Consider the following 60,948-nt stretch of genomic DNA (forward strand, 5'->3'; position numbering starts at 1 on the left):
TCTGCCACCGCCACCACCAGTGGTGCTTTTTGAGGCAGATGCCCTTCAGACAATGTCCCTGGAGCGTCTAAGTGCCAAAAGCCTGTCTGCTGACAGACTAATTATCCCATCATCTCCCGCAGTAAAGAATTATCTTTACCTAAATCACATGTCACTCCTGTAATGATCCGTGATTTAATGTTGCAGTGTTTATCCAGGTAAGCTGTTAGTCAAAGATGCTCAATGTTTTATTATGTCAACTTTATACAATGTGCAATAATAATTATGATCATAAGGTTTGTTATTATAATGCCTGCTTACATAGCAGTCATCTGAACCACAGTTTATTAAGGGTTTTGCAAAGGGGAAATGAAAAAGAAAATATAAACGCGTAAACCAACTGGCATACACAGAAAGAAAATGCGCCCAAATAGAATTATTATTTTATATAATGCAATACGTCAGACTATACAATCTTTCTGTTTGATGCTTGGCCTTTGCAGGTAGGTGCATTTTCACAATTAGCATCTTGGGTAACTTTTACATTTGCATTTTAATTGAATACTGAATTATAATAACTGACTGCATGCTTGGAATGGAAAATGCGGTCTTTATTTTGACTGCATTCAATATTTCTTTGTGTATTTGGAACCTTTACATTTGAATCACTGCTTATTTAAGTGCACAGTAACAGCTAAAACAAAGACATGCATCATATTTCTACGAGACTTCAGCAATCTACAAATCGCAGCTCCTAACCTGCTGAGCGGTGTGCCTCTGAACATGTGATTTTTAGGATCTGGCAGTCCTGCGGTCTGTTCAGCATCACTCCACAGCTGACGACTCAGAACAGAACCCAATCTGAAAGTTGCTCTCCTTTGCTGCATCAATCTCCCCGGCAGCTCCTCTGTTCACGGTTAAGCAGCTCTTAAATGATTTTGGTTAATTCATATCTGCCTCTTGCCACACAGAATTCCCTAAAAGCTTTGTTGACACCCATGTCGAAGGGTTGAGATTTTTGATTCTCATCAGCGAATCGTTACCCCCCTCCCCCTACCCTCCTTCCTCCAGCCCACTCCAAGCGTTTGGCCTCCTCTCTCTGGGAAGCTAAACATATAGCTGATATCTTTCAATCAAGCGCTCTCCTGTCCTTGCAATCACAGTGTCATTGTTCGTCTTATGTTGTGGAAAGACTCTTTTGACAGAGTGCTGTGATGAATCACCTGGCTCAGGCTTTTTGGAAAAGAAGCCTTCAGATCCCATCGGCCTCTTTTTCATGGAGTCGGGGGGAGAGAAAAAAAACAACATTCAATTCATTTCTCCTGCTCTTTCATGTCTCCTGCTGCTTTCTTCGTGTCGTACACACAATGTTTTAAAAGTCATTCACTGCAAACCCTCCTCTTTTCTTCTCGCCGGGCTCCGCAAAGCAAATATCTGGCGGGTTTAGTTCATAAAGGAAGCGCTTTTACTTGCTTAAGGTGCTGACGGCAAGGCGCACTGTGTTATGTTGGAGGCTTAGAAAAACAAAACTTTGCAGGGTAAGTCTCGGGCCGCCAAATTAAGTGGCAGAGACTTCTAATTTTTCTCCTGTTCATTCAACCTGTGGAAAAATGGATCCCCCCCCCCTCAATCTTTTGTCCAGTAAGCTGCAGCAATGTAGAAAAACTTGTGCTCTTTTTTGGAGGGGGGTGTTTGTCGCAAAATTCTGCCGCCTTCTTATATTGATTCACTCCTAAAAGTGAAAAGAGGGACAAATGTAAACTTGCAGGAGCAGCATGTGAGCACATGATCGGGTCTGGGGTGACTGTTTCTCAAAAGGCTGAACACATCATAGAGGGAAACCGACTGTGGGCGAAGTGCAAATCACACAGAGAGTGATTTAGAGCACCTGTGATTTCATTACACGAGCGCACAATGCGCTTTCAGTGTCGATGATCACTCATTAGGCTGATTATAATAGCTGCTGCACATGTGCGGCATGCGCCAGTGTTTAAATCAGGTTAGCTGCCGCAGCTCTATCGGAGGGTTGGGATAAAGACGAGGGATTTCATGCAAGATAAATGTCGAGATGCCAAAGTATGGTACCTGCCAGCTGTGCAGCGATCAGCTTCAGACGTAACAAGCTGCCTGAGTGATGGGATACGAACTGTTGGACTGGCCTCCGGGAGCTTAACCTTAACCAAACACTGCAAACTTCAGTGACACGCAGATGAAACCATATCAGATATATTTATGCATCAGGAAAATCACCACCACACCAAAACACAGAGGAGATCCGTCAAGCGCCTCAGGGCAGGACTTTTTTATGCAGCACCCAGCAATTAAGATGCTTTTTTTTTTAAAGCTCTATACAATGGAGCAAACATTATAATGTGTTCTTGATTAATGTTGTTTGGAAAGAGGGTATAAGTACAGTGCTTAATACTTCTACCCAGACAATGCAAAACTGGATATTCAACAAATGCCGGCTCCTGGCTTTTCAAGACTTCGGAAGTTTTCTCAAGACCACAATTTAAAAACACAACTTTCAAAAAGTGTTTTCAAAAAGCCTCTTCCCATTTCTTGCAGGCTGTCAATGCAGGGCATGTCTCGACATTGCAACAAAGGGCGTTGCAAATTTTGCCTCGATTATTTTTCGGTTCTTTCACAGCGACATTGAATGAGACGATCTGTGCGATCTCGGCACGGAGGCTCCAGCAATGTGGCGTTCGGAGACCTGGACAAACCCTTTGCTGTCTGTAAGTGGGAGGCCTGACACCTGGGCAAACACTGCAGCCCGATGATCTGTCATCAGCTATGGAAACCAGCACCAACCTGGTTGCTTTTGTCAGCGCACAAAAGAAAATGCCTCAAATTAATTTAGCACTTGGCATTCATCTTCTGTTGAGGCTTAAGACCTGATCTAAGCTTGCGAAACAGCAACAGGCTCATGGGGCTTCATGTAAGAATTTTGGCTCATAGGTGAAGTCAAACGCTGTTAAGACGTGACATGTTGACTCTTTAGTGAAGTATGTGTATCCTGTTAATTCAGACAGTTGGTAATGCCAGGGATCTACGAAGCCCTCAGATGTACTTCTGTGCACCCTCCTCCGCTGATCTCTCTTGCTCAGCCTTTCCTCCACGATTCCAGACCTCTTGAGGACATACGAGATAATTTTCCTGCATCCTTCTCTCTCCTATACAGACAACTTCAAACAAAGCGTTGCCAATTCAAGATTATGTCAGGAATTGCAGGGATGACTTCAAAGGTCCTCGGTGATGATATGTTGACTTTTGTGGCGCTTTGCTCAGACCTGAAGGAAATATTCACTCCGTCTGGAATGGATGTTGATTAATATCGTACGATTTAGCTTTTTTTTTTTTTCAATTAAAAGATGTCCCAGACAAAATAAATTGCGTCCGCAAGAGAGCCGAACACACCCAGAAATTGCATATAAGGTGCTTTTAACAGAATACATATTTCAGTATTAAATAAAACAACAGCAACATATATACAGAATATAAAGGCTGCACCACAAAGAAAGAATCTGAAAAAACGGACTACTGCATGTATTTTCAGTGTTTTTCCAGTGTAATTTCAAATCTAATTCATCAATGCCACCATCGTCACAAATTCCAGGCAGAATCATCAGGAGCTAAAAGCAGAAAAGCTCTGATGATTCCAGAAGGCATAAGTGATGCAAGCGTTTAACCGCAGCCATGACTGCATACATTTATTTATTGCAGGTATGAGTAACCTGAGCACCATTTCCATGGTAACGCCGTCGGCTGGGCTGCAATCAGTGCAGCAGCTCCGAGCCTGTCGCACAAAGCCATTCAGACAGTCAAATGACGAGAGACCTTGAGAGCAAGACGGAAGGAGAGCCAGCGTGACGGGGCCTTTTCTTCCGAGCGCTGCATTGTGAGGAACGCTGCTCAGACTTGATCACACCAGAGGAACTCATCTTAAGCTCTCTAAACTAGCCAGTAATCCACCAATATGTGCAATGTGACATGAATCTTTCGGCTGTAAAGAAGGGCATGCTACTGCTCTGTCAGTATTATCCATCCCGCATCCATATCATTTCAGATAAATCACTTAAAAAGGAGTTAGTGAATCATCTGGATTTACTTGAATGGCAGGAGAATTTAGCAACAATGCAATTCCAGACATAACTCAAAAAAAATAAAATGTTTTCATCGCGACATGCATTTAATTTTGGTGTCTGTTGCATAATAAGCTGCTGCAGCGTAAAAAAAGATTGCCTATTAAGTCAGATACGACCACTTTCAAAGTGTAGAGAAACGAAGGTGCTTTAATATGCGTGACATAAAAAGAACAGTTTGCGCGGCCATTCATCAAAATTACTGGCCGCATCATGAATGCAGCTTTTAACCCGATATCATCTGCCTTTAGAAATGAGTAGAGGAAGATTGAAACGTGTAATCGTGTCTGCGGAAAGGAAAATAAAGTAAAAGTAGGTGAAATAAAGCGAAAGGCTTATGACTGACTTTAATTTATTTTATCTGCAAAATGCTTTAAAACTGAGCTAAAATTTCAGGCCGGAGTTTACGATCCTTCCCAGGTTTCCTTCCGAGTAGCCAGACGATGAACAATATACTTTAGTCGGCCCACCGGTCTCATGGCCAGCTTCCCTGCGAGTTCCTATTCAGCGGCAGGTTAGCCACCGGGGCAGATTGAGCCTTCTCCCCTCCCCAATTATCCAGTAATACCAGCCGGCTGCATAAAGCTCATGTTGAGTTTTGCTGTTGAATGGTGGCTTATGGCAGCTAAAGACCTCTAGAGGGGGGGGGGGATCCTGAGGGGATTACTCTCACGTTCTCCATGAAGTGGGAAATCAAAACAGTCCTGAGCGTCTGGGGTTGATCGCACACATCCAGCATTTCCCTAAGTGCACACCCCAACACACACACACACACACACACACGTAAACTTTAGGCATATTGAACAGTCTCATCCTTCTTACCCATTGACACCCAAGGTTTTTTTTTTATACCCAAGTATATCTAACAAGGGACGACTCCACTCTGAGAGGATTAGTGTAAGTCGGACTGATAATGAAATCATGGGCTGAGTCGCTCTTAGCAGGATTTTTATACAAAAGAGACCTGAATTACTTTGTCTTCTTTTTTTTTCAGTTTCTTTAGTCTCAATGGTGAGAACATTAAGAACAGTATGAATTCTGCAGCGCATGCCACCCAGTGGCCCCCTAACCCATCGCACCCCATCCCTCTGCGGCGGGGAATCGGAAAACATTTCCAACATCCGTCGAGAATTCCCGGCGCTCAGCGTGCTCTCATCAGCAGCGGAACACATCGTCGTGGCGTTAATCTGTCGTAAAACCTGCATCCTCTTTCACCCCAAGAAATTTAAACTGGGATTACGCGGACAATCAGCGTGCAAGTACAAAGAGTAAAAAGCTGTGCTACGGTCCATAGTCGGGTGTCATCATGCATTTATAAATGATGGCGGAAACATAATAATCCAGCGTGCTTTTGTGTTCTCCTACTAGAGTAGCTTTCTGGTCATATGCAGCATTGTAGTTTGGGGTGAGATGTATAAGAATTTGTACAAGCTTTGCTGGATTTGAATTTAAGCACTTTTATGAATATAGAATTATGTAATTTAATAATAATATTAATGTGTATTCTTCTTTCGTAATGTGGTATTCGACACCTTGCGAGCGCCACGTTGATTATGGCTTAGCTAAGATACTTTACGAATGCATATAAATCGCAGACTGAAGTTGAAAACCCTGTGCAGAATATTTCCTCTTAATAGCCAGCATGCACTCTGGGGACAGCAGCAGCACACCCACCAGAGCGCCGATCGTGTGACACGACCCATAAATACTTTGTTATGAAGGGCCTGATAACGGCGGCAGTAGCGCTCCTATGAAAACACAGCTACGCAAACCACCGGCTCGGTTTAGCATTTCGACAAACGCCGTGTTAAATATTAATCTCGTATACTTCGAGAACTGCATTCCTGTGAGATCGCAGGCAAGGCGACTTCTGGAATGCAAAGAGAGTCCTGAAAACGGGACTTCCTGGCTTGCGAACAGAGGCATGCTGGGAGAACCTGGAGATACCCCTTTACCCTCTGTCTCTCAACAGGTGGCTCTCCCGTCCTGATCCCTAAGTCGCCGCTCTTTGGTGGGACCCTCCAAGGGCGTTGGAGGTTGGCAAATACGATTGCGGTTGCTGTATTCTTCCTCTGATTTAAGTCAACAAAAGCGGCGTGACAGCTCGCACTGTCGCTTGGACTTTGGCTTCTGAAGGCCGTTAAGTTCACGAGGTGAAGGTGTGACTGTATCCCATACCCAAACAGTCCAACCAATCACATGATGCACGTCTTGAGCAAGCGTGTGCAGATCCGAGGCAGTCCTTGTGAAATATCTTGATATATAAGCCCTGCTTGCCAGACCGCATAGTTAGCTTTTGACCTACATCTCTGCCCAAGCGTTTCCTGTCCACGAGCTACGCTTTAGTTTTATTGGAATTGTGACTGGAAATTTCAAGGAAGTTTTCTAATTCTGTGATCGGACTGACGCCCACATCTTCGTCAAATGTCTCGCAGTGTTTGCCAAAGAAATGTGACCTTCTTTTCCTTCTTGTCCCGTGTGACAGCTATTTATGGTTGTATTGCCTCAGAGGGAATTGAGCATGACACGCACTGATTGTAAATACTAAAAAGATAACATCCTAACTCTTGAAAATCCTCCCATGATAATGTGAAGGCGAGGGATCGGTCTTTTTTGTGGTGACTCAAAAAGTTCTGGGCGGATCCGGATGAAATGTTGGGATTGTTACCAGGAACAGATGATCCAGAAGAGATCACTTTGAAATTTTCGTTAACATTGCAGACAATGGAGCTTCAAAATTTGTTTCTCAATATCACGGTTGATTATTGACCTATATTTATGGAATTTGACACCGTAATGTAGAGTGGGGGCTTCTATCTCACCACCGAATTTCATCTGGGGTGTGCATTTAATATTAGAGATATTTGTAACAAGCGTAATCTTATAGCTGAGTCAATTCCACATCGGAGCAGGACAAACGTATTTACGTTCTAGATCCGGACGAATCCACCATTACTGAAAGTGTGAATAACCGCTAAACTATTAATGATATCAACATGAATCCAGGAGGTGTTTTTATGGCTAAGGAACCTAAAAATACAGATAAAAGAAAATAAATGTAGGACAATGATTTTTCGTGTAAATGACTATTTCTAGTTTTTTTTCAGTAATCAGCTTAAAACACTGATTCTGTTATCGATTAGCATAAATCAACCGTGTATTTAATGACCATTAAAAATGTTGTCGCAGGATTATTCAGTGCAAGAACTATCCTGATTCCACCACAGCAGGGGTTCCAGATGTGGCATCTTTTCGCCCCTTGATTATTTGTTAATCGTCTGTGTAATTACTGATCATTATTTATGAGCCGCAGGAACAAAGACAACCTCGACGACGGGCAACCTTGCTGCTACGGTTTCATCTCATCTTACTCCAAATGCACAAAATGCGTGTGACAGAAAAATAATCAATGAAAATATACGCAGATTCAACTTTAAGAGGAGGGAGGGGGGGAACCCGAGAAGGAGCTTGTAGGTAAAGAATGTGAAGAGTCTGTTGGTCAAACATAACTCCCTCGGAGCGATCATTGCACTGATTGGGTGACAAAGATGAAAAAGGCCTTTTCAATAACTCAGACTAATGTTGTGCCTTTGCTCAGACCAGCTGTTGCCCCGGGTGCGTGTGAAATGCTTGGCGTGGACAAAGTAAACCGCGGCCGGTGCCCATGCTCCATTGTCCCCAAAGCCTCCTAAAGAGGTCTCTTCACAGGTCCAGCAAACACACTCTCCAGACTCTTGGCATATCTCTGAAGATCCTCCTTTTGTCTGAGGAAACACATTACTCTCTCAAGGAGAGGAACAGGGGAAACAAGGCAGCACCAGTGAAAAGGCTTAAGTATCTCACCCCCCCCCCCCCCACCCCACCAACCCCCCCATCCCAGACCACCTCTCCTCCCTTGCCAAATGATAATTGGGACTGAAACACTTTTTTCTTCTTCTTCTTTGCTCCAAGCCTAATTCAGTGAGTAAATTGCAACATGGGAAAAACATGAATGGGGCCCAGGCTGTGTGGTGACTCAGCCACGGAGACGGTGAGAGTCTCTCTTTGTGGTCGTCTACAAAAGGGAAATGTTCTGTTAATCAGCATTGTTCTATAAGTAAGTGTGTTTTCCTTCAAATCTACGTGATGGAGCGCTCCCTCTGAAGGGGGGGGGGGCGGATGAAAAATTGCGATAGTGAAGGATGAGTATGAGCAAATATTATACAAGCCGAACGTTGGGAAAGTAAACGCAGAGCTGTGGCATCTTTTCATTTCATCCCGCTGTTTTTTTGTTTTGTTTGAATACGAGCAAATAGAAACGAGAGAGTCCGGAGCGCTGACGCCTCGATCGGTCACTTCTCACAGCAATTTAATTCCCGGCAGCTTGGAAAACAACCTGCAATTCTGACCTGACCAGCTTATGCCGATTTGTTTGCCTCTGCTTTGTATGAAAAAAAAAGAAATGCAAAGCAGATTAAAATTCAACAAGGAATGCAAGAAATGCCTCTCTGCAAGGATCAGCAACAGAATAAACTACGCTTCACTGACAAAGAGAGGGTCGACTAACTGATGGGTGCACATCGGAAAAGCCTTGGGTCTGATATTAAATATGTGCCGTTCCAAAGTAGTAGCCAACGCGTTCCTTATTTTCCGAATCGGAGAGGAAACAATGAGCAAAAAAACGGAAAATGTCATATAAGTCTCATTTGTATTGTTTGCCAGTTAGCATTGTTGCTACGAGGTGCAAATCCAGTCCCTATAAAACTTGTTTTAGCTGATAAAGACAACACCAAACACCCTATTGAAATGTCAAACAGCCAATCAGCCGCTGCCTACATCGAGCATTACTCAGTAACCAGGAAGCCTGCAGGAACGTAGTCTTTCTCTTCTTCGGGAATATGTTGAAATCTGCCTGATGTGATGCTTTTTCTCATCGTCTGTGCATAAAGTTTGCCGCTATGAACTGAAGCCGGCAAAATTATGAATGAGACCGCCCGCCTGCAGTCGCTACCCACACCCTAAAACACTGGGTATCTCCTACTTTTACCAGGAAACGGCATGAAAATGATGTACAAAAGTATAGCTCCGGGGAATTTCAAGTGCTAGTTTTCGAAATTGCTATTCTCCTCTTTCTACTATCAGCATAAAAGTTCAAATCCCTCGCTCAGACAGACGACTCTCTCATTACCGCGCTCTCCATGCATGCGATGCGAGCAGATAAACAGCAGCGGCGCTATGGCGAGCTCGATGTAAATGCTCAATACGGAACTGCCTTCTGCATCAAACTTCCAGAATCCAATCAAAGCTGCAGAACTTCCTCATGCGTCATTCTGTTGCAGCTTTAATGCACCCGAGAACGTTAACGGAACGCGAGATTCGAGCTCCCGCATCGAAAGGATCCTGAGAACGTTCTCCACATTTCCTGGCGCTTTCTGTATATTCAGTGCCAGTAATAGCAAACCAAAGGACATAAAGGATGATAATCTCCTTGGAATTCCACTGCATTTCCTTATAGAGAGGAGGGGAGTGATGGACAGTGGGGTTGAAAGGTCAACGGGACCAGTTTGCTGAGGCCCATCTGTCGGCTCCTGCTCTGTTTACGCACCATCTCAGGAGTGAAAGGCGAGCGTCTCAAGAGCTATCCTGTTCTCACAACACCCCGAGCTTCATATTGGTGCAGAGGGGAGCTACTGCACCTCCTGCTATTCATCGTCTCCTCGTCCGGCGAGACCTGCAGACAAAAACCCAATAAGCACCGGGTTAAAAAAAGGCTTCGGCCTCAAAAGACGTTCAGAAATTTGGCGCTTTTTGCTTTGATGCAGCAGATTTTAGCATGATGAAGGCGAGAAATGCACGAAGGGCTATTTTTGAGCCAATTCGCGTCAACGTACGGGTATTTATAGACCGCAGAGTTATAAATAAAGATAAAACGACAGACAGGAAATGTTCAGCTCAAACGTCAAGAGATAGCGTGCGACGCTTTTCAAACGGCATGTAGAATAATTATAAAGAAACTCATAGGACCGGGACCGAAAGGGTGAAATTTAAATATTCTTCTTTAGCAGAATGGTTTTCTCCACATTAAATTAAAACTGCTTTCATATTCCAACTCAGACAGAAGCATTCTCGTTCCTTTAAAATGACACATTCAGAGGCTGGAGGCTTGCCGGCTCTGACATACTAGTCTAAAGTAAACGCTTTCATACCTGCCATTTTGACTTGACAGCGAGTCGTTTCATTCACTGAATCTATGATTACGTGTTTTAATAACACCGTGCCACTGGATGCGAGAGCGGATCGCTGACTGAATATCAAATGGCGATGTATACAAAATGAGATGGTTTTCCCAGCCGATTTGAAATGCGTGATACTGTGTTTAGAGCGCATTTTGCCTTAACTTGTAAAAATTACAGCCCTGGATATGTGTTTAAGGGGAGGCGACTGCAGTTGGAAGGCAATATAAGAGCAGGCCGTGACCACATTAAACAACGCTTTAATATTTGACTTCATAGGGTAAAGAAAACCGGGGGGGCAACCACCGACAGCAAAAACAATAATTTCACGCATCATTATAAATATTAGATCAAATTTATATCTGCTTTCCAGTGGGGATTTAATTGTGTTTACATCGTGTAATGAGAGGTTTGGATGAGGAATGAGAAAAAAGAAGAGGAGAGTTTGTTAAAAAAATAACGTTTATTTATATTATAAATACGGACATTTATAGTATACACACCCATTTTAGTGATTTGTATTACCACTTTCTTTTCTTAACTGGATTACCATATGCATGTACGTATGTATGCAAACTTTGACATGATCCCTAACCCGAACCCATCACATCCACGTTTGAGAAAGCCGTTAATAAAACCACCCCTTCAGCTTTCTGCTGAAGTACAAAGATAATTTCCTCTTTATTTAGTCTTAATTTAGTCTTCATTGTTTATTCATCTTAAACTTTAGCGTAAATGCACTGACTCCACCACAGACCCGTATCAGACCCGTAAAGCCTCACATATTTTCCTTTTTTTAATTTCAAAAATATTTTAAAGCAACAAGGCAATTGTAATTATTTAGGATTAAAAGAGTTGATTTTTTAACTCATTTAAAAAAAGTCATCTATTCGTAAAATGAGGTTTAAATCAGTCATAAGATGTTCATTGTTGGAATGTTAAATCAACCCTATATACATTAATCACAGGGGATAAAGCTGAACCTCAAGTCAAACACTTCAGTGGCGTGAGCCTAGTGAAAGGCCACAATGAGGCTAAATCCTTAGAGATAACTCCACTTTTGTGTTAGAGATGTGTAAACTGGGGAAATTCCTATTGTTGTCAGATGTACCAGCCGACTGAGCGAGTCCTTCAGGCGTTCACTGTGGAAGTCTTTGGCTATGCCAGACACAGCCTGAGGAGCTCAGACACAATAATCAAACCACAAATACAGAAAGAAAAAAAAGCACATGGGCGAGAGAAGAAACACAAATGTGTCAATTCATGACGTTCACATGTGAAAAATCTGCACCGTCGTGTCACCTTGCTGTACTTCTAAGCAAATCGGTGAGCGGCCAGTGTGAAATAATGACGCGACAAATAAGAACTTCCTCGGGGGGGGAAACATTGAGAATTGCTTTCTGCCAGCCAGACCTGGACATGCCTGGACAAGCCTGCGTGAGCATTTAATAAATCTTACATTGAAGGAGGAACACACTTAACAGGGTGATTAACTGCTGACAGCTTTATGACAAAATTACTATTGTTGCACTCAGAGCACTCATCATTAGTTAAATCAATGATAAGGCATTATCATTTTTACTATACCACACTTCTTGTGTCGCTGTTCGCCCCTTTCATTTGGTCCAAGTCTCTCAGCAGCCAGTAGCATTACAACGCGCAGCGGCTGCTGATAGAGGCAGCCGTCGCTGTTAGGAGACACAGCATGGCCTTCAGTAGGTAAAGGCCACTTTATACTGCAGGGAGGTGGAATAAACTCTTTGAATGTATTGTTTTATTTTATGTTATAAAATATGCGCATTCATTTGGTGTCCAGGAAGTTATTATTACCTCCGCCGAGGAGGTTATGTTTTTGCCGGCTGTTAGCAAGATAGCTCAAAGAATTATGGACGAATATTGATGACATTTCCAGGAGATGTCGGGAATGTTACCAGGAACAGGTGATTAAATTTTTGTCATAATCCAGAAAAGATCCTGGATTCTGGGTCACTTTGAAATTTTCTCTATCTTAACACCAAAATTCATCTGGATCAGATCCAGAATGAGGTCAGGGAAAAAATAATACATTTTAACATTGAAAACTCCATTCACGGATTCAAAAATCTGTTAACTCTGATTCACTTTTCATGGTTGGTGTATAAAGATACCAAGAACAATTTAGAACCTTTCGGTGATGATCCAGATCACCATGTGGACGGTGTAAATCTAATATGGAGGGGATTGAGCTGCTTGGAGGAGGTTTGTTCTCTCTGAGTGCTTTTCTAATTAATATTAAAATATATTTAATATACTTTATAAATTCTATAATTCTGCCTTCTGTCTTAATCGTGTTGATGTAGAAATCTGACGTCTTGAACGTAATGACATTTGACCTCGTGGTTTACTTTTCCCCACTCCGCTGGGGCTGAAACTTTAGCGGAGGTACCTGAAGCAGCTTCTGATGCAAACGAAGTGGAAAAACACCCCGAACAATACCGACTTGTCTGAGTGAAATGATTAGGCTAAATCACATTTGTTTGGCTAAAGCAGCTTAGTGCAAGAAGCACGCACGGCCAACACGGTAATAGCAGTGACTGGCGAGGGGCTTAAGAAATACCAAAAGGTCTGACAAAGCAACAAACAGTTGGGAGGTATGGCCTCGTTCTGCGTTCAGGTTCAGCAGTGACCATCTCATGGTTCCGGGTCCTAGTAGTGCAGACTTTATACTTTAGAATACTATATTTAAAGATAGGATTTTAATTAGAGACCCCACAATAGCATTTAAGATTACATTTCCCACCAGTGTAATGAAAGGAGCCAGAAGATCAGTGAGAAAACCATCGAGTGCCAGTCGACGAGATGTTTTTCAGGAAGTTCATCCCACGGCTTAAAGGCTACACCTCCATTCATTCATTCATTCATCTTCTTAACCGCTTTGTCCGTTACTGGGTCGTGCTGGAGCCTATCCCAGCAGCCAACTGGGTACACCCTGGACAAGCCGCCAGTTCATCACAGGGCCACACACACACACACACACACACACACTCACACCTACGGCCAATTTAGTGTAACCAATTTGCTTAATCCTCAGGTTATTGTTGGTGGGAGGAAGCCGGAGAACCCGGAGAGAAGCTCCAAACTCCTCACAGAAAGGCCGCAAGTCGGATTCAAACCTCTGACCTTCTTGCTGTGAGGCAACAGCGCTTCGACTGCGCCACCTGGACATTTTTACAGCAGGGGGGCGGGGGAGATTTGGCTATGCTGGGTGCAACTTTGAATCTCACTCCACACATCACTGTCGGGATGCGGCAACTCAATATGCCCTTAACCTCGGGTCAGGCCCTTCCCTCAGCGGCGCAAGCGCCAGCATTTAGTAACTTCATCTCGTCCACATCGTCTTTCACAAAAGGTGTGTCTGTTTACAAAACCCCGGCAAACTGCGACACTTACCACGTCGGCCGGTACAAAGCCCCAGTCGAGTGATCTGGCCCTGGCAATGAAAGATGAAAGCTCCGACTGTGGCTGGCGCTCTGAAGCGCGTGTCTGGGGGATGCTCTCATCGGGCCATGCGGACGGATAGGTGGAGGAGGAGGTGGAGGAGGAGGAGGAAGAGCGCAACGATAGCCAACAGACGGGGATTAAGTCGCGATGGGGCTAGCCTTGTTCCTCTTTCATACACTTTGATATGTGTTTCTCCACCTGAGCGCAGTCTGTGAGTGTGAGGGGCGATGAGCAAGGACTTGTCAGACGCTGCTTTATGGGATGCGCCGTTTGTTTATTAATCACTAGGTTCTGTGATGTGTCTCTCATCACCCCAACAGGTATAATTAAGCTTTAAAGGGCACAGCAGGCTTGATGTGTCTGCAATTCATTTTGTTTTATCTCCTTTTTCCTTTTGAAGTCACGGGTAAGCTGAGTGTACACTGTGGAGTGTGAGTGTGTGTGTGTGTGTGTGTGTGTGTGTGTATGGTCAGAGAGCACAGTCAAAGCATTAGTCTGTGGTTGCCATGTTGCGAGACCGTCGAGATGTCTGCTTGTTTGTCACGGCAGCTTGTTTAGCATGACACGTCTTGTTTAGCCTCAGCCGATTCGGGCGTTTTTGAGGAGTGACAGTTCAAAGGTGTTCAGTCTCTGATGGCCAGGTATTGTGCTGCTTGGAAGACATCTTGGGTTCCCAGCAGGCAGCTGCATCGGCGTGTTTTTTCGTGAGTATGCGGCAGATGTTGGGTGGGGGGGGGGGGGGGTAAAAACAAAGCCATCTTGACGTGACTGACGTGGCGCTATTGGCGCTATCAAAAGGTCAAGTGAATTGGAATATACATCAGAGAAATGTTTGAATTTCATGAGTTCTTCCCCACTTCATCTCTCCTAAAATTGATCCGCGGCGTCAAATCCGACATGTTGAGTGGGACTACATGTAGGAATGTAAACAAGGCCGGCCTTGATCTTCCGTTTCAGCGTCTTCTCCTGGGATCCTTACATTTACCTTTAAAGAACGAAACCAGCGAGCGGCTTCAGATTCCAAGGAAACAGAGTTAGACATCGTAAATATTCAGTCGGATAAGGCGACGCCATCAAACCCCACTTGCCTATCGCTCCTTCTTGATTCCGTTCCGTGTGATTCCCAGTCAGGAGCAGGCAGAGGTGTGAAAAGATGAGAAGCTCACCTGTTTACCTTGGCAGCAGAGACCGAGCAGGCAAACAGCCAGTATCCCGTCGCTCCTCCTGCTCCATCCTGCCGTTGTGTCCCGTCACAGGGGAGTGAATCGATGCATACAGAAATGTTACCCGGCGGCGCACTTAACATGACGAGCACGGGTCAGGGGAACGTTTCTGGAATTGGGCTCGCCTGCAGGAGATTACGTAAATTAAAGGTGATATTTCTATGACATCTGGATTTTTTTCGCCCCCTTCCATATCTAGGGTTGAACCCTAGAACACACTTTAAGACAGAATAACACAATTTCCAGATAAATCACTTGCATTTGGATTTTCTTCTGTAAATTTAATGTCATTCCTCCTTCTTAAACTAAGTTTGAATCATATCGTAACATCAGCAGCTCCAATTTCTTTAAGTGTTTCACCTTCTCATTAACAGAAGTAAATAAAGGTTAGGCATTTCAGGGTTTCTATGCAATTAATACAGAGTTAAGCATTCATTAGAATGGATTCATCTGCAGCTGCACCTGCAGCACATTGAGTAACAGGTAAATAGGTGCTGTTATCTTACCTTTCAGCACACAATAAGAGTATATGGTGAATGACTTGTCCTCAGAATGATGGAGCAACATGTGTCTGTTAGACGGTGGAGATTTTATGGGTTTTTTTATGATTAATTTTGTTTTGAGGATCAGATAAGGTTTTTGGGAAAGCAGACGTTCCTCGCACTGAACGCGGTGATGGGAACTAGACGTCACACGGAAGACGGTGCCTTAGGCCACTGTGATCATAATATAGATTTAATGACATAATATAACAATTAGGTCAGAGAAATATTGCACCTGTTTTGTTTTGAGGGTATGTTTTTTTTAACTTTTTTACTACACACAACACTCCATAGGATCAGCTTGAATAATTCATTCAAATTTGAATGGACGGGTTTTTGGTTACCTGAATGAGGTGTAAAAAACAGAACGCTTACTCTATCATGATATATATCAATATTGCAATATAAGCAGTACATATGCAGGTAGTGAACCTAAAATTAAGTCTGTATGTCAATGTTATAACTTTTAAGAAATCAGTTTACTATTCTAGTAATCCATATTAACAAGTATGGATTCAGGTTTACTAAAGCTGTGCACTATTGTTGAATCAAATTAGAATTTTTTGTTATTTTAAATTGCTATTTTTGTGAAGTAGGAAGTAGCAATATTATTATTTTTGTTAAACTATATTGATTTGTTTTTGTGTGTATCTTGTTGTTTTAAATGGCTAAATATGGATCTTCCCACCCCTCACTGCTTTAATATGAACTACCTGTTGCAGTCCATGTATGGTTGGAGGAGGAGACGGCGAGGGCCAGTGCAGACACGGAAAAGTCCCCAATTATGTGGTAATTCTAGAGAGTGGCTGTGATATTTATTCCTATTATGAACTTTGCATTTATGAGACTCACCACACAGGCAAACTTGAGGCCATATCATGGAGTTTGGAAGAAAGTCTCCAAAGCATGGTATATTATTATTATTATTATTATTAGTTCTGGTTCGCCTGTTCAAAACAAAAATGTTAAATAATTATCCTGAAAATTGCTGCATGATTCTCACCCATTTCACAAACTGCTTTCTTTCCATATACTTCACTAATCTCAGGAACATGATCAAAGTGTCCCCCTCGACCTGAAGGATTCTGCAACAGGATCGCACAAATCCGATGTCATGTTGTCAGACAAGCATTTATCATTTACAAGATTTACTGCCACGCGTTGTGGCATATATAACACCTGACAAAGGTCAAACGTTGCACTCTGCACTCGCTGTGCTTAAAAGGTATGATAGGACTGGAATGGGAGTGCATTGTATGCAACCAGCATGGAGTCCAAATGTAAAGATGAAAGGGAACGTGTAGACGCTGCAATGCGTCTCAGGCGCAGCAGGGGTAACTGGGTTTTCAGTGCTCCTGCTTTCATAGGGCACAATTTATGGCCATTAGGGTGGTCTATTTCTAGCTATAGTGATGGATTCTGCTCAATTATTGTCCATTATGAAGAACGATGGCTGCACCACCGTGCCTGAAGCTATTGGTCCTGCTGCACTAATACATTGAGTTCAGCACTGCGTTTCATATTCAGCCTGAACTGAATTCTGCTGTTCCACAATAAATTAACATTGTAGTTCCACACATCTTGTTGTTTGCCATCCATTAATGCATTTTACTGTTTTCAGGTTGAGTGGAGATGGATGGAAAATAATTTGCTCATCTAATGACCAGAATTACAAGATTTATTGTGAAAATTAGTGCAATAGCCACATTTTTAGCCAACTTTTGGTTCAATTATTCTTTTTTTTTATAGACTTATCCCATAGTTATGACTGATGGGCAGCATGGTGGAACAGTGGATAGTGCTGTTGCCTCACAGCAAGAAGGTCACAGGTTCAAATCCAGCTTGGGTCCTGTCTCTGAGGAGTTTGCATGTCCTCCCTGTCTGCGTGGGTTCTCTCCAGGTTCTCTGGCTTCCTCCCTTCTCCAAAAACATGCATTTAGTTCCAGGTCATTTTTGGAAATGAGAACTATAGTTCTCAAATAATTTTCCTGGTTGAATAAAGGTAAAAAAAAAAAAAAAAGAATAATTCTGCTGCTGTAACAAAATAATTTTCCAGTTCTGGGATAAATAAAGTTGTTCTATTCTATTCAACATCAGCAGCTAGCTGTGCCCTGCTGACTAAATGTTCCAGCATCGGTTGTCATTTCATTCAGAAAAACTGGTAGTCGCCAACTACAAATAAGTTGCCATCATGTGTCACCCTTTGTTTGAAACCAAGAAGTCATTTCATATTTCACAAAAGCATTTAAATTGGGAAAATCTGCTACTCTATTGGATCCAGTGCAGGATATCCTGAGTATGTTTTGGGCCACATCATTGATCGTTATCTAATAACGGTAGTCCTGCGTTAATCAGCGCAATGCATCCAATAATGCCTCCTTCCTTCTGCTTTCAGGAGCCTTATCGCTGAACAGGAATTTGGAAACCGAAGGTAAATTCCTGGTATAGCGCTGCAGTGGCTGACGTCTTGCCAGACCTCGGACTGGCAGTCAGCACAAACGGGAGGTTATTGAGAGGGAGAGGTCCCAGCCAGCATCGCACACTGGGTCCTCAATGGACCTCAGAATGCCACCACAGCCCATAGCAGACATTAATCAAAAATGCCTGATCAATAACTTCTCAAGTGCTAATAAGCACTGGCACATTTCGTGATATGTGAGCCCCTTCGCCATTTCAGCTACCTGCAGATTTATTGGAAATCCATTGTTAGGTCCAAAGTATGAGGTAATGTAGCACTTAGTAAATGAGGTAGAAACCAAAAGCCTGAGGTGATTTGTATTTCATTTACAAAGGACATGTCTAATCATTAGGAGCTCTATCACTTTGAAATGCAACCCCGAGGTTTTAATGATGCTTGTGTTCTTTTATAGCTTACTTACTCAGCAGTGATGCGGGAGATAACAGCAAAGAGTGAAGCCTCGCTGTCCTCCGCTCCTCACTGGTCCACTCCCAAATAGTCACATGGGGGGGGCTCCCATCCACCGCAGAGTGATTAAAGTCATGTTAGGGAAGCATTATGGGTCAAGTCTTAAGATAATTAGATTTCCGTCCCCCCTCCGTTGTCTCCTATCAAAGTGATTGGTCTCCAGGTCATCTCACTGGCTGACATAATTGTTAATTAACCATTATGGCCTGCCCTCTCTCGTCTATATCTCACAGCAATAACTCATTTGACAACAATGCAATATATCACAGCGTGCGATAAATGGACTCTGACCTGCTTTATGACCATGAGCCGACTCAATATCTTGATAGATTTGCATATTTACTTATAGACAGATGCCTCTCTTCCTAATCTCGTAGGAATATCTACTACGCAATGACAAAAAAGGCTTTCTATTCTATTCTGTTTCTATTATTTATTCAACTGTTGTGTCAGTCTTGTTTCACGTGACATTTTCTGCAGGTGCCATGACAGTCGATATCGTCCCTCTCTATAGAACAGACAGATCATTTTCCTTTTTGACTTGTGGATTCAAATTTGCAAAGCAGCTCCGCTCAGCCTTTTTTTTTTTAATTCACTTAAGTCATCAGCTCTTTGCATGTCAAAGTGAGTTGTCTTTTCCAAAATACCACAGATCATGCAAAGAAGTCCAGAGGGAAGAAAGTTAAATAAAAAGCTCTTTAAAATGGTATTCATAAAGAAAAGGACAAACAATGTACTTGTTGAAAATGAAAGCACGTACCGAGGTCCATTCTGGTGACAGTTGAGAATGCAGGCTTTATGGGGGTGGGGGGTGGGGGGGGACCTTGAGCCCCATCCTTGCCGTATCTTTTAAGCGTGATTATTTACTTTAAAAAAACAAGCCAAAGCCTCAAGTCTTTTGATTGAGCTCTGAGCTTGAATTCTTAACTAATAAATTGTTCCACGCCTTTGTCTGGAGCATTAACAGCAGTGGTCTGCATTTTTCTTGCCCTAATCTCAAGAATGTAGCAGCCTCTTGAGAAGATCAGGGGTTTCCTCCTCTCCCTGTGCCGGGTCTTCACTTTGTTTTCTTAGACGACTGCCTGGATTGACAGGCCTCGCCGTTAGCCGTCTCTTTGGCCATCTGTTTTCACCCATTCTGACTGAACACATCAAAGTCAATCAAGTCTGCAAAGCATTTTAAGAGTTACACACACACACACACCCCTTGTCGTGTGTGTGAGAAATAAAGCAAACTTTTCATCAGGTGCACAAAAAGAGGCGGTTTTTGACTGGATGTTTGTGTGTATGGTTTTCGTGTGATGGGTGACCTGGGAGGGATCCCTGAGCTCACGGCACAGGTATGAGCAGCTTAGCTTTGTTCAGCGCCTGCTCTGACGACAGCTTGGTGACTCACCTAGATGCAAAGACAAACCTTCTTTGGTCAGCTTCCAACTATTCACTGACACCCTGACGATAAAATAATCATTAGTGAGATTGAGACATAGAGTTCAGTTTTCAAAGAACAATATTATCTTTAATGGTGTTAAAGGGGGATAGCGATAAGGAGCTTTATTAAATGTAAAACTATCAGCAGCAGCAGACAATATATCGATTTGTTGTTGAAAAAAGACATAGAACAGTGTATAAATACTCTTTTAAAATGAACAATCCTCTGTTTTATCTGATTAGAATGGCACGTTGTCAGCCAAATTTGGTTTTCAGAATTTCAACGTATTGATTACGCAACAGTTATTTGATTATTAGTATCATACATTATTAGTATCATACATTAACAATTGTAATCTTTAAATATCTACTTCAGACACTCGTGACCTTTCGGGCCTGCAAAAGGACCGTGAACGCATCATGCAATTGGCACAGCGAACCCATGGGGGTTTTCAACTCAGCCAATCAGAGGCAGCAAAGATGTTCCGGGTTGAGAGGAGGAGGGACCTGGTCTGGTTACCAGGTAACCGTTACCTGGTAACCTCTCAATCGTTTGTGTCGACAGGATGTCAATGCGGAAGGTCTGTATTTTAGCTGATGTTTACACCTCAGTATCTCTCTGAATGCTTTTAGTTGTATTTATTGCTTATTCTGGTCAGAAATAATGCCAAGTCTGAATCTCCACTTTACCAAGTTTCTAAAGTTTTGCAATGAATTCATGCATGAATTTATGCAAATGAAGTACCATAATGATAATTGATATAATACTTCACAGGGTTTGGAACGCAAAGCCAACAGCAAGTTGGTGATCGCCTCAGTTGCCTTTCAAGACCACATCACCCGCACGCTGCTGCATCCAGATTTCTCACTTTCTGACCCTTTGCTGGAATGTAGAAGAAAACCATCTCGAAATGCACCAACAAGAAGAAGAGTGAAAGAAAATGTTCCACAGAGACAAAATCAGCAAGAAGAAAGAGAACATGTGCTTGATTCTGCTCCACCTCCTTTGACATTAGGTAAAACGTGCACTCAGGTAGAGTCTTTACGTGACCTGTAAATAACCAGTATTTTTATTTCTTGTAGCTCAGAAACTGGGTTTGGTGGCCTCCCCTGCAGGAAGACTGACGGAGGAGGAATGGACCCGGGTCAAGGCTAGATCCGTTCTGCAGGGGGACTCGGTTCTGCCCTGTGCAATATGCAGAGAGGAGTTTCTCCTTCAGCCTCAGGTATTTTATGAGAGAGCTTTATCTTTCCTGTTTTACATGTTCCCAATGCGTTTCCGGAAATCCCTGTTTCCGTAGACACACAGGGACACCCACACCCACACACACACACACAAAGCCCCCATAGCCCCCCTGCAGTTCCTGTATGTTCTAATCTGTGTGGACAACTGTACAAATTTACCCATACTGCCTTGGAACTCAACTGTGACGTGATGATGTAGCAATCAGTGTGTTACTGTGAGGGTCATTCAGTTTTTTTTTACACCTTTCTGATCCCCTTTTAAGATGCCAATCTCCTCAAGAATGCAGGACTAGAATAGGCGGCCTCACAAAGCACAGTTGCCATAGATGCGTCTGTAAATATTAGTTTGACTCAGGGGTGAAAAAAAAAAAGTTAATTAGAGCCTGCTAACAAGGGAAAGTGTCAAGAGGGAATCCTTTTTTGGGGGGGGGGGGGGTTGTTGAAATGGCATTCTCCTGTGAGCCTTCGTAGTGTAACGATCCATCTGCAGTCTTGTTTTTTCATTCACACATTAATACGACAATTAAAAATGTTTGCTTCTATACCCTGCTCATATTTCTCTAATGCCAACCGTGAAATGAAACTATTCCACTGCTTCATATTTCATATTAATCTCTTTTCTGTCCATAAACTGCTGTTTGTGGCCTTGCACCACTTTGAGAATTGTTTCTCTGTGATCTCACTGCCTATCAGGCTCCTGGACTTTGCACATTGCAGGGGTCGTTTTACTGTTAAGGCAGGGTGTTGCTCCAGCCAATAGCAGTGGGATATCAGTATGTGTACCCCTACCCTCTACTGATTGAGTAAACTGTTGTGTGTGCCCAGACTCATAGCTGCGGCTGAATCCTTTCAGATGCGAAGAGAATTCTCCCTTCCAGGTAGAATCCTGGTCCCAGGTCAATACATACCTATTTAGCTTAAGGCTCTCATAAACAAAGATTACAAAGAAATTCCCTGAGCAAACATGAAAAGTAATTACACATTCGGTAGCATCTTATGGATCTAAGCTCTAAGATCGTTTTGGGTGCGCCTTCTTGCTGCATCGCCTCTACTCTAAATGCTTTGTCCATCTTTGCTAAGTCATTTATTTGTTTCTTTTTAGGTGTTGCTGTCTTGTTCTCATGTTTTCCACAGAGTCTGCTTGCAGGCCTTTGAGAGGTATTCCAGGAGGAAGTGCTGCCCGATGTGCAGGAAGGAGCCGTATGAGACGCGGGTGATTTATGATGCCGCTCATCTCTTCAGACACAAGTGTGCCATCAGGTACATGCTCTCAGCAAGAAAACACACACGGCGTTTCAATCAATATAGAGAGGTAAATTCCCATTCAGGAAATGCATAATTACAGGTCATCACACTCTTACCCAGTGACTTACGGATTTTTTTTTTCATCATTCAAATCTTAAATACGGGGCAGCTTTGAAAGCATCCTTTCAGATGATTTGATTATTGGGTTTGCTGTATGTGTGTAGAATCCAAGCGTGCTGGAGAGGCTATGTTGTTCGAACAAGATACAGAAACTTGAGGAAATCCATCTGTCCAAAAGACAAAGTGCGCCGACGCAAATTCTTTGAAAGAAAGGTGAGTTTGAACATCAGGTCACAATATTCTGTGGAGTAATCTGAATTTAAAGTAACAGAGCCCGTGATAAATATCAAATCTCGTGGGACTCTCTGACTCTAACGTTCACGCACATACACCTTCACCTGCTCGCACCCTCTCAAGCTCCCTTTATGCTTTGTAAATCACACACTAAACCTAACCCTACCATGCATCTACTTGTGTATGTTTCTGGTGTGACTGCACTGGATGTAAAAGGGGGGAGAAGAAGAAGTCAGGTTGTCTGAATACTTGACACAGGTAGATGTTTCAGGCATTGTAAAGGTATAAATCATGGAGTGTGGAGTTTTTTGAGGCTGTGTTGCCTTCATGGTGACTGAGAAAAAGGGAACATTGCCACCTAGTGAACCTCCCCCCAAACCGAGGCCTCGGGTGGCCAAAGGGGAGACTGGTCAGATTGATTTGCATATTTAGCTGGGCAGTCATACAAATCCATGCGGTAGCTACGCTTTAAAATAGTCACAGCTCCACCTCAGTCCTTTTATGTCCAATGTCTTACGGGCACTATTCATTTCCGTGGGAGTGTTGTAATCAGGCAGAGTGCTGCCGCACTTCAAAGAGGCTGATTGAGCAAAAGTGACAAACACACAATGCGTCGTAAGGGCTGGGTGTCCTCGCCATCCGACTGTCGGCCTCCATCATCTCGCCCGTAAACCGTGCCTTTAAGATGCCACATAAACCAAGATGGCATTTACTGATCCAATTAACCGTGTTCTAACGCATTGGGCTGTGTCCGGATCCACATGCTCAGGATGCAGTCGTAGCCCGTCAGCCTCTTCGCATTCGAGTTGTGTGATTCAATGGTTGTGGGTCGTCATGGGATTGTCTCGTGTCTTTTTTTCACACTGAGGATGATCTTCAAGAGCTTTGAGCTGCGCAGCACAGCGCTGACAGGTCTGATTGACTTGATTTTCAAGGGGAAGACTTATTTGCTTAGCTGACTGTAATGCAAACGGGCATGTTGGTGCCGGGCTAGAACCTGTGGGAGAAGGAGAAACGTATTCTTTGCAGTTCTTGGGATAGCAAAAGGCAATAAAGCGTCTTTGTACCACAAAGCCACAGGTGTTCCGTAGAGGAAAAACAAAAACTCTCACATATCGGGACAGATTTTGACGTCTTATCAGCTGATCCCGATGCACCGCTTTAAATTTTCACTTGCTTCTGAGGTCCAACCTTGAGTCAACACATTAAGGGAGACACTACCGACACGTGGATATAGGCTCCTGTCCCCCCTCTCCATCTGTGTCCTCTCCCATTCACATCTCCTGTGAAGCAAGGCAAAGTTCACCAGAGGCTGTGCTGTTTGCCTTGGCTGTCATTAAACCCTCCATTCGGATGGCCAACGGTTGTTTAATTAGTGATAAAAGCCTAGCTGTAAAGCAGTTCTGATGTCGGCGTGACGGGCTCAGGGATGGGCTTCGTATTTGTGTGCTGGTGTAGGTGAGTCGGACAGAGGAAGCGGGTACAGGTACAGGTGCGAGGAGTTGCTGAAGATAATTGGACTCTTGGACAGGTTGCAGTAGTTGCATTCCTTTTTCAAGATGTATGGCAGCAAATAAATGTAAAGCTGCAGCTATTAGCTGATTAACAGAAGTTAATGCACAACTGTGTTTATTCATTTTAGTAATACGTTTTCCTAGTGTATTCTTTTCATTTGTGAATTTTGCAATTTTTTGTTGTTTTATTACGATCCTCTCATTTTTATGCATTTTATATAACAGTAAAAAGTAAGAAAAAAATAATTAAATACACTGTAAATCCATAAACTAATTTAAAAAAAGTACAAATATTCCAACTAGATAATAATCACGTAGGTCCTTTACTTGTTATTTTTCAGACCTTTCACTCATAGTATCTCAGGTTACTGCAGTTTGCTCAGTTGTCATGGCGACAGTACGTTGTATTACTTAATTGCGATGATATTGGTGCTTCTGTTATGTTGCTGAAATGTACGTTAGTTGTTCAAAAGCATCGCGTATGTAAAAATAGCCCTGGCTTTGATTACTGTATAAGTTTTTGACATAATATGCATATGCAGACATTAAGCGTTGCCTAGCAACAGCTGCTGTAAATGGGATAACAATGAGTTATGAGAAGAAGGATATCAATAAATTTGAGAATGGAAGACCAGACGCTTCACTGAATAGACATACTTCAGTTTGGTGCCACCCCTCTGAAATAAAACCAACGCTCTTCAAAATGTCTCAAGTATTTTGATTTATTGCAGTTTTTAAATTATATTTCTGTTCCATTTTGCAGTATTAGTCGGAACACCACAGATAAAATACTCAATATTTTATCACTCTAGAAATAATCAAATTGGAATATCAGACATCTTAAAACCCTGGAATTGATCTATAAAAGTGTCAGACATGAGGGTGTTTCTATGTTTTCCATGGTTTCCATTAATTGTCCATGTTAGTGGGAGACACGACTGTATTGATCCAGCTGTTAAACAGGCACAAGCCTGTCAGCATGCCTCAGCCGTTACAATACACAAGCACAATTAGCCTGTGCCGACAAAACCACTCTATTGTGCATCTGAATGAAACATGCCTTCTTTGTGCCACTAATTTCCTTTTTTTTTTTTTTTTTTTTTCTAATTAGTTGCAGGAGTTGAATGACAGCTTTGTCCGATACTGTCGCACTGACACGGAGGCTTTTCTGCGCGATATCAACCGCTCGCTGTCATCGAGCAGGAAAGTGTTCCAGCAGCTGGAGGGAAAGTGCCTCTCTGCACCTCAGGAGAAAGACTGGGACCGGATACAGATCCAGGTCAGAAACGAGCTGCACAGAACCTAGACCAATGTTTCATCCTGGTGTGGCTACCCCCCCCTACCAAAAAAACTGCAGCCAGTACTATAGAGGGGGTCTATAAAAGGTTAAGCACAAGGCAGGAGTGGCAACGACTTTACATGAAGAACTAAACAGTGAATATGCTTTCAATACACACATTGCACCTTTTTCAGAGGGGTGGGGGGGACTTTATAAAACAGCACACAGCTTGTTATGTAAAATTCAGGAAGCTGCCTTTATTTTTAGAGGCCAATGTACATGCTTAGCAAGTTGCCATTGGTGCTTTATGACGAAAAGGCAGAGTACAGTCATTCGTCTCCAATCATCAGGTGATGCAGAAACGCCTGACTAACTTGCATCGATTGTTTCCGCTCTGAAAGGTTACCCAGAGAGATGTGAAGGACTGCCCCATCTGCCTGAACGCCTTGTGTATCCCGGATGCAGCTCCATCGACCCACCGACACCAGAGCAGGACCGTTCTTCTGTCCTGCTCCCACCCGTTCCATCAGCTCTGCCTGGAGGCCTTTGAGAGCTTCTCTCCAGAGAGCAAACCTTCCTGTCCGCTGTGCAGATCCATCTACCATAAAAAACTCATCTAACAGAGCATGCGATGAAGGCAATGACCAAAATGTACATTTTGGGGAAAGATGCTTTTTCACTTCCTTGTTAAAAGTAAGATGTTTGTTAAATAAGGTGAAATTAGATAGTAGCACGAGGATGGTAAGAAGAGAGGACCCCCCCCCCTCTGCTTTCTTTATGCTAAGCTAACAGGCTCAAGGCCAACTCCATACATGATTCGCGTTGAAGGAAAATTCACAAAGCAGTTTTGTACTTTTATTTGCAAACACAGAAACATCAAAAATAAAACAGAAATTTAGCAAACTGAGAAACTGTAAAAAAAAAAAAAAAAAATACATTCACCAAATTAAATGCAGAGGACTGACAATCAAAAGCTACCTTACCCAGAGTACAGACCAACCCTACTGTTGAAACCCTCACAGAAGAACATTGAAGGCAACCAGAAACACTTACTTTAATAGAAAATGGCCCTTTGACTTTTTTTAATCAGAAGCTACTGTGAGCATCAGTGTGATGAATTATGAGTGTAACGAGTCACAGAACAGAGTTTAACGAGTCTTCTGCTAAACACATGCACACAACTACCATGATGAAAGACGAGCATCATCTCATCTTGATGCAACCCCCCCTCACTTCATTAATTAATCCAGCAGTTTATATTCGATTTTCCAGTGACTCAGGATAGTATAGTCCTCTCTTTGGGTTATGTTTGAGTTTTCATTTTCATGTCCATAAAATCTAAATTGAACAAAAATTGTATGTATAGATCATCCTTCAATTATTATTTGTTAACAAGACAAGATGGCTTCATTTTGAGGTTGTTGTTTTTTTAAGTTAAGTTCCAAATATTCTTTAGCTCCAATGCAATGGCAGACAGCTTCAACCTAAACCGTTCCCTATCCTTAAGAATACGTTTCAAATGCATATGTAAGGTAAAATTTCACCAAGATACTTTTTTTTTTGTCATTAAAACATCTGAAACACCTTAAAACCAACATCATCCAATCAATCAACCCCCGTTTTAATAAGCGTTTATGCTTTATGGGTAACGAAGATGAAGAGTGACAACATTCATAGTAAATCTAACAACACAGAACGAGAAACAACGTCCAGACTGCGAGATGCTCATTCCATAAGGCATCTAAGGTGGTTCTGGAGACAAAGAACGTCACAGTTCTGGTTATGCAGCAATAAAAGAACAAGTAAATGGGGCCTGAGTAACCAAGTCTTTCTACTGCCTGCAGAGTTGCACGTTTTTCACTCGTGCATTCTGTGTCTGGCAATTGTTAACAGTTTTGCATCAGTTTAAGGTGTCCATAGAAAAAAACATGAACAACAATGTACAGACCCTCCGTGGGCTCCATGAGAGTCTGGTATTTAAACCCAAACAATGCAAAAGTATGAAACACAATATAATATGTACACGTCAATTTACAAATGAGAAATCTTTCTGTGCCCTGTGAATCTACAATAAAAAAGATTTGGACAGAGCAAAAATGTAGACATTTTTCTTAACATGCATAATAAAATGCTAGGAAATACAACCACAGAATCGTCTTCAAGTGCATTAAAATTATTCTCTCCTCACCGGAGCCAAAGTGGATGCAACACCCAAATGTGTAGAGTAGCTCAAGTCTGATCTCGAGCACCAAAAAAAAAAAAAGTTACCAGACTTTATATAAATTGACATCAAAGTTAAAGCACACTTGAGTAAAGCCAAATAAAAAGATGAATGACAGAGGTAAAAATCCGGAGGCGTATCAGTAATGATGGTGCTAATTTATATAATGTTAATTATACTGGCTGTGACGGGTGCTTTTCCAAATGCTTCACAGATCTTATTACTTTCAAATTTAGAATTAAAAAAAGAAAAATGGCAGGTGACACGTTATTGCGCTCGTATCAGTTCACACAATGAGAGACCGACGACTGGAGATCACACACTGCAGATGTACGGACATTAAAAACCAGAGAGCCGAGAACAGAGGAGGAGAAGCAGGGTGATGAGCTAGAACCTGTTTTTCTATATAGTGCAGTGGTAAGAAAATAACTAGCTAGCAATGGGGGAGTAAGGAAGAGTCCCCCCCCCCCAGTTTAAAGTCACAGTCGCAGTTGAGGTCAACATCAAGGTCACTGCAGTGATACCAGTCCGTTTCGCTCCTGCGTCTCATCCCTGGCTCTGTCCCAGCTTCTATCCGAGACACAGAGGATGGAATGTCACGAAGCTAAATTGCTCTCGGCCTCCATTTGCAGCGTCCATCAGACACTGCCCGGGTTTATTAAGTTCCATCCAATCCCTTTCACTTTTCAGCAGTCTGTCGAAATCTCCCTTTGGCTGTGCTAAGGTGTGTGTGTGTGTTGATCGATTGTCGCTTTCACAGAGTTTTCTGATGCCCGTTGGCCGAGAGCTTCCCAGATTCAGGGTCTGTGGGACTGTTTGACAGTTGCAATTTATCCAGACCTGGGCAAGATGAGATAAGGAAGAGAAATCTCATTAAAAGGCCTCAGACTTTCACTTAGACAGAAGTATTGATGTGCTTCTTTTCCCCTCAGTGCCTCTATCTGACATTTTCTAACCCTATCCCAGCCTGTGTATCAAGCATGACACCACTGGTAGCATAGCACATTACAGCGTAATGCAATTTCTTTTATCGTCAGTAATGGTCGGGCCATCTCAGAGTAAATAAACACCATTTCAATGTACTCTTTATCTTAAAATGTGATTACTCATTTTCAGCGCTGTAAAGCGGACAACAGAAAAAAACATTTAGACTTACCAAAGGCCTTCAGAAGCTCTTCTCGAACCGCTGAGGTGAATTTTCTTATAAGACAGAGCGTTGTCACGACCGCAAACAGCAGGTTGTACGAAAGAACAATGTAAAAGTTTCCAAGCCAATTAAATCTCCCGAAGTCCCCCAGGAGATCAAACCTCGTGATACCTGTGAGGGACAGAGATCCAAGGCAATGAAAATGGGTCAGAAAGCGCTCGGCTAACAACATGACTGTTACAGTTTGACAGTCCATCTGCGCCGAAGGCAGTTTACTCTCTCCATGAGTAATTCTTTGATATACTCTTTGCAGGAATAAGGAAATAAGTGTACGTGAACCCTATTAATCACAGCAGTCATCTCTTTGTAGACATACACGGGTCGGTCTGCATTCTGCATCTCCTGGAACATCTTCACAACCGCTGTTGTCAATTAGATTGGGCCGATCGATTCAGTGTCCAGAGAGACATATTTACAGCCGCAGTAAGCAGTTTGCGAGCATCAAGGACCTTTAACAAAATTGCCGGTGAAGACACAGACAGAGAGAAAGAGGGAGAGAGTGCGACGGAGATAGAGATAGATGGAGACCCCCGTTGATGCAGCTTGCCACTGTGGTCTGGCTACATCCATTTCTATTTGCAAAGGTTTTGATCTGGGTTTGGTAATTTGAGAAAATCGAATTGGGACAGGGGGGGGGGTGGGGGTTGCCTGGCATTTGAAATGGCGAGTGGGAGACATTAGAAGGCAGCAGGTCAGGCATCCATAACGCATCAGGATTGGATGTTTTGCATGGGCTTGGATGTAACGGATGTTTATTTAAATGACAACGTCCCGCACTGCAGCTCTAAATCTCACGTAACCGTCCACGTCATTAGTCTTCAGCTCGTAGGCCATTTTCTCTTCAAATATTAATCTTTAATCTAATCAGTGTCGAAGCAAAACCCGTTGATATTTTTACTGTTCCATTTCCCCCACTCTGATGGTCTGTTTATAAATCTCATTGGGATGATAGTCCTGTCACCTATACCTCTTCGTCCGCCTATGATGTCACTACGGGAAACTAAAAGATTTCAGCCTCGATGGTCTGCTACCAAATACAGCCCTGAAAGTTGCCGTTGATCTTTCAAAGCCTGTATATCTCAGAATGTTAACTGCGGCTAAAAATATTTAATCTGTACACAAAGTCGAGGTGGGAACTTTGAAATCAGCATACTCACTCACACCCCCCTAAAGCACACACTGGTACTCACCCAGAGTTCTGGACATCACTGGTAGGGCTGAACTCAGGACCAGGAGGGACACGCAGCAACCGATGATCTACAAATCAAGAACAACTAAACTTCACATTTAAGCTCTCTCAAAAAACATTTTTTTTTTACTGTAAGAAACATTTGAGATGAGTGAGGAACCTGTGGCACTATCATTTTTAGCCACCACCCCCCCCGAACCTGTGGCACTATCATTTTTAGCCACCACCCCCCCCCCCACACACACACCACTTGATGTTAAATTGGTTCCACATATTGCACAATTAGAACCTCTGAAGTTGCTCATTACCAGGTTCTCTCTGTTGTCCCTTCAAAACCTTTCACTGGAGCGTCATGGCTAGTTAACAAGCTTCACCCCTCCCAAACTCATTACCAAGTGAATGAGTGCCACTATGGGCCGAACAGAGCACACATCCTCCACCCCTACCCCACCAAAAAAAAAAAAAAAAAAGCCCACTCTCCCTCTGATGTAAAAGAAAGGAGCTTTCACTTTGCCAGTGTTTGCACAACCCACAAACAAATATTGGACAGATCGACCAAAAGCCATTGAGGGGCCTGAGGAAAACATTAGCGAGCGGCAGGAGTTCCAAGCATAGAGGAAGGCGAGAAAGAGGAGGAAATAGGGGGGGGTTCCAAACTCATCAGCACCTTAGGAGCTATCTCGGCAGCCTTGCCCCCACTTCACCCCGCACCCTGTCATTCAATCTGAACTTTACCGTTGTCATGGTTGTGTCATCCTTCCTGGGTGTGAGCGCCTGAAAGAGGCGAAGGCTATAGAAGCCAACAACAGAGGACACCATCAAGTAGCTGTTTAGTGAAAGAATTAAGGACCAAAAACACTGGAGACACAAGCAGCTTCATTGAGTTGTCCTTTGAAGCATCCCAAGTCTCCACCTTTTCAGATTCGATTTAAAAAAAGGTGACGAAACAACACAACGCGTCCTCCGGAAGGCGTCCGGCTGAACTACGTTCCGATTAAACAAAGCTCGTTTTGAAAATGGTCGTGAAGCCTGCTATTTCAGCCACCGATGGAAAAAAGGGCTAAAAGATGAAGGGATCGGAACTGGAAGGATACAACATGAGAATGATCTCCAACGCTGCTCGAGCCAAGCCGAACGTCGACAGGGAAGTGTTCCCAATCCTTCGGTCCTGAAAGACACAGACAGAAAACTGGGTTATTCAATGTCATCACACCCTGATCTTACACAAAAAAAATAATAATTAAAAAAGGAAACGACAGCACTGCAGGCAGTTACACATACATGTAATTACAGAACTTCTGCAAAGTAAGTACGCAGCGCACAAAGAATTTCCCCCACTTGAGAAAGACAGAATCGAATTGGCTAAGTAATGAATGGAACAAGATGAAAGAGGACTCTTTTCAAATCGCTGTCGATCATGCGATATGTGAACAGGTGTTCAAACAAAAAAACAGCTTTTAGTAGGAGAAGTATACAGAACAAAAGCATGCCGAAAACATCAAAACATCAAAACAAATAATTCAGCAAACACACCAGGTTTACCCCCCCCCCCGTCCAGTACTTGAAACCCACCCCCAAGCTTTTTGACATTTCTGCTGGGGAAAAGGGCTGTCAAATGATTCATATCTTTTTTTATGAGACTTGGCTTCGTGTTTGATCCACCGAAGGATCAGTGGCACATTCAGTATCGTACTTTATGTCCGGGAAGAAAAAGTAAATGGAGATGACTTGCTTTTAAAATCCTTCTCATAAGTTTACCAAACAACCGAAAACTCATATTCAGCTTTTTATACAGTTTGTATATTTAATGTACGGTCTGAATCATAATTTTAATATCTGTCATTTCTGTATTTTTTTCCCCTCATTATTTTTGCATGTCTTTCCGACCAGCACCGACTGTCCTTACCTCAAATTGTACTTGAATACAAAAAAAAAGAAAAAAAAGAAAAAGCCTGCAGCAAGGTTGTTTTCATGCCTTTTTATGTCACCGTCATCTCGGGGAGCTCGCTGCAGAGCCGTGGCGCAGTGCTCTCTCTCTCTCTCTCTCTTAGGTGGGGAATTAGCAGACGGCATCTGATGTTATTTATTAATGGAGCGAGGGCAGCATGCATTAAGAAAATGCGTTTATGCACTTGCAATATGCATCTATGCATGCGCTTAGGACAACTAGCATTCACAGCGCGCCTCCTTTCAATCTTAATTCCAGCAGCGGGAAGGGTGATGGAGTTTGTTTGTGTCAGAGACAGAGGCTGAGGGAGACTGGCAGCTGCTGCCGTGGCTCTCAGCAGACGCACTGCATTTGTTGCTTGTAAGATTAACACCTTGCATTACCGGTCCGCCGGTAAGGTCGTCAGCATTTTACTGTTATTTGGCACCGCGTGTAAATAAAACTGTCTTGACAAGCACCGACTGACCTCGGGCAGGTTCTCTAAGTAATGATACAACGCAACCGTCACTTGAATGCGTCGGCTTACTCAGATGCGCTAAAGTATTTGACGCTACACACAAAAGAAAGTATAAATGCACCAAGATCTTTCACTCAGTGTTCCACAATTTCACCTACAATGTTTAGAAAGCTTTGCTTTATGGGAAATGACTTGAGAAATTGACGCTAGAGATGTCTTTGACTGCAGATCAAAAACCAAATGTTCAAAAGGCTTTTTTTTTTTTTTTTACCCACAAATAAAACTTTAAAGGTCATAGCCGAGGGTTGCTTGTCAGAGGGAAACTGAAGCTGTTTAGAGAAGGGCAACTGCTGTGAGCTAAAAGTTGCTGTCCAATTGCAGATAATTGTCCATTTTTAAAAATACCGTGTCAAGTGTGGTCGCTACTGAAGAGGAGAGTCTGCAATAACAATTTTATTGGTCCCTGATGGTGTGTGTTAATCAAGCTGTAAAACACTGTGTCCTTTGACAGAGGCAGTTCCACTTCCAGTTTCCCTCCTCCTTTCTCCTCCCCCCCTTGTTTCTATAGCATCTCCTCTCCAGCTACCTGCTTGTCCTCCCCGCTCTCTCTCTCATCATCCCATCCTTTGCTTTAGAAAATTGGAAAACTGCTCAGTATGCCGAGGCAGGATGCTCGGAAGGCAGGGAAGACAAACATTGACAGGGCACTTCCATTGTGTTCTTGCCCTATAACAATTACCAAATCGGAGCCTCATTTGACTTTCCCACAGTCGCTTTGCTCCGACAGCGCCTCCTCCAGACCGCAGACACTATCTACTTCTTTATATCACTTTCTCTCCTCTGTCGTTATCTCCTTCCAGACCACGTGAGGGTGACTGACGGAATTTTTGTGCTAGAGGGGCAGATAGTTTGAGAGCTGGAGGGTAACGCTAACAGGGTGGAGAGATGGAATATCATATCAGTATTGATTTTTTTGACGCAAGAGATCTCCCCCCCCCCCCCCATCCCTCGTAGTGCTATGAGATCAGAAGTGTGGCTTCCATCCAGCTTAAGAAACACATAAACCATTTAGTAAGGCCACGCTGCCAGGGAGAACGGCTTCGAGACGCGTCATTCCAAAGGAAACATTTCAGCTCAATAAAATAATCGGAGTGTCGAGGGCTGCTCTGTCAGTTGCCCGCGAGATGCGAAATGAAACGAGGTAGAAATAGGATACATTCTGTTGCCCCCCCTCTCAAACAAGAATGCAACTACATACACACACACACACACACATACACACACACCTGTCACTGCAAATGAGATAAGGAGAGCTTAAAGCACGTTGCATGTTAGGCAGAGATGAGAATCTCTGAGAGCCTTCCCCATTCTGTCCGCCTGCCTCACACTCAGAGCCCTTTACCTGCCCCCCCCCCCCCCCCCCCGCCTTTGCAGTGAGAGAAAAAAGCAGCTTTATTCACACACTGTGAATTTGAGACACGTAGCAACCTCATTGAATCTGCACACAACTGTGAAATGACTTTCAATGAGCTTCCAAAACAAAACCAGAGGCACAAGGTTGGGGTCTGATTAACATCTTGTCGGGCTTTTTCTTACAACATCTGAGCATATCCGGAATTTGATTTATGTCTCCGCCGGGAACATGGCAGGTCTGATAGGCAGGCTCTTCCTGCAGTTTACTGGATGTGTGTTGGTGTGTGCATGTGGGGAGAGCAGATGTACTTCAGTGAGACAATAGGCTTACTGTGGATCCCTTGGGCATGGCAGTCTCATCAACCAGAAGGTAGAGGATATTCAATGCCACCATCAGGACGGAGATGGTCTGCGGACAGAGAGGATGATAACTTGTTTAATGAAAGCACTGAAAGTAGCCTCCGCTATAATATTAATGAACTATGGAGGCCTTGCTGATCTGCATGGTAATGCATAATGACCACCTTGTGACCGTAAACTGTTCCAACATTAAGCTTCTCAAAGCCTGAACAACACGGAGGCTATTCGATGCACGTGTCATGTTCCTCACACGGCCTTTCTTGCATAATCAAACTATATCAGAGGGCATAAATAGTATTTCCAGACTATAATCTGTGGAAAATCCCAGTTGCTGCATGTGGACTATTCAGCAATGTCTTAAGCAGCTATTAAATAAAAGTACTTTCCACACCCAGGACTTGAGAAACCGTTTGAGGATGGGGTTTGAGATGCTGCGTGTCAGCGGCAGTGCCCCCCCCCCCCCCAGCCAGGCTGAGCAAACAGTCTGAGTATAACGATAGGTCAGGCCCTGCACTCACCGTTCCCGCGAGCAGGATCAGCATCACTATGGGATACAACAAGTTCTTCTCCCAGCCTGACGCTTTCTTTCTTCTCTCTGTGACAGAATGCGATGGAGACAAAATAGGAGATTCCTCTGTACGTGTAATAAAATACGTATGAGCAGCAATTTCACTTTCCAGGTTTAGAGATTAAGAGTATTACAAACTACTTTTACCCACTTGTTAATCTATGTGCTCACCAAAGATCTCAAAACATTTCTATCTTCCTCTCCTTTTTTTTACATCTCAGAGACGCTGCTGACAGCCTGGAGACCACATGACATTATTCTTTCTGTGATGGACATCCACTGCCCCATTGTGTATCTGGCCTGCCCTATACTCCTTGCCATATTGACTTTCTTTCTCATTTTCCAACCTTGTTAGTTCTCCTTATTCTCAAAGCGAACCCACCCTGCATGCACAAGAAGTTTGCCAAATGCACTTTATATGCACCATCCTTCTAAATTAATGACATCACTAAAAGGCTTGCTACAATATAAAGTTTGCATCTCGTCCAATATCCTAAGTGCCTTTGTGCTCTCTCCCCCCCACCCCGCTCCCCAAAAGGCTCGGGCCTCATTTGTAATATCCTAAAATGGATGGGAAATTATCAAGCGGTTCTGGTCGAAGTCCAAATTAAGAAATTAAAGCAGACGTGGAGAAAGCGGCTGCCTGTCAGCAATATGTAAAAAAGAAAACGTTTTGGCATGCATTTCCATGACAATTCAAGGTCTTCAGACAAAATCTATGAAGACTTTCAGATATTGCAAATACTTACCTAATTTATTCTTCTGATTTCTAATACTGTCGAGTTCTTTGTTGAGCTGGTGAGTAAAGCTTCCTCGAGTGTAAGCGTGAGTGGATGATCCTGCAGAAACAGAAGCCTTGCACTTAATGAAATTTGTTGCATGTTTAGGACTGGAGCTGATGATTATTCTAATATGTATGAATTTGCAGATTATTTTGTTCATAAATGTTTTAATCATGAAGTCTAAAAATGCACATATTACGTTCTGAAAGACTTCTTCAAATCCGTAAAGAAGGAACCCGAGCCAGAGAAAATAGAGGATGTTAGCGTCTCTCATTTTGCCTCGGCAAATGGTATTTAACTTATTGTTAAGAAATCCCATCAAAGCAAGCAGTCCTTCTCAGAATACAACAATGTGATCTCAAACAAGTAAAAACAATCTCCTGCGTTGGGAGCCGTCGAGCGCATGCCGCAACTCGTCGAGTTGAGCTGGAGAAGTCAGAAAAGGGATTCTCCGGGAAAACCACAAGGACGGCTTCATTTAGGACTAATTTATCTGTTTCAGTCTGTTTTCCTTCCAGCCTGTGGCAGCAGCGTAGAAGAGCCCTCCGAGCCAAAGTGAAGGAATAACCCTTTGCATCTCCCGGGGGGGGGGGGGGGGGGGTTAGCAGATCAAGACCAATTAGTTCAGCGTTACACTGTTACTAGCATGCAATAAAAATACCATCTTTCATCTTTGTTACGCGAGTGAATGACCAATCACTTTGATCAAACCCTCCTCCTTCCCTCCGTCATTACGACACTCCCTGTCTGGATGAGGTTAAGTAGGCAGGAGAAGCGAGATAGACAGCCAGAGCTGTCCCGAGATCTAAGCAGGGAAAGTTTGAACCCTTCAAGCAAATGCGGTCACAACACAACAGGAAATGTCAGGAACAGTTCAGCAAACTGAAACGTCACCCGTGAACTAATCTATCACCTATCCAAAGGCTTTCTTCACCTGCCATCTGCAGTTTTTAATCATTGATCAAATGTATAATACGTTAATTGCCATAAACGTGGCAGATCTAAGCTAACACAGATAGCATTAGCACTTGTTGAGGATTGCAATATCTGCAATGACGTCACTCCTAAACCTAATTGGGTTTTTTTTCTTTTTGCCTCATGGGTGATTTGCATGTGTTTTTCGGCAGGGGCAACCTGTGTCCTTGGACTCTCCATCTGCTGGCACCATCAACTAAAAGGCTGAGTTACAGCGAGGCAGAGATGCTGAGTGAGGATTCTGGCATCCAGGAAGGCCTGGAGTAATTCAAAGCATCCTCCCCAACCTTCACCACTCGAAACATTACGTCACCCGCACAAATACTAAACGCCACGCTGAGACAACAGAGGCACCGGCAAGGTCAGTGTGCCGCATAGCATCCGGACAGGGACTCTGGGTTTTGAGAGGACAGTATGGGGATGTGTGCTTGTCATTGATGCCTGTTTCCACTGTGGCTATTTGATTGGGGGAAATTGTCAGGAATTAGGTTGTAGCCTCTTTACTTTGGCCATTTTTGCATAAAAATAACCATAAATATCACCTATATCATCTGAGTAAGTTTTGTAAATGTAAACTTAAATACATAATTTGTAGGATTCTGAAAGTAACTGCTACAATTGTTCCTCAAGATTTAAAGGTAAGAAGCTTTTCACCCTGAAAGGGAAAACAGAAATTTTCAATCAGTCAGTTTAAGCCATGACCTCCGGATCAGCACGATTTACAAAAGAAAATAATCAACAACCGGTCAGCCATGTCGAAAGGCAGGACAACAAAGGTCCAGATGTGTAAATAAACATAAATGCATCACCGCTGTGGCTCAACAGTCCACATCTACAAACACAAACTGTTTAAGAGGATAATCTGCTGGGGGAGCGCAATGCAGAGCAGACACAGGTGAAGCAAGAAGACAACATCGCTCGCCTCTGGAGTGTGTCCTGTGAACTGTTCCTGAACCGCCGTCTCCTCAGCATTCTCAATAGATCAAAGAAAGCCACTCTGGCCCGAGTGTGCGCGTGGACTTCGAACGTGTGTACATGTACCTACAGTATGTACGAAAATACATTCACAGCAACATCTTACTTTGTCTACAGCTACCTTCTTAATAGGCAATAGTGGATTGCTTATTGGCCTCTTTGCACAGAGATGCTGTCCACTAGTTTTATTTTTTGGGGGGCCTCACAGACTTGTAAAGATCAAACACCGTTGAAGATGGGAAGGAACAGATTACAATTATTCTATCGGTTACTTCAAAGAAGGGCCGTGTGGAATGAGCCCTAAGGAACCATACGCATTGGTGGCAGTCTATGGAGGTGACCAGCAAAGCATTTAAAAACATGGAGCTATCAGGAAGTGATCTCCTTACCTCCCTGGTTTGTAAAGATGCACATCTTCGTCATTTTCTCACATCTGTATACTTGGCTGCTTGCTTGAGTTAATGTAAAAGTAGGTTTAGGAATTTGGCCCAAATACTTCCTGCTTTTTGAGATTATATGTCATCAAACAAGGAATTCAGAAACAAAGGCGGCCGTGACACGAAAAGAGGAGGTTTTATAAGAAAACACCGTCCGTATCCGTAAACTTTCACTCTATGCCGGCATCCGGAGATCCGTATGTAGTTCCTGCATGGTCTCTGAAGACTTGCTTAAATGTCCACAGGGCCTAGCCAAAGGTTCTTGTAAAAGATTTAATTTCCATCTTATTACCCAGACTACCTTTCTGGGCCTGGCACAAAATGAGGCAATCATTTCGCTATTAGTGACAGTAGCACTGAAGTGCCTTAAATGGATCCTTAAAAACTTCCTAAACATAAAATATGGTCCTTGCCATGGCGGCTGCATCGCCCTTTAGCAGAAAGTTATGAGACTAAGAGAGTGCTGGGGAAAGGCCAGTGTCAAGTGTGAGTGGATTTTTGCCTCTGTGTGTGTGTGTGTGTGTGTGGCTGAATTTCCAATGCTAATTGATTCCAGCGTAGCGCGCTCCATCACGCCCAATAGGGCCGTCAACCCCTCCCCTCCTCTATAATATGCCGGCACGTCTCCCGAAGACATACCGTTTAATCTCCTCTGAAGGGCTTCCTCCTGCAAATGGATGCAGTAAATCTGCTCATCCAGGTCCTCCAGGATCTAAAGGAGGAGGAAGAGACGAAATGGGTTACAATTAGGCCCAAAGTGGGACTGAAGAGATGGCAGATGAGCTGGTGATGTATTTGTAGTCCTCTGTCATGAATGTAAATGGCTGACTGAGAAACATCTTATGGAGCGGAGGTGCAACGTGGCCTGAAGGTCTCAGCAGAGGTGTCGGAGTTCAACTCTGCATCTCTTCAGGGGAAAGCCGAGTTTTAAATTCTAATAATTACTTACTGTTGGCTTCACTAGTAACTGGCCCATGACGGTGAACATCCTGGACAGTCCAACGGGAGTGCACACTACATATATTACAGACAACAAGAGTGATTAGCTTGATTGTTCAGGCAAATTAATTTGGCAATAGCAAACTGTTTACTCACTGAGCAAAAGCAGTCCTCCCATCAAAGATATACAAGAATAGAGGTAGGGCAGGTAAAACTCCCAAAGATCTACAGAAAAATACATAAACGTGCCGCGTCATGCCCAAAATAGAGTAGGCACAAAGTGCGTCCAACCATAAATAGCTGTGATTTTTATATTATGCAACAAGATTTCAGTTTTGTTTTGTGAGAGAGAATTTTTAGTATTCCTCGTAAGATAATACATGAGATTTATGAATACAAATGACACAAAATCTTGTAACAACATACCGTAGAGCGACTCCATACTGGCTGCGTCGTTGTCAATAAGTGCAGATGCTACCCACACAATGCGAGGATCAGCAAAGCCAGCAGGAAGAGCATCACGAAGGTCTCGAGGATGCGTGCCTTAATGCCCTGACAAAAGACAAAATGCACAAGAAAGACAAACATTAAATTAATGCTCATCATGAAAAAACAAGTGTTTTATATCAAAATGCACCAGAGACACATTAATCAAATGGATGTTCGTTGCATTGAGCCACAATGTGTCCCGTTACACACTGCAGATCAGATTTTTAGCTGTCGTATTAAAGCGCCTCTATTTCTATTCTCAGCAAACATGCAGGACATGCATTTAAGGAGATGGGGGCAGGGGGTGCAGTAAGGAGCATGAGACCTGGCTGGGTCAGCTACTGTCTGGGATCAATAGCACACCTCCCATCTGGGAGCGATTAGAGCTCCCTCAGCACCGCGGTCGTGTCCAGGGCTGCGCCGACGAGAGGGTTTTGGGGTAATTTGGGTTTTCCGGGTCACAAACTGCTGAGTGGTTAATAAAGTCCCCCTTTACCTGTTCACACAGTCCCCACCCCCCCTACTGGAGAGCCGAGCTGTCTAGCACTGCAAGATGGATAGGCGTGCTCATACACATGTCAGGTAGGCTAACAGGCACGGGATAACAAGGGTTCCCTGCTTTTGGAGCGCTGCTTAAATTGGGTACATGCGAGCAATTTGTTACCAGCTAACATAATGGTTGTGTGGTTGCTGTTCATTATTTGCCAACAGGTACGCGAAGGTGGTCTCTTTGTTGCTCAAGTTCCTCATTAATCAAGTCACTTTATAGAATGGAAATGGTTCAATCGTGAAGATAAAATAAAGTTTTTTTTGTTAATTTCCCTGCATATTGTCACCAAAACCATTTTAGTGATCGCCTCACAATTTGGATCACTTATAAGAGAGGCCTTCCCCATCTTTCTTTCTTATAACCACTTGCTGGGTAGTAATTCAGGGATTTGGAACTCTGACGTATTCATCTCATTGTTAACAATGAACCCCCCCCCCCCCCCCCCCCCCCCCCCCCCCACACACACACACACACACACACAGCATTCTTTCACTACCTCTTGCCTCCTCTTCCAGCGATATTCTAGAAAAGCCTCTTTGAGTGAGACTTTCTTGAGAAACAGAGGGGAAAGGCGGCAGGGTCTGGATGTGGCCAAGCCGGACACTGCAGTCATTTCACAGGCAGCGCTATAGAGGTTAATTGGCCTCTATGGCCTTTATTTAGTCAGCACAGAACAGAACTGAGCAGTGGGGAGAACATTTAAGACTGTTGAAATAAAATAAAAAAAGGGAGATGAAAGGAAGACATGGAGAGAAATAAGGAACGAGAGAACAGAGCGCAAGCGACTGACGGAGGAGAAGAGTCAACATCTGAGCACATCTCATTTCCCAGAGGTGAGAGAGGTGAGAGAGGAATGCTTTCAGGGACTTGAGCCACGTCCCACACGCGCTCTCTTAAGGATGCATCAGGACAGGCAGAAGCCAAATGGGGGGACGGGGGGGGGACGTCCACTCAAGCGCACCGGTCCGCCTTAACAAGCTGCCAATGCCATGCTGAAGGTGTATTCCCTTTAGAAAGGTCTCTCAATCATTTATAAGACTCAAATCATTACCCATTCAGATCATTTAGGGCAAAAAGCAATGCTTGTCACCTCCCCTACTATCATCCCTGGTCCCTGCCTCTCTGGGAGAACAATTCACTGCGTCAGATGTGATCTGGCTGTGCAGAAGAAAGAGGTCAACAATGGCATCGCACACTAAATGTTATGTCTATTCTTAAATAGTCTTGCGAAGGCAAATCAAGGTCATTCGATTCATTAATGCAAAAGCTCAAATGCATGCAAAAAAATAAAAAAAAAAAGAGGGAAAATCCAAATAATCGTCACGGATCGAAGGTAAAACTGGAGAGAAAGGAAACAGATCTCTGTCTTAGCATTTAGAGCGCCAGCTGAAAGTTTCTATTCTTGCCGTTCTAAATGTGTAACTACCTCTAAATATAGCAGCTCTGAAATATTCAGCATCCCCTGATCCTCACACTGACATTGAGCGAGGGGCGGGTTAACTGCAGTTATGCTCCAACAAAGCTGGAGAGACTTCCAAGAAATGTATGGAGTGCGAAAGAGCAAAGTAATCACTATCACACAAATATGGACACAGAAACGCACACACACACACACGCACACACGCACACACACACACACACAACCAGGGAAGTAAATCAACCTCCAAATCCACCTAATTGCACTAAGACGAAGAGGGCCTAGCGATCGGTGCTGTAGACCAACTCCGGTTCAATCTGCCGTCGTCGGGTTCACCTGTGGAGGTTGGCTGGAGAAGTGAGCGAGCGCGAGCGATGACACTCGGGAAGAAGCGGCGCGGCGTTGAACGTTGGGGGGGTGAAATAGAAATAAAGAGAATCGGACAAAGAGAGAGTGATGGGTGGTGCGGAAGCTTCCTCGTTGCCACCATCAATCCTTGGCCGGTCAGCGGGTGGAGGCAGAGATCATCCTGCAGGCCATCCTTCTGCTCACTGTCAGGCGTGTGGAGAACAAGGGCCAAGAGTGTAGTAAGTAAGGGGGGCGGGGGGGGGGGCCCTCTTTACTAAAGACATGCCAGATGCCCAGGGACCTTATTAGTGTATCCTTCAGCCAGTTCGCCGCAGCGCAGTGACCGTGTCAAAGACAGAAAGCAGAGGAGCGGGACTCTCCCCAGTAAAGCTGCACAATGAACTTCTAAAGACTCGTAATAACACGTCTTAATAAAGCATCAACGACACGAGAGCATGACAATGATCAGCATCACGTCGTATCATTCGGGCGGAGGAAGGATTTCGGGAAGTTGTCAAGAAAGAGAAAACATGGTGGAAGTTCATCTTTTTTTTGTGTATGTGTGTGTGTGGGGGGGGGGGGGGGGGGGGGTGACTTAAATCTCCTGCTTCCCTTCTCCTCTAATAACTGACTAACCGGATAATTTAAAACTCTTTCAAAGAGGGAAGCCGCTTGCCATCAAATCAATTTTATGACCAAGTGCACCATAATAATGCGCCGACCTATTTAAGAATTTTATTTCCACGTCTGACTGATGAGCTCGCGTCGAAATCAGGAAGAACTGGAAATTGGAGGGGGGCGGGGGGGGGCAGAATCCGTTTAAGCATCAGAAATTCTTATTTAATTTAGAAGAACTGAGTCATGAGAAGACGGAAAAATCCTGCGCAACTCGCTTGTTCCTTTTGCAAATTCCCAACTCAAACTAATATGTTGCCATGGCGACGGACATCGTAACGGGCAGCTTTAGGGAGACATTGTGACCTTAAGGGAAGGTTTGTAAACACCACTTTATATTCTCCGGCTGGCCCTGCCCGAAAGGAGGCCTGGGAAAAAATGTCTGCATGTGCAGGAGATTTGAAATAAATATCCAGGCCCCATTGTGGAACGCCAACAAAGAGGAGTATCTTAGTAACACCACGCGGGTTTGCTCGGCGAGACATCCCCCCCCCCCCCCCACTTCCCCTCCTCTCCCTCCACAATAAACACACTTCTCATCATTGGCGGGTCGGGGCTTAGGATGAGATTGATGAGGAGTTTCTTTAACTACCAGATGAAACCTGCTGGCCCTTCGCTGGGTCACTCGGGGGGTCAGACTCGTTCCAACTCGTTTCAGGATCAAACACATTTCAATACTGCGGGTAAGACCAAAAGACTATTCAGGGCAATGCGAAAGCTTCAGAATATATACATAGCTTCTGGACGTCGAAGCATCGAGAACGACTGCTTATACTGGATAATTATCGTCGCTTTAAATTCTTAGCAACGCAATCTGCGTCTGTGAATTCATATTTTTAAACTGGAGATAGTAAAATAAGAAAGTATAGAATAAGAATAGAAAACACTAGAAATAGAACTAAGAACTTTTCCATCTTGATCAAATCGCTTTAGAGTAAATATAACTTCAAGATATCATACTTGTCAAAGGTTATTATTAAACCACCGAGATATAAATAGAAGCCTGAACAAAGCGCTGATGTCTTCGTAGGAACGAGCCGGTCTCCTCAATAAACACGAGAGCGACAAGGACGGCTCTCGTCTTTATCATGCCATCTACTGGTAGACAATGATAAATACCATTTTTGAATATTTTCCTGCATAAAAAACATCTCAAGGAAAGTACTCGATTCATAATACTACTTTTTAGATAATTACACAAATGCACATTGGCAGAGACGATTGTTAACCATAATCTGAGCCAAAACACTTTAGCTACAACACCGACCTGCAGCCGCTTAAGTGATGCAGCTCCGATTTGAGACCGCAGCAGTAAAGAGGGAGACATTTTACTGCAGCAAATAAAGCTGGATCATAACATCTGACATCAAGAAGACCCTAAGTCACTCAGATTCATCCACAATTTGGACAATTTGTGAAACTATTAATCACTCAGGTGACAGATCCTCTGAAGAGCTGAACAGTAAACATTTGACGGGGGGGGGCATCCACATTTCCATCTTTATTCTGGTGGTGTCTTTTACTACATCGTCAAAAGTAAACGCAGCCACATGAAGAGGCTGACTTGGAGTGTTAGTAGTTAAATTAATCATTCGCTTCATTTCCGCACATTGCAGTGCCGTAACATTTGCTCAGGAGGTAAAAATGCCACATAAAATCTCGTGACATCGTGGTCTAATGCCGTTGTAAGGATAAAGGAATAATATTGCATTATAAAAACTAAGATCTGTGTTTTACATTCCTCTTGCCGCGGGCTGATCGACTCTGCAGGTGGCTTGATTTTTATTTTATTTTTTTATTTTTTTTAAGTGAAACAGGACCGTCACCTCCGACCGTTCCTTAGCCCAAACACACGAGAGACGTGCAGCTTAACACTGAACAGTGCTTCCCTCTAAGCCATTTATGGAAGATCAGTAGCAAGAAACAGTCTCGTTGAAATGAAAAAGAACAAAAAGGAGGAACGTGAGAGAGGCCCGCCATCCTGCTCCCTACACATCAGGATCTGCCCTCTTCCGAAGAAATCCAACCGAAGCAAATTAGTGGCCTGAGGGAGAAAAGAACTCGCTATACTCTACAGTACAGACTAATTTTTATGTGGCTTTGCCAAGAAGGACATAAACCAGAAAGGTTTCAAACTGTGACACAGGATAGAGGTGTATTAAAAGTAAATCTTCCCCCCCTCCATTTTGCGAGGCTCTATTGCGCCGTCATGTTGCTGCGACTTTATGGACTTTTGGAACATGAGCTTCCAACCTCTTTTTTTTTTGGGGGTGGTGGCGGTGGGGGGGGGGGGGGGGGGGGGGTAATCAATTAAACAAGGAAGTTCGCTGAGCCTTACAACTCGATTATTAGCCTGTCCGTTTGAAGTTTTATTTTAGGGGGCTGGGAAGGGGGTGACAAGGAATCAGGCTTTAAATCAGCGGGGCCGATGCAGCAGCGTTGAAGCGTTTGCAGCCCACGGCCTTATTGGAATGGTTTGTCAGGATGTGGCGCTGGGTGAAGTCCAGAATCAGTTCCACGGTTAATGAGCTTTCCACGGTGGCAGTTACAGTCAGTAGTGCGAGTCAGGCAGAGGGCAAAGACTCGGCACCTGCTGATGCTGTTGTTAAGCAGGAACCGCTCGGATGGATCAGAATCAGAATACTTTAATAATCCCGTAGGGAAATTATATCAGCAAAAATAGCAGCATATGGCCCTAAAAGTATATTGTGATATTTCACGATATTTCTGCAAATATATTATCCACAGTATGAGGTACAATCAATTTGCTATTGCTGTGTATTTACCTGACATACGATGAATAAATAATTTATGTATCATTATTAAAAAAAATAAAAAAATAAAGTTTGCTGCAAACTTTAGAAGATCAGCACGGTGTCAATCTCTATTTTTCCATTTCTAATGCAACCGCAATCAAAAACAAAAGATAAACACAATTTGAAATGATGCCCATAAATGTTTTTACTATAAACAGACCAGTTTTACCTTTTTCGATCCTGCAAATCCTTCAGACTCCAAGAAGAAATAGGCAAATGGCATCAGGACAAAGAGACAAAGGTTGGAGAACAGCGACACAAGGTTCCACAAACCTGCAGAAAAACCAAACATGTGAATGTCAACATGTAGTATATTTGAATATTATCACATCGCTGCTATAAGGTGGTACAAAACACTGGGTTTGAGCTGCAGAGTGGTCACTCAAGACCAACTCATGGACGCTACTGCCCCCTGGTGGCCGCTATAACACACAGTAACGGAATTAACACGGTATACCGTATATACTGTAACACTTAACTGTTAGGGTTTGCATGACTGGGCTTTAAGATTTGAAATGATCCATGCTCCAAAGATTTATAAAATAAAACTCAAACTGCCATACATTTGTTGGTTTTTTAAAATAAATGGCACAATCCGAATGAAAGAGTTTTAAAGAATAACATTAGATGCAGTTTAGCAATCCAATACAGATTAACTTCTCTCCCAGACTGAAGAGAAAACAAACGAGTGAAGTTAAAGAAAGACGGAGTGAGACCTACTGACCGTGAATGAGGGAGCCATTGAGCCACTGAATGTAGTAGTTTTTGGGAAAGGAGAGCAGGATCTCATTACTAATGATTGAGAAAGGCAGTAGGAAGACGGCACCGCCTGACACTGCCAGGGTGAAGGTGCACAAGTACAATCTGAAAATAGAATCAAATAAACACACACACACACACACACACACACACACACACACACACACACGAGTTAGGACTAACAAATAGTAAAACCAAGACATGCAGAATTGGAAAGCAACAGAATATGTTTAAAGTAATTACTCGTTTACTGGAGGACTCACTTCGGATTACAATATTATATTGATTAATAATCACTTAATTAACAGTGTGACAAGAATTAATGAGTAAAAAAAGGAAGTAGGGAATTAAGTTACCAATATTTAGTTAAAGCAATGACTACTCAATCTAAACATTCAATCATCATTCCACTCTTAAATTTAAACCAGGCGGCGCCCAAGACTAAAAGACATGGACTAATTATGTTTCTACATATGCAGAGGATGCGGTTATCAAACTGCTCCCGGGTGGGGTTGACCATCTGCTCGGTGGTCCTCAGAAGGGCTGAACGGAATCCCCCACCTCACCAGATCCATAAAGCAACTCATCAACTGTACGTGTTCATAATTTATGATGGACTCTAAGGTCCCATTTCGCTTAGCTGGACTGAAACACGCAAAAAGGGATGCGGCAACAACAGACACTCTCAAGTATGATGTGTCCTGTAATTCTAAACGAGTGGTCAAGCTGATACAAACCGACGCATTCAGTGTTAGAGCTCGTCAGAAAATTAGCGCCAACCTGTTTGTCCAATTTATGTTATTGGTTGTTAGCATGGCTGCAAAACCAATAATTACTCCACGTTTTAATTTTCAGGATTAATACATTTATTACATTCCTCTGTCCAACCAACACGCGATAATGAAAAAATATATTAGCGGATATAAAATATAAACATGCGTTTATTCCCCCACAAAAAAACAGACGAGATTAATAATTCTAAAATAAAATAAATAAATAAAATATATAGTGCCTTTTAAATGTTACTTCACTCAAAAGTTTTTGTTTGTTTACTGAAATCATCTTGACTCACGATATTCTGTTGACAACAGCGTCTTCATCCTCCTGGTCATCTATAAAGGAAGCCAAATTACTTCATCACTTATACACATTTCACACACCTTGCTTCAGTCTATGCACCTGATAACACAACACCTGATATTATCCCACCTCCATCATATTTACAACAGATATATGATGTGACCTGTATTGGCTTTTTTGGGGGGTAGTTGAAGGAAATAATATATGTATACTTTGATCTAATAATGATCTTAATATAAGATATATAAACTTTACGCAGCCTTTTATTGTCAGCCAGATTTTAGATTGAATACAAACCTAACCAAGATCTCATTGAAATTTCTTGGATCTATATTATTTGAAATGCCTCCAGCAGAACATGATGTCATCAACCTGCCCTTGTTACTGCATTGTTCTAAGCACTGTTAGGTGGATACTGTTTACACTGGGCTGGCAGTAGTGGATTACTCTGCCTGTATGGGTGCGGTGATTCAAGCACACGCCTCAATTATTAGACACATTCCTGCTTTAAACCACGTTGCATGCTAAATTCTGTTCCCACGCTTGAGTTTGTGTTATTTACAGGCTTACCGCTCTTCCTCTTGTATCTGGTTACGATGCAGTAGGAAACAATGTAGAGGACTGCAAACAGCAGGAAGCAAATCTGGAACGACAACATAAACTAAGCCAAGGATTTACTATGACTGTGGATGAATCATACTTTACAAATATTGACATTTAAAAATGTTGGCCTCTGTTCCACACTACAAAATATGGGATTGTTAAACTATGATTCTATTCTGTAAAGTGTAGTCAGATTAAGACTACAGAGTTGAATCCATGGTCAACAGTGGATGAAAATCTACGGATTTTGTTTTGAATTGAATACAGCACCGTGAGGTAAAAACTATCTATTCGTGTCTGGTCCAAAGACAAAAATTAAGTATTTACCGCAGTCTACTGACACAGAAGAAGAAAATATTCATATTTATGTCAGAACAGTGAATATGGTTCCATTATTGTACAAAGTGTTGCATAAACTGCAGATGTAGTAATATCTTCATTAGAAGCTGCTAAATGAGCAAATATTCCTCCTTAAGTTCAAAGAATAAGATACACAAAACAAAGATGTAACAGATACAAGTCAGAAGAAAAGCATCTTAGTTATGTGTATAAATAAATAAATCGAATCACAACACTTCTTCCTGTATTCTTTCATAGCTCCTGACATCTTTAGGCTTATCACTGTTAACTACATGATTTATCTGACTGCCTCAGTGTCTAATCCAGAATGGGTGGATACCAGAATGCAGAGCACACCCTCTCCTGCAAAGCCAAATTCCAACATGGGCGAATACACTGCAATACTTGATCACTTAGTATTTGTAGAACCACAAAATGCAAATGTTTGGTGTCCGCAGTACATTTGTTTTCATCAGAATGTACAGAATGACTCAAAACAATATCATTCCTTCCTCTTTATTAGACAACTCATTCACTACTAATCAGTATATTTCAACACAGACGGAACAAAGCCAAGGCCATTTGCAAATTGAATCAATACGTAAGCATGACCTCGCAACAAGCCGGAGGGCCTCGCAGTAGGATCACGTTCCACATTCTCCCTTCTACTGTGACAGTGACCGGGACATAACTAATGTTAGAAGCTCCTTCTTCAGCATTTTGCACTCTGTCAACATTGCACAGCTCATCAAGGCCAACCGAGGATATGATATGACTCGGCCAGACACCAGGCCGATGGTGCACACGTCAGACAGACAACCTGACATTAAAACAAATTCCAGACCGCCACATACAAGCTGGGGAAACACGGTGTGATATTCCAGCTGTAGAAAAACACATTTTCTTACCTCCTGAAGTCCCCATTTAAGAGAGAGACAGCTGACATATTCACAAGCCACAAAATTATGTAGTTATAGATGCTCAAATGTGAAAAAGAAATGTACAAAAACACAGAATCAGGTGCAAAAAGTAGATGACCAGGAATAGACCCCAATAGGCCACTTTAAACAGAGATGACAAAGGTCTTACTTAAAACTACAAAGAACCACTGTAAGCTATGGAAGCGCAGCAGATACTATCCAGGTCAGTCTTCTCAGAAGTGTGAAAGCATTTTTCTTTTTTCTACAGAGGAAAGTAGTTGTTGTTGTTGGAATGCCAAGGGCAATAAAACTTCATGTTTACACAGTTAATCTCTTTGACAGCCTGATAATGATCTTAGAGCCTCGTTTGATGCGGGTACTGGAAAATGGAATTACTGAGTAAACCAAATGGGACATGAGACACATTTAAGTCGTGCGTTAATTTCGGTTTAAAATGTAGCTAATATAAGACCAGTACTTAATGCATAAATAAAAAATATATATTTTCGTTGCATTGAAACGTTAATTGTTGTATTCAATTCTACTGTCTTGAACTGTCAAATTGAAGCTAGCGTTAGCTTCCATCAACGTCACTGCACGACGTCGTTAGCCTGCTAGGCTACTTACGATGTACTCTCGAACTTGGCTGTGGAAATTCTGCTCTCTAACCGTAACATCGTCTTCTTCCATTCTTCATACTGCTGAAGCAAAAAAAAAAAAAAGCTACAGACTCGCTACATGTTAGCTCGTAAACCCGGCGACAGCAGAAACAACTCAAGCGACTCCGCTTCTCTGCAAAAAAGATCAGCTCGGTCTGGTTTAATAGACAGTTTACGTCCAGATAAACCCACTTCGCGTTAGAAAAAAAAAAAAAAAAAGACCCAAAATAAAATGCGTCATCACCGTGCGTCAGTTGTTCGGCGCGACCCGGAAGTGAATGATCACGTGATTTTATGTCATCAACAATGTTGCCCCCATGAAGACGCGTGTGGACATCTGAGGTAGAAATCTGAGGTAGAAATATATGTGCCTGTGTCTGGAAATAATATTTTTCATTGTGTATTGTTTGTTTGAAATTATTTCATTATTCGAAATAACATAAATTTATTAACTACTTTGTGTCGTGAAGCCGGTTAAAGTGAGTCACATCGTTGCTCTCATATTCAGTTTGGTTTGTGAGATGAAGGGAAAACAGAGCAGCAACGGCAGGAAGAAGGGAAATGAAGTGTTACAAAAGTATATGGTGGCAATGGATGAGTTTGTTAAAAGCAAGAGTGGCACTGGGGAAGGGGAGGACGACCGTGGCGTGGCATTTATAAAAAAGAAAAGCAGGAAGGAGCTACGCAAAGAAAAACGAAAAATGAAAAAAGCCAAAATGAAAAGTCATTACGAGGGGAACAAGTCCCCCAGTTTACTTGGTGTCGGTGAGACCTTGGGAATAGCGACTGAGAAACCGCACAAGAAGAAGAAAATAGAGAAAGCAAAGAAAGATGTGACGACTCAACGTTCAAGCAAGTCCGGTCGTGGGCAGGCGGAGAAGTCGGACAACACCAGAACAGCGCCTCCCGTGAAACGTAAGAAGACCAGTCAGCTTCAGGAGTCAAGAAAAATGGCACTTCTGGAGGCAAATGAAGATGAGGATCGAGAAATTAAAAAGTTAGAGCGATGCCTGGGATTAAACAAAAGGAAAAACAAGAAGACTATCCCTCAGTCCTTCGTTGCCGACGGACTCGACTACATCCTCGGCGTGCTCGACTCTGGAGCCGCAGCCGCGGGGGTGTACGACGACGACGATGACGTGGACATGGCTAAAGAGAACTTTGAAACGCTCGATGACGATGACTCTGAGCTGTCTCGCGTGGATGAAACTCGTGGCGATGAGGTGAATGGTGACGTCAGCGATGAAGATATGAGTTCATCTGATGACGAAAAAGAGCTGGATGGCGACGATTCAATGGCTGACGATGACGAGGAAGCAGAAGGAAAGAACGTGGATGCCGGCGGTGACGCGACTAACTCGGATGATGATGAAAACGAATCGGCAGCGGAGCAAGACGCAGCCGAAGCATCAGCCTCAAAGATGGGAACAGTAAGTTCAAATATGCTGTTGCTGACATTTTCTGTCGTGGATGCATCGTCTTGTTTAATGGAACTAATTGTTACCCTCCGATGCCCAGGTCGGCTCTGCAGCCGGTAAGTATATGCCACCTCAATTGCGAGACATTGGCAATGACAGACGCAAAGCAGAGCTGGAAAAGCTGAAGAGGAACGTGAAAGGCCTGGTAAATAGGTAAACTGCCCGACGACAGCACCTTACAGATCAAAGGTCTCACTCGCTTTGATTTCCGTCGTTCGTTTTGTAACATGCCGGAAATAAAGAGGAGATTTAAGGACCGAACGCTTCAGTCATTTTCTTCCTCAGGCTCAGTGAGGCCAACGTGGCCTCCATCAGTGGTCAGCTGGAGGCGCTGTACATGAGCTACAGTAGGAAAGACATGAACGACACCCTGACAGAGCTGCTGTTAGCGGCCTGCGTCACCCCGGCTCTGATGCCGGACAGACTCCTGATGGAACACGTCCTGCTTGTCAGCGTCCTCCATCACACTGTTGGGTTGGAGGTAACACGCCCGTTATTCCTGGATTCTTGTAAACGAGTTGATTCTTTATCGCTTTTAAACGCACTGCTTCTACGCTGAAGATGATGAATATATTTATTAGATAGAATGTTGGAGTACAAGTACAGTCAAACAGTAGCATGTATTACAGTACAAGTACAGTCAAACATCATGCCTAAGAGGAGCATTTCAAAAAAAAACCTTGCGGTCTTGTTTCCGTTGAAAGTCCTTCGTACATAAATCATCCACATTTAACAATACCAATAAAACCAATATTAAATTACTCAATTGATGCAAAATAACAATAAATTAAAAAAGACACATAATATGTACAACGTAGGTGGACAAAAAAGGGGGTGGGGGATTGATCCGGAGAAAGTTGTGATGACTATCTCCATTTTTTCACTTCATTGTTTCATGGACTGATAACAGTGTTTCCCAGACTCTATGAAAAATAGTAACCACCAAAGGCTTGACATCAGCACTTGGATCATTCCTTTTATTTTATTTTTCCTCAACGGAATTAGCTGCTTCAGGACAACTCCTTTGAGGGCTAAATTATCTTTGAAAGACCTGGAAAGTAATATTTAATACCTCAGTGTCCTTTGCCGTTGGTCGAATAGGATGGTTATCTTCCAGATGGGTCTACTCTCCGTCCTACAAATAAATTAAGAATGGATTATTATTATTATTATTAAATTTGGCCTTAGTCAACAGTTTGGTGCAATTACAACATGAATCTCAAGCCTGGAATATTCCCTTTTGATTGATTCCCAGGTGGGAGCCAATTTCCTGGAGACGGTCGTGCGACGGTTTCACGATGTGTACAAGAGCCCAAGTGAAAGCAAGGAGTGTGACAACCTGGTGGCCCTAATAGGTCACCTCTACAACTTCCACGTTGTGCATTCCCTCCTCATCTTTGACATCCTTAAACTACTGTTGGCCGGCTTTACAGAAAAGGATGTGGAACTGGTTTTGTTTGTGCTGAGGAACGTCGGCTTCGCTCTGAGAAAGGATGACGCTCTGGCTCTCAAGGAGTTGATCTCAGAGGGCCAGCGCAAGGCTAACAATGTTGGGGTGAAGTTTCACGATCAGACCAGGGTAAGGCCAACATGGCTGCGATTCAAGACTAAAGCCTTTTTGTAATTGAAGTTTCATTTGCGTATCAACAAAAACAGTCATTGGTTCATGTGCACACATGATGTCAGGTGCGTTTCATGCTGGAAACCATGCTGGCTTTGAAGAATAATGATATGAGGAAGATCCCAGGCTATGATCCGGAGCCTGTGGAGAGACTGAGGAAGTTGCAGCGGACGCTGGTGAGTAACACAACATTTTCTGCTAAGTATCCTGATATACTTCAATAACAATAAATAATCTGTACTTACATAAGCAGTCATTTTATTCATCATGCTGCATCATTGGATGTGATTATCTATCGTAGTGCCCACTTGTACTGCCAGGGGGCGCCAGAGCATCACCTTTCACTTTACAGTCCAGGGTGATCCTGATGTTTTCAGTATAAAAATCAATGCTGTTACTAATTTAATGACTTAACAGTATTTACAACTGAGATTCACCTCGTAATTTTAGCATGTGTCTAATACCGGTACGCAGATCCATCGGAGTGCAGCCAACAGTGACGTGAAGCTGAGGGTCTCGCTGGACAACCTCCTGGCAGCAGAGCGGGTGGGACGCTGGTGGATCGTCGGCTCCTGCTGGAGCGGAGCGCCCATGATCAGGGAGCAACAAGGGAGCTCGGAACCAAAGCAGAGTGCAGCTGAAGGGCAGGTACTGGAACCACAGAAGACACCAGGACATAGTGATATAATGATGATGTCACATGTTTAAACATGTTTAAATTGTGTTGCATGTACTGAACTAACGCTGTATATTTTTATATGTGATGCTTTTTTTGTGGTTACTCTATTGTAAATACTAATATTAAGATATTTAAGCTTGTTATTTTTTCACATTAATTTACAATCAGAATAATTAATTTTTCAATTTATCATCCCTAATCTGAATTGTATTTCTTTGTAGAGTATCAATAGGCTACTTATTACAATCTTTATTTAATTTATGTTTTTTAGTAGGTTTCTGCACTATATAGAAGTTTGGTTAATTTAAAATGTCTTTAAAATAAAGTTGTTGTTTTAATTATTATTATTATGATTTTTTCATAATCTTTTGTCACAGATTCTATTTATTTCAGTTTCAGTTTAGTGCCAAAGTCTTGGAACAAGCCCGGAAGCAGAGGATGAACACTGAGGTCAGGAGGAACATCTTCTGTGTGATCATGACCAGCGAAGATTACATGGATGCGTTTGAGAACCTGCTCAGGTGTGTCATTGCATCCACTCTGACGCATGTCTGCACGTCCGTTGTCCGTAGAGCAGTCGATCTGTTAAAGCTCTTTGTTCGCTCTGTGCAAAGGATGGGCCTGAAGGACAAGCAGGAGAGGGAGATAGTTCATGTTCTGATGGACTGCTGTCTGCAGGAGAAAAGCTTCAATGCCTATTACGCCGTACTGGGAGAGAAATTCTGCTCCCAAGATCGTCGTTTCCAGGTAAATCCTCGGTATTGCCGACACTAAACTATGTCGAGAGTTGTACAGACAGTCAATGTAACCCTGTCCGATGACACAAAATCATAGTCATGGGACTTATGGCTCGTTTGAACGCACCTCCATCTTCTGGCTCAAATCCTCTCCGAGAGCCTTTTTAAAAGATCGGCTCATCGCTCTTATTCGTTTTCTAGGGTTGCTACATTTACCTGTAAATCACTGGGAGAGTGATGAGGCTGGATCTGAGTCAAGTGTTGGCATCCCATCAATATTATTTACTTCTGCATGTGTCGATTAGGAGTAGAAATCGGAGCCCTTCGATTTGCTTTTGAGTTCATTTTCCTGGAATGGAATTAAAAAAAAAAAAAAAACTAAAATGTTAATTGACGATATGAAACATGAAGTGCAATGAAATTGCATGGAGCGTCGCTTATTATTCGATTACTGTATTCGATTACGCCTCTTCATTTTTTCCAAAGAGCAATAGAAAAGATTTGAATCCGTCACCAGAGTTGTTGTTATTGTTATATATTATTATTATTCCCAGCTATCTGTACCAAACATTGTAATAGCTAGATAAAGGTTGTAGCCCGACTTTAAAAAGTCTTATTCTTAAAATACTTTGTGTGGTAGTTAAGTGTGATTTGAGTTCTTATTTCCTTGCTTAATTATTTGGTCAGGAACATTTTTGTAAAATGCCCGGTTGAACTTCCTGTCATGACGATGATAACAAGGCACCAAGAGCAGCTGGCTCCTGGGCGGGTGTGACCACCCAGTCCCTTAAACTGCGAGTGACCCGGCCTGCCGTTCACCTCTCTGTGGTGCGGGAGCTTCTCACACCTCACGCACACACACACACACACACACACACGCCTCTGAAATGATTTGACTCAAACTGTGACTGCAAACAATGGGGTCTGAGGCCAACGCTTCCTGTTTGGCCGCCATGTGCGCCACGGATCCATATCAGGAACTGATGAGCCATTGTCCTCACCAAAGAGCCGAACCTGAGCCGGCCGGGAACGTTTGTTTCTCACACGTGAACTGGATCTGTTTGAGATTACCTGTTATTTTACAGTGTTCTGCTCATCCTCTGGTTCGGTGAATGATCTGTTTAGTTTGATGTTCCGTCCTCTCCAAGATGACGTTCCAGTTCAGCCTATGGGACAAGTTCAGGGAGCTGTCCAGCCTCCCCAGCGGTACCTTCAGCAACCTGGTCCAGCTGGTTACCCGCTTCCTTCAGAGGAGGTGCCTCTCCCTCTCCGTACTCAAAGTAAGCGGTGTGTCGTGTGTGGGCTGAAGCTTTCTCTGCGTTGCATTTAGTTGATGAAATAAATATTCACTAAGGTCTTTTCCTGCCTATAGGTAATAGAGTTTGGGGAGCTGGATAAGCCCATGGTGCGCTTCTTGCGTCAAATACTGTCCAAACTGCTGAAGGAAACTGACCCAGAGGACCTAGCTAGCATATTTGGAAAGTGAGTTTTGTCCTGCATATTAAAAAATTAGACTATAAGATGAAGAGGTCATCACTGATTTTCCGCTAGCCCACATCTTAGAACCCCCCCCCCCCCCCTTTTACACCTTTGTGCCTCGTAAAACGCCTGAAATCAATGTCCGTCGTTGTTTCCCGTCCGCCAGGATTTCAGGAATCCCCAAGCTCGGAATGCTGCGGGAGGGCTTGAAGCTTTTCATCAGCCACTTCCTGCTGAAGAACGCCCAGTTGCAGCTACCAGCTGAGCAAGCAGCGCTGCTTTCGGAGCGCGCTCAGGTAGCCACCAGAGCCATGGAGGCCAAAGAGGCCAAGCTCAAACTGTAACACACACCAGAGCCCGCTGTAGGTGACAAGCCGGTGGGACACAAGAAGACCTGTTTGCTGAGATTGTCTCTGAAATAATGCTTTATATGTATAAATATTACCTTTCATATTTTTTAAATGTGGAAGAGATTGGGTCCTTTAGAGACGCTCCAGTCTCATCGCAGTATTTTCACGCAGCACATTTGGTCTCGGTTTAATGTTCCGTCATAAATAACTGCAGAATGAGCAACGCCTCAGATGTTTTTGCTTACGTCACGCCGGTGTTTGTGCATTTTGTAAATCAAACGGCGATAAAGCGTTTAGAGATGCTGGAGTGACAATTTAGTCATAAAAACACAAATAAGGCACCAACACATTTTATCTGAAGTTTTTACTGCTTTGTAGAGAAGAATAAATAATATCCTCTTCTGTTCACCTTTTTTTTTTTGCTTTTGCGTGGAGGCGAGACGCAGCTTGAGTTAACGCTGTGGAGTTCAGCCACCTGGAAACATTAACTGAGTCGATTTACACTCTTACCCAAAATAAAACCATGAAAGTCTTTCACTGATTAGTGTATATTAGTACATTATGCCTCTTCTGTTGGTATTTCTGACTTGTGGGTATTTAATAATGAGCAGTGAGAACAGGGGGGGGGGGGGGGGGGGGGCACAGGGGTGTTGTTCATTCGGTGTTTACACGCGCTGATGAAATGACCCCTGCAGGGCCTCGAATCTCTCCTATCCTGTTTGCTCACTGACACCAGTATCTGCCCGCATGGTTAGCATAGCAGAGTCATTCTGTGACATTTGATGCATGCTCTTATTAATTAGCTCCATCGGCGTGGCCCGTATCAATCTGAGGCCAGAGTGTGGCTCGAGGTCAGGACCGGGCCGACAAGGTCAACCGGGGGGGGGATTTGTCCCCGGCTCACATTGTAACCTCTATTTAAAGGAACCTCAAGTTGTTTTCTTATATGTGACATTTAGGAAGCCTGTTTTTTTTTTGACGATGTAACGCGTCCCATCTATTGACGCCAGGACATTTACACTTCCGGCTCAAGCATTTGTGTTTTTATCGAGAAATGACTGAGACTACCATTCAGGTAAAAGGTGAAGATAACATAGACTCCCTGTCCAGACACTAGCCATTGTCTACAGCTGTGAGCCATCTCCTTTACCTGGTTGGGCTTGACCCTCAGCTGAACTTTGAATTTAGTCTATACTGAAGCTAAAGCAAACAGCTGGAGATAACAGCAGATCCCTCTGTAGTCATAGTAGGGCACAGAATCAGACAACCTGTAAATGCAGTTTTTTTTATTCAATGTAACTGCGGGATATTGTGTGCAGATGGTTTACCGTTAGCCCAGTAATAGATATGGGAAAGGAAACCTTACAAAATAAAAGACTAGCCTAGAAACAAGGTATTTTATTTTAGAACACATGTTACAACTCATAATTAGTAAGATCTGGTTATTCCTCTTTTTCCCTCCAAAATTGGCTACAAATAATTTTTACCTTCCAAAATAAGAGTTTCCCCATTGGTATCACGATGTTTAGGAAATTAATCTTATATTTAAATAGTCTGAATAATCATTTCGAAATGAAAAAAAATGAGTTGCCCGTTAGATTAAATAAATGTCTAATCATTGCAGCACTGAGAATAACGAGGGACCGAAATCGTCGCTCAACAAGACGTTTAAAAGGTGCATTAATGCGAGCCCCATTGTGGCGTGAAATGTTCCCTCAGCCCGACTGCCTGCTGTTTGCTCCCAATGCACGTTTGCACAGATCCAACAGCTCTATTAACAGTCATTTCCAAGCCTGCATCCGAGCTGAAAGAAAACGACTGAGTCGCAAATCAAGTTGCAGAAGATTTGCACAAAAAACAACAAAAAAACAACAATCTTGTTTAAAAAACTTTTTTTTTTTATTTCACATCGTTTGAAACAGACGCTAAACAATAATTTAGCATGCACTGGTATTTTACATTTTATAAATACAGTTTAGAAAAATAAACATAACATTTGTTTCCAGTGTGATGTGACTCACGACGGATCACCACAAATGACAGGGGGGGGGGGGGGTGTAACGACCTGAGGCAGTTTACAGCGTTTGCATATTAAAGCATGCAATAATATATATCACAGTTCACCTGTAGACGTTTGCTGAATGATGCCCCCGCTTTATATTTGATATTATAAAACATAACTCTATTTTATTGCTTGCTTTTAACCATTTATATTTTTTTTATCTTTCTTTTCGTGACAAAAAAAAAAAAGCTCATTAATTCCATGGCCGTGATTCAGAGGTTTGATTACATGCAGAGTTTTTTGTAAATTGAGATTTTGCACCTTCGCTCTCCTTCACGCTTCAAGGCTGCGGACTGGCGTGATTCCTCTCGTCGTCTGAAGAGCAGTCTGACGAGTTGTACAAGAAGTTGTCGCCTTCGTCGTCGTCACTGTCTCTCAAGTCTCTTATTCTGCCATTTTTGGAATCTGTCTTGCTGTTATAGTCCGACTGTTCGAGTCCGTCAGATTTCTCCTGACCGCCTTTGCCCCCTTTCTGCTTCTCAGCCTCCTGGGCGGCCTGCTCTTTGGCCTTCTTACTCCTCTTCCACTTCATGCGTCTGTTCTGAAACCAAATTTTAACCTGCATGTAGGAAGAAAAAATATTTAATATAATGGATAAAAACACATAAAGAGAGAAGCTACCTGTGCGTAATTATGCGTAAAGACTGCGTAAAACGTAACCGCTTCGCCTTACTTTGAGCTATGCTGTTATATATTGTTATTGTACACTGAATACTTGGCTCAAACATTATTATACCATTATTTGAGTATGGATCTTTAAAAAAAACTTCAATTGAAGGAAATCTAAGCATGAATTTGATGGCCTAAATTTCATTTACACATGCGACTTTGTTTTCAGGCTTTTCCGAATCAAAAGGGATGAGATTTCATCCGAATTATTTCCAAACGATGAAACCAAAACTTGAACGAAAAATAATACACTGATCGTTTTTTTTTTTTGAACATATACTTGAAGCTTTTAAGTTAAGGACGTAATTCCATTCATATTTATTATTATACCTGAGTTTCTGTCAGCATGAGGGACGTCGCCACTTCAAATCGCTTGGGTCGCGACAGGTATTTATTCAGTTTGAACTGATGCTCCAGCTCCAGCAGCTGCTGACTCGTGAATGCAGTTCTTGGTCTCCTGCACTTGCCGAGCAAGTTGGACTGCGCCTGAGCTGCAAGAATGGAAAAAGGGATAAATTCCACGCAACTTGAAAATCCAGACATTCACGCACTCTTTTTTTTTATTATTAACTGAAGGCAAATAATAAACTGCTAAACTAAGAACCAATACCCTGATAAATCAGAATCGAATATTTTATATCTTGCATTTGAATAAACAGTTGTCAGAATCAGCAGAACATTCTCGTTGCATTAGAATGTAGGTTTACATTGTGCTTGTACGCAATAAGTTCGTCCCCATGTGAATAATCCACAGAGAAGCTATTTGACACTGCGTTTTGAACAAATCTGTTAAAACGAGCAGAAACAAGAAGGCAGTATCTGGTGAGCAAATAACATGTCGGCTGTGGGTTTCACACTCCTCTGCTACTTTCCCACTGTCCATTATCTGTCCATCTTAACTCCTCTAAAAAAAAAAATAGAAACTCAGCCCTCATTCAGGGAAACCTTTAGACAAATTAGAATAATATAATATCACCGAATCTCTCGCACATGCATGTTCCAAATATGTCATTTAAAAAAAATGACATTTAAACGTTTGTCATTTAAACCTGCATTAGGTGAACCTCTGCTATCAAAAATCAGCAAAGTTTTCATATTCAATCGGAATAAAAACATCACACTCTGTAATTACATATATTCTATACTTACAGTTAAAGTCAGACATTTTGGGGAGCATCATCCCGGCCGTGGAGACTCGGAGCCAGTGGTCCAGCTGGAAGGTGCTGGCCGACAGTTTGATGGGATCGCTGGCGTGATGGTGATGGGAGCCGTGTGGGTAGGAGTAGGACAGGGCAGGGTGTTGCCCTGCGAGGGCAGCTGCGGAGTAGGTATACATGGGGTGGCCGTAGATGGCTTGTGCGGGGATCCCCGCGGTGCCCTGCGGGTGTAATCCAACCATGCTGTGCGGACTGTTCAGGAAACCCGGTTTAGGAATCAAGCCGCAGGTGGACATTCTCGGCGGAGACGGCGTCTCGGTGCGTAAAGACTCGGCGGTGGTGGTCAGCTCCTGGGCTGCAACACCTCCGGCCGATGGGATGGAAGAGGAGGACAGGGAAGTCACGAGCGCGAGCGGAGACGTCTGCGCCTTGGGGGTATCGACTGCTAAAAGCGCGTCAATGCGAAAGTTTTTTGATTTCTCCATCCGGCCTCCGGCGCGCGTCCTTGTCGCCTCTGCTGGTGAACTTTAGTGGAAGTCGGGGCCGTTTTCGCACCACGCAAACGTTGTGATGCGGTCCGGAGTGTGAGAGAGGGAGCTCCGTGGGGCGCTTAATCCCCGTCAGATGAAGGCGATTGGTGCAGCCGTCTGGAAGGGAGGGGGAGGGTGAGGGGGGGGGCTGACCCACGCGTCACAGATCCAACAACGCCTCTCAGCTCTAATCGCTGATGTCGGCTGCGTTATTGCTTTCATAAAATATCACCATAAGAAAATGATGCAAAAATAATGAAATAAAATTCCACTTTTCTTTTGATCAATCATAACTGTCTGTGCGTTTTTAGCTCATTTATGAAACAAAACACAAAGCTTCAAGGTGACGAAACGTGGCCATGATTCGTTTTATAGACGTTTATTTTTTAAATATAATTTTAGGAAAAAGTGTTTTCCCAAGAAATTTATATATGTGTGTGTAGTTTTTTTTATTGATAATATATTTACTATATATTATATATAATATT

General features: G+C 43.0%; 4 protein-coding genes across 4 annotated transcripts; 2 read left to right on the forward strand and 2 right to left on the reverse strand.

The window, feature by feature from the left end:
* Positions 1 to 19,808: 19,808 nt before the first annotated feature.
* Positions 19,809 to 26,192, forward strand: rnf32 (ring finger protein 32). Its single transcript, XM_068748256.1, has 8 exons — positions 19,809 to 19,847; positions 20,501 to 20,516; positions 20,703 to 20,951; positions 21,019 to 21,161; positions 22,283 to 22,440; positions 22,650 to 22,758; positions 25,405 to 25,572; positions 25,974 to 26,192. The coding sequence occupies exons 1-8, from the start codon at positions 19,809 to 19,811 to the stop codon at positions 26,190 to 26,192; spliced, it is 1,101 nt and encodes a 366-aa protein (XP_068604357.1).
* Positions 26,193 to 28,349: 2,157 nt separating this feature from the next.
* On the reverse strand, positions 28,350 to 49,729 carry lmbr1 (limb development membrane protein 1). Its single transcript, XM_068747721.1, is given in 18 exon segments — positions 28,350 to 28,633; positions 28,950 to 29,111; positions 30,191 to 30,257; positions 30,925 to 31,015; positions 31,284 to 31,357; positions 34,339 to 34,416; positions 34,886 to 34,962; positions 35,685 to 35,774; positions 38,744 to 38,816; positions 39,054 to 39,118; positions 39,200 to 39,268; positions 39,470 to 39,532; positions 39,535 to 39,595; positions 45,508 to 45,611; positions 46,063 to 46,202; positions 47,170 to 47,209; positions 47,748 to 47,820; positions 49,667 to 49,729. Coding segments are annotated over 18 exon segments (1,476 nt in total). The 3' UTR covers positions 28,350 to 28,547.
* A 559-nt stretch (positions 49,730 to 50,288) lies between these two features.
* nom1 (nucleolar protein with MIF4G domain 1) lies at positions 50,289 to 56,443 on the forward strand. Its single transcript, XM_068748030.1, has 11 exons — positions 50,289 to 51,128; positions 51,217 to 51,329; positions 51,462 to 51,657; positions 52,432 to 52,755; positions 52,863 to 52,973; positions 53,272 to 53,445; positions 53,876 to 53,997; positions 54,091 to 54,223; positions 55,362 to 55,493; positions 55,586 to 55,695; positions 55,859 to 56,443. Exons 1-11 carry the CDS (start codon positions 50,289 to 50,291, stop codon positions 56,034 to 56,036), a joined length of 2,433 nt encoding a protein of 810 aa, XP_068604131.1. The 3' UTR covers positions 56,037 to 56,443.
* A 1,941-nt stretch (positions 56,444 to 58,384) lies between these two features.
* On the reverse strand, positions 58,385 to 60,415 carry mnx1 (motor neuron and pancreas homeobox 1). The gene is made up of 3 exons (XM_068748091.1): positions 59,923 to 60,415; positions 59,104 to 59,264; positions 58,385 to 58,663 (listed from the first exon to the last, which is right to left on the reverse strand). Exons 1-3 carry the CDS (start codon positions 60,413 to 60,415, stop codon positions 58,385 to 58,387), a joined length of 933 nt encoding a protein of 310 aa, XP_068604192.1.
* Between the last annotated feature and the right edge of the window lie 533 nt (positions 60,416 to 60,948).

The sequence above is a fragment of the Brachionichthys hirsutus genome, chromosome 14, assembly GCF_040956055.1.
Source record: "Brachionichthys hirsutus isolate HB-005 chromosome 14, CSIRO-AGI_Bhir_v1, whole genome shotgun sequence".
NCBI lineage: Eukaryota > Metazoa > Chordata > Actinopteri > Lophiiformes > Brachionichthyidae > Brachionichthys > Brachionichthys hirsutus.

Excerpts from the sequence above, each read along its gene's own strand:
- nom1 (XM_068748030.1), top strand. The coding sequence starts at position 50,289 with ATGGATGAGTTTGTTAAAAGCAAGAGTGGCACTGGGGAAGGGGAGGAC. Across the intron at positions 51,330-51,461 it reads GTGAAAGGCCTGGTAAATAG|GCTCAGTGAGGCCAACGTGG; the intron begins GTAAACTGCCCG and ends TTTCTTCCTCAG. Across the intron at positions 54,224-55,361 it reads CCCAAGATCGTCGTTTCCAG|ATGACGTTCCAGTTCAGCCT; the intron begins GTAAATCCTCGG and ends GTCCTCTCCAAG.
- rnf32 (XM_068748256.1), top strand. The coding sequence starts at position 19,809 with ATGGGTGACCTGGGAGGGATCCCTGAGCTCACGGCACAG. Across the intron at positions 21,162-22,282 it reads AGTTTCTCCTTCAGCCTCAG|GTGTTGCTGTCTTGTTCTCA; the intron begins GTATTTTATGAG and ends GTTTCTTTTTAG. Across the intron at positions 22,759-25,404 it reads GCAAATTCTTTGAAAGAAAG|TTGCAGGAGTTGAATGACAG; the intron begins GTGAGTTTGAAC and ends TTTTCTAATTAG.
- mnx1 (XM_068748091.1), bottom strand. The coding sequence starts at position 60,415 with ATGGAGAAATCAAAAAACTTTCGCATTGACGCGCTTTTAGCAGTCGAT. Across the intron at positions 59,265-59,922 it reads CAAAATGTCTGACTTTAACT|CTCAGGCGCAGTCCAACTTG; the intron begins GTAAGTATAGAA and ends CCATTCTTGCAG. Across the intron at positions 58,664-59,103 it reads TCATGCTGACAGAAACTCAG|GTTAAAATTTGGTTTCAGAA; the intron begins GTATAATAATAA and ends TCCTACATGCAG.